Genomic DNA, 72089 nt, shown 5'->3' with positions numbered 1-72089 from the left:
GTGTAAAGACAGGGCTCCTCATGTTTTAAGAGGCTACGTGGTCAATATTGCTTCCACAGATACCCATGCTCCTTTAGGATTTCTGAGCCAGGGTCCCCGAGCTGCTAGGAAGTTAGCAGCTGAAGGGAGGCCTTCTGGTATCAGTGGGATCCGTGGGACAGCGGGACCTTTGTCCCAGCAGTTTGATTCCATTAGTCTAGGATGGCCCTGAGGATGATAGTTTAGTGATACAAATGTGGTAATCTATCTATGCTTTCTCAACAGCACGCATCATCGTACATTGAGCCCAGAAAAGAGAAACTCAGTGCAGACCCACAGCAGGGCAAGAAGTCCAATGGGATAGCCCCACCACCAGCGGAGCTTCACAGGCTCCAGAGGTGGGTTGCAGGAGGATGTGCGTGCACATGGTGAGGAAGAAGAGGATTCTTACACTCTACGCGCTGCTGCACTAGGGGATGAACAGAGCATCACCGGAGAATTCTCTGTAGGGCTCAGAGTCCTTTCTGCTGCATCTTTCTCTTTCCTTCCTCCTCTCCCTCCCTCCATTCTTTCGGGCCTTCCTTGCCTACCGAGTTTCCTTCTCTTCTCTCCTAGAAGCGAAATATCTAGTACACTTTTTTTTGATAGTTTGATTTTAAGAATCAAGTTCTTTTTTTCCAACATAATATTTTTATTGATTATTTGGGAATTTCACATAATGTACCTCATCATACTCATTTCTCAGTCCTCCCAGGTCTGTCCTTCCATCCCTGTGGCCCTCTCTCCCCAGGAGGAGGAGGAGGAAGAAGAGGAGGAAGAAGAGGAGGAGGAGGAAGAGGACGTGGAGGAAGAGGACGAGGAGGAAGAGGAGGAGGAGGAAGAGGAGGAGGAAGAGGAAGAGGAAGAGGAAGAGGAAGAGGAAGAGGAAGAGGAAGAGGAAGAGGAGAGGGGTCAAATTCCCAATGGTCAGTCTTTTCTGTACCCACACCCTGGCCAGAATCATTAATTAGTAATTAGCAAATATTAAATTAGTGCATTTTAAATATTAGTAAGTTTTAATAAATATTAAAGGAAATTTAGTAAATATTAAAAGGAAAATTATGCAGATTGAAAAAGAGAAAACAACATTTTCCACGATTTTGTTAATCAGCTTAGGGGCTCAGGTTTAGAACCTATGTGAGTGTATGTGCTTGTATGTTTTGTGCATAACTATAAGGGAACTGGAATTTTAAAGTTACTTTATATATATATGCTATAGACGTAAATAAGAAGTGTTCTCTGTTCATCCTAACTTTCTAGTCAAAATGAATATATTTTGTATCCTGTTGTCATGTCATTTAGAAAATATTAATTTTCTAAAATAAAACAAAATTTTCAGAATAAAATGGAAGACTTTATTATTATAAAGTGGTCATAAGAAATAGTGGTCTTTGGAATTCCTGAATTCTTAACAAATATTTGCAGGAAAACAATAAGAAACTGTTCTAGGTACAGTTGTATCAACTTGACACAGGCTGGGGTCATCTGGGAAGAGGAAGCCTCTTTTGAGAAAATGCCTCCATCTGATTGGCCTGAAGGCAAGTCTGTGAGGGCATTTTCTTGATTAATGATTGATATTGGGAGGCTCAGCCCACCATGGGCAGGCTGTCCTGGGTTCTATAAACAAGCAGTGAGAGCAAACCCGTAAGCCTAAGCCGTGTTTCTCAGTGGTCTCTCTTCATGTCTTGCCTCCAGGTTCCTGCCTGAGCTCCAGATCTGGCTTCTTTTGATGGATTTTAACTTCCCACTTGTAATAAACCCTTTCCTTCCCGAGTTGATCTTGATCAGTGTTCTGTCACAGTGACAGAGACCAAACTACACACAGAGCTCACAGAATCTGCAATTTATTCTCTCGCCTTCTTCCCAACTCCTCTCATCCCTTTTCTTCCTACCCTTCATCCCTTTCATATCCCCCCTTCTTTCTAAAAACTGGCTACTGAATACCCACCCTTAATGATTTTGAATCGTGATAACAAGCTCTGACAACTTGTCACATGCTTGGAAGGATTAAAATGAAGAACAGGCTGACATCTGACTGAAGTCATTTAAAGGATGACAATACAATGCCATAGAAGAAAGAACCAAGCACATGTTGGGTTTTAAAGTAAATAATTTCTTACTCAGTAGGACACTGGTGCCATCTGTGGTGGTTTGAATAGAATTGGACCCTATCGGCTCATATACTTGGTCATTAGGGAGTGGTGTTACTTGAGAGGAACTAAAAGGAGTGGCCTTGTCACACCAGAACATGTGTCGTTTGGGGGACAGTGGGCTTTAGGGTTTCAAATACTCAAGCCAGGCACAGTGGCTCCTTCTCTTTTTACTGGCTGCAGATGTAGAACTCTCAGCTACGACGTCTCCCTGTGTGCCACCATGCTCCCAACCATGTGGATAACATAATAAGCCTCTAAACTGTCAGTGTGATGGTTTGTCTAATGCTCAGCCTAGGGAGTGACACTATTAGAAGGTGTGGCCTTGTTGGAGTAGGTGTGGGCTTTAAGACTCTCATCCTAGCTGCCTGGAAGACAGTATCCTGCTAGCAGCCTTCAGATGAAGATGTAGAACTCTCAGCTCCTCCTGTACCATGCCTGCCTGGATGCTGTTATGTTCCTGCCTTGATGATAAAGAACTAAATCTCTGAACCTGTAAGCCAGCCCCGGCTAAATGTTATCCTTATAAAAGTTGCCTTGGTCATGGTGTCTGTTCACAGAAGTAAAACCCTGACTAAGATAATCCTTAATTAAATGCTTCCTTTAATAAAAGTTGCCATGGTGATGGTATCTCTTCACCCCAATAGAACACCAACTAAGATACCATCTGAACTAAATCTGTAAAGGAGATGCTGGAGAAGTGTTGAGTCACCTGTCCTGCTGCAGTGATGACCAGCAACAGCACCTTAACTCTGACTTTGTTTGCTTTTCAGAGTGGCAGCACAAGAGCTCAGACATAACTTAAATCTAGCCTGTGTCTCCAAAGCCCCAGGGTCAGACCCCATTGCCCCTGCGTGGGCTACAGGTCTTGACCTCAACATGTTGATTGAAATATACCTTTTGTCGATTGCATCAAATTCGGTGTCTTCTGAGTTAATGGGTGGCCGCGAATTCCTGAGACTTGGGAGAGGTCCTCCCTTCGTGGGGGCCTTACAGAACCTCTAGAGAGTATCAGAGACCCAGGATGTAAGAGACTCTCAAGATTCATTGCAGTTGGTTTTAGACAAAATGCCTATCATTGGGAAGAGGGAACCCAAAGAGTTCTCCTCCAGTAGATGGACAGGGCCTCAGGTAGAGGGACAGGGTTACTAACAAACAGTCAAAATTTCTAACCCAGAATTTTTCCTGTCTAAAAAAACTGCAGGGACAAAAATGGAGAAAAGATTGAAGAAAAGGAGGTTCAATGACTGACCCAACTTGGGATCCATCTCATGGTGGGGGGATGGGGGCAGTGGCACCAAGGCCTGACACTATTACTGATTGTATGATGTGTTTACAGATGAAAGCCCTGCATGGTTGTCCATGGTAAAGAGGCCAGCAGCTGACTGATAAAGCAGATACTTACACCCAACCATTGGACTGAAGTTGGGGACCCCTATGGTTGAATTAGAGGAAGGATTGAAGAAGCTGAAAGTGAGAGCAACTCCATAGGAAGACTAGCAATCTCAAGTAACCCAGACCCCAAGGAGCTCCCAGAGACTGAGCCACCAAGTAGTAGCATACACGGGCTGCTCTGAAGCCGCCTGACACAGAGTCATACACAGCAGAGTCTGCCTGGTTTGTCCTCAGTGAGAGAAGATGCACCTAATTCTCAAGAGACTTAAGGCCCCAGGAAAGATGATCTGGGGGGGGGGGAGGAGTACCTCTTGGAGGCAAGGTGGGGGAGAAATAGAATAAGGAACTGTGGAAGGGGGACTAAGGGGAGCAACTACTGGAATGTAAATAAATAAAATAATTTAAATTTTAAAAAAGAAAAAAAAAACTGAAAAAAAAACACTTTAAGGACATTGATATAGATGAACTATAGGTAGTGCTTGGCACAAAAATGTCATGAATATTATCCAAATATCAATGTTACAGTTTTGAGATTGGAAGGTGACTTATTGTACATTAAGATAAAGAACCATGGAGATAATCTCATTTACTCAGAGACTGACGCAGTCCCATGGGACTTCTGGCCATTTTGAGATGGCAGCTTAATCAAATGTTTTAGTGGGATGTGCTGGTACATTTCCGTAATCCCAGCACTTGGGAGGCGAAGGGAGAAGGAGCAGGAATTCCAAGGTCTTTCTCTGTTGCTACAAAGTAAATTCATGCCAGCCTATGCTACATGAGTGCTGTTTCAAAACACAGAAAAATATACTCCCAAACATCTCTGTGGTAATCCTACAACTGTGCACACCAGCTGTCAGGAGAAGCTGCACCCATGCTCATCTGTGACACAGACAAAACTTTGCTAAAACGGCCCAGCGACAAAGTGCCTCAAATGAGTGACTTTACAGTACAAACTCATGTTCCCGTTGCTGGAACTGTAGTTCCTGTTGCTGGATATCGAGTAGTTATTATTGCAGGTGAGAAAGGAAAGAAAACCTGTTTGAATCCTCCTCATACTTATCATTTTGTAGATGTTATTTGTTTTCTCTTATTTTGCATAATCTTTATGATATTCCACATTACCACTGTCCTCACAGTAAGGATCACAGAGCTCACCCAGTGAGTAGATATGATGCTTTGGATCGTTGTTGCCTTGCTGTTCAGCATTTGAGCATCCTTCGTTTCCTTTGTTTCTTTGCTATTCAACATTCAAACATCCTTCCTCTTCTGGTCATCCCCTAGCAACTGGGCATTGCTCCCATCGTGGAGCTAAAGGAGCCCAGTCCTTCCTGCCTCATTACAGCTAGAACAATACGTACCAGAACCATAGCAAGCTCCACAGTCACACGGGGTGTTTGTAAAAATTCAACTTCTGGGTCTCATTTCCAGAATTTGATAATTTTCATTCCCAATAGTTCTTGATTAGGGGCTGATAGTTGGGGACCGTACTGTAAGAGCCACAGAGCTAGAGTTTAGACACATGTCTGAGGGTAGTCAGAGATGCAGTGGTCCAAGATTTGAGACAAGGCAAGCAAAGACAGTAGAGAGTTATCTGTGCATAATGCACTTAGGCTGGATTCCAACTATGGCCTCACAAAGAGTTCAAGGAAAGGCCAGACAGGGAAGCAGGTGGCTAGTCCGTTTCTGTTTTTTACCTATTTCTCTTTTATTTTCCTGTCAATTCTGTAAGATCTCCAATTCCTTTGGCAAAAATTATCTTTCTGGATAACTTCACCAGGTCCATTTCTGCTGCATGCATATAGAACCCCTGACTGAAAGAATTTCCCAGTGGTGTATGTATCACAGCCCTACTCCCAAGGCTTAGGGACTCTAAGTGGAAGACAGGGCAGCAAGGTTCTGAGACCAGAGATGCTGAGTGACTTCAAGGAAACAACACTGTCCAGAGACAATAGGTCGGGTGCACATACGAACTCAAAGGGATGGTGGCTGTATGCAGAAGACTTTCACAAGCTGAAGCCAAACAAAATCCCAGCATAGAGGAGGGAAGTGGGCGTAAAGTCCCACGCCCTAGCCAAGAAGCTATTTGCAATCGATAACCAACGGGATACAGAGAATCAGTTTTCTTCAAGGGAGTGACACTGGGTATGTCAGTTACACTACAGGGCAGATCTCACACACAGGAGTAACTACCCAATAGAAAAACAGACTCCATGTTTTTGTTTTGTGTTGTTTGCCTTTTTAAAGAGAGAGTGAGAGAAAGAACATGACATCGAGTGGGTAGGGAATTGGGGGAGGATCTGGGAGGAGTTATGGAAGAGGAAATAATATGACAAGATATATTGTGTCATATTCTCAAAGAATAAATACAAGGGTAAAGTAAAAGAATGTATCCACAAGCCAGTTAGGACTTAAGCTATTATCAATCAGTGGCATCAACAACTCAGTTATGAGAAGATGATTTCAGCGGTTGACGAGCACTCCTAGAGGAGGAAAAGAAACCTCTCATCTCAGTGGTTGTTATGATGAACCTGTCTGCCTCAATCTTTGGTTTAAAGCCATCTACAGTAAAGACAAACTAGGTACAGTCAAGTTTACCATTAAACCTGTTTCTTAAGGATTGGGTGATGTCCCACCTGTAACCTTAACTACAAATGGTTCTGTAGTGACTGTTCCAGGAAGTGCCAACCATGCCTTTACATTTTAAAAAGCTGTTATGACCATTGCGGAACCATATCTTTGTCTCAAAAGGTTATTATAACCACAAGTTGTTAAGGGTACCGTGTTATGACCACCTTGTCATGTTCTGCTTCTATAACCCTTTCCTTTGCTTGCCAAATCTTACATTTGGAAATTTCCTATCCATGAGCTGTAAAAGCCCTTATCTTCCCATGCCCAGTGCTGATTTCTTGAACCCTGCCTTAGGGAGAGGCAGCCCACAGAAGTGTGTGGGGAGCCAACAGAAGGCGGCTTTCATCCTTTTAGCCATCTTAAGCCATATACCCTGACAAGAGACTTGTTTTCAACAGCCTACAACAGCTGAGCACACTCTGATAACATCTTGTTTTATATACCCAGGATTTTCCCTTGGGTGTGTGTGACTTAAAGGTGTGACTTAAAAGTGTGACTTAAGAAGTGAGACTTATAAAAGGCGAGAGGCAGACAGAAGAGGGAACTGGAAAACTTGGAATTTGGAGGCACTAGGGACAAGGAACTAGGGACTACGAACACGAGACTTGGGACTTGGACTAGGAACAAGGGACTTGGAAAGAGAGAAGAGGAGAGACTTGAGAATAAATGGGACTGAATCCCACTCTGTCTGGTCTCCATTCTTCCCATCCACCCTCACTCTCTCTCTCTTGCTGAACCCTGATCTGTGGACTGGAGCAGCAATACAAGCCAGAACAATTTAGCCCCCAAAGCTTGAGGCAATGCGGGCTCTAACAATTTTGGTCCCCAAGCTTTTGGCAGTGCGGGTTCCAACATTTGGCAGAGCAGTCCCCGACACCCACATGCATGAATAAAAAGTAATTTAATTAATTACTTCCTTTAAATAATTTGGCCGTGATGATTTGGGATGGTGGGCGTCTTTCTCCTCACAGCTTTGGGGTTAAGGGTTGACTAGGGAAAGAACGTGGAGGACAGTATCTTTGGAGGGTGCTAAAGGCAGTAAGTAGCAAGTGTGCAAACACAGTTGTGAATGAGCTAGAGAACCTTTGTGCCAGTGAAGGCGTTTGGATGTTAGCTTACAGTTCCATACCTCCTAGACATCTATATGTATCAGCCTGAAGGTTTTAAATTTACACACTCTACTCTTTTGTCTTTGAGTACTGAGCACTGAACTCACAGCAGAGGGCATCAGGTCCCCTGAAGCCAAAGCTATAGGAGTATAGCCAGTAGTCACCACTGAGCCACCCTGGAAGCCCAAATATTTTAAAATTATTTTTTGTCACACATAAAAAGAAGTGTTCAGGAATGGTAAATATGGAAAGACTTTCTAGAACCTTCTTTAAATTTTTCTAAATCTTTGTTTTATTCAAGCATATGTCTGTGTGAATGTATGATGCCATGTGTGTATAGGTGCCCTCATGGACCAGAAGAAGGCATCACATCACCTCAGACTGGAGTTATGAGTGTTTCTAAGCCCCCTGATATGGGTGCTGGGTTCCAAATGCTCTTACCTGCTCAACCCCTCTCCTGCTGCAGAACAGACTTTGACAGTGGGAGGAGGACAGATATTAAAGGTGAAAGACAAAACAGGCAGACCCACTAGAATGCTGCAGTCCCTATTGGAGCAAGAAGAGTATTCCCTTACAGGCACAGAGGTTCTCTATAACCTTGTGCTCTTTTATTTTTAAGAGATTCAAGGTTCTTTTTAAAATATAAATCAGGAGCTGCCATAATTAATTGTTCAGTATATAAGCCAGTTAACTTAGCCTTTCGATATATTTTTATAATGATTATTTGTGTGTGTGTGTGTGTGTGTGTGTGTGTGTGTGTGTGTGTATGTGTGTGTGTGTGTTTGAAGAGGCCAGCAGAAGGCATCAGATACCCTGAAGGTGAAGTGATAGGCATAGTAAGCCAGACAACATGGGTGCTGGAATTCAAACTTGGGTCCTCAGAAAGAGCAGCAAGTGTATCTTCCTGACTCTTAAACTCTTAATGAATCTATATCTATATCTATATCTATATCTATATCTATATCTATATCTATATCTATATCTATATCTATATCTATATCTATATATCTCCAGAATGAAATTGTAGAATGACATCCCCACATATGCATATGGGATAATGTCCCTTCACAGTTTCTCACAGGGATTTTATTCTTTAGACACGGAACACTGGTACAGCTGAACTGTGTTAAACACTAAAGATAAAATAATATTTGCCAACAATCATTTACTGCAGATTTTCTTAAACTTTTTCCACTAACAACCAGGAAAACATATAACCCTGAGTATAAAGAATGTAAAGCAAGCATACAAATCAAACGTTTACAGATGTAAAGTCATAAAGAGACTTGTTTTAAAGCAATTCATTAATGGACGTAAAATTTTAGTGGTCTTGAAGACTAAAGAAAATTTGTAAACTAATAAAACTACTTTTATATAAATAAGCAAATCCTGGCTGAATGCTTGTTACTTCAGGATGCGCAGCATCTTGAACGCTTTCAGGGTTGACCTAGCATTTGATTTTATAGTCCTCAATGTTGAGAATGCCAGTTCATAGAAATAAATGGCCTCAACATAAACATGTTTAAGGCCATTTCAGAGATTGCTGGAAATTCTGTTCTGGTCCCAAGCCAAAATTGATCTAATGAATTTTTAAGTGAAACTCCAGTCAGCAAGTCAGACATGAGAACATGATGCAATCCCAGGATTAGGTAACTTGATACCTAGGTGCTGAAAGAAGATGATCAGGAACCATCATTAGTGTCTCTCTAAGATCAGAAGCATAGTATATATAATGAAAACATTGCAGCTCATAATTCAAATAGCCTTGACTTGAGGTGTCCCAGCTAGCATTTGTTGGTGCTACACGCTCAGCATAGAGTACACGGTTGTGTGTTCAGGACCTAGACTCCAGTTTAGTGAAACAGTAGGTCACAAGGATATGGTTAGACACACCTTGGTTCATCAGGTACTTGCTTCTGAACGAACTTTTTGTATTCAAATTATGCATCTGAAACCTCTAACTTGCCAAAATTTTCACCAGCCAGTGTTCAGTGATGGGATCCCATAGTTTGAGAAGCTGGGGTTTGACACACACAAATTCTGTGCAGTTAAACTTATGATTACCCCAAGGGATCATCTAATCTGACTTGGGAAAGACTGACTAGGTGAAACTGTGAGAACTGTTTAGGACCAGATACCAACAGGACTAACTGCTCCCTTGCATCCCTGCTAGGGATCTAACTGATGCTCAGAGCTTGATAGACTAGTGGTCTATCCTGAGCTACATCTCCAATCCTAGACAATAAATTTATAATGAACCCTCAGATTGTCATCAGGTTTTTTTGTTTTTGTTTGGGGGAGGGTGGCAGTTGAGCACATGTCTTCTGATAATCAAAACTTCCTGCATCCTGGAGTCTTCCCTGTGCAAATAGTGCTCCTACTACACACAATGACTAAGACATTTCATAGAAGTCTTGTGTTTGCTTGTATTTACATAGAGCTACAAAGGATCTGGAAAAGTATTTTTCTTTATCAGTTGTCATATATTTGCTCCAAAAAAGTGTGTACCTGCATATGCTCCTGCTATGGGTCATTTAGACTCCTGGTTGGAATTTTTATTATACTGTTTTGACTTTTGTGAGCAAGCAGTGGTGGAGAAGAAACAGAAGGTTGTGTTTAAGAAAGTAAGCAGGTTCCGTAAAGTGGTCAGAAAACCATCACATGGCAGACAAAGAGTGGCGTCCAGAGGACAAGCTGGAGAAAGCCCAGACTGCCCCGGAAACCAAGCCTGGGCTTTCACTAGAGTCTCAGTCTGTGCCCAGGCTTTCTCTGAGCGTCCCTCCAGTCTCTGTCATCCCCTAGTCCTTCTCACTCTGTGACTGTCTCAGGGTCAAGGACGCTTTTAGACACTGCTGTCATACCAACACATTCAGAATTTGGTCATTCTGTGTGCTTTATGTGTTTCTGCCTATTTTCTACTTTTCAAAAATGATAACTTGTTTGTGGTTTGCTTTTCCTGGTAAGTCTCCAACAGCAAGGTATTGTTTAGAGCTCATGGCATGGCTCTATACTTATAAACATATAAATGAGAAATAGTTACAGTAATGGCTTCATAGTTTAAGTTTTCTTAAAACTCTTTCATGAGAAAACCAAAAGGTGATGTCTCCGAAAAGAGTGAAATAGCTCCAGAACAACTAAAGAGAGAGAGAGAGAGAGAGAGAGAGAGAGAGAGAGAGAGAGAGAGAGCAAGCCTTATGGAAAGATGCTTTTAAAATTGGAAAGAGAAGGCCGAACTGAGCCATGCAGGCAGAGGATGAAGAATCTATACCCTTGTCCTCCCCTTCTTAGCCAGCAGGCTGAAAACACAAAGATTGTATCCAGTAAGCCATGGGGCAGCCAGAACCAAGGACAGGGAGATGCCCAGTGGCCCCAACCTCTCAAAGAAAAAGTCATTATTGAATAGGGTCAGCCCTAGGACCATTGGCTGGCACCCAGCATAGAACACCACCAGTGCCCTGCCTAGCCATAACCCTGACTCTAGGCAACATCAGGATATCTGAGATGCATCTCAGCAATGGTTCTGTATTCATGGTACTTCAGAACTAGAAACCTTGAACCAGACCAACGAGTGGTTGTAATGAATATGTGCATTTAGAGCTCATTGGGAAACCAAACCAAACCAAACCAAACCAAACCAAACCAACCAACCATCCAACCAACCAACCAACCAACCCAACCTATGTGACACATTGCAGTGTCCAATGCCCTACAATGGACTAATATGTGATAGATAGGTGGGAACAGTAGAAGAATAGAGCAGCAAGTGCCTAGTGACAACAGTGACAGGTGTAAGAAGAGTGCAATGCATGCTGGGAACATGTTGTTGCTGAGTAGGGCTGTTAGGGTGGTTTGCAACCTGGAGCTTGTGCAGACTTGACCCTTAAACACACTGCCCTGATCTCCCTAGTTCTGACATCTGAGATAAAGAACGGTTCATTTTCTGGATTAGACCTCTGTGGTCCATGCTGCCCCTGGAGGCCACTTAAATATCTGTGGCCTGCTGCCCCAGGCCATATGGAAGCCTAAGGTCCACATGGATATCCAGGATCCTATAACAGCGTGGAGCCATGTTGAAGTGCTGCTACCTGAAGCCATATTGATGTCTGTGGGCCATACTACTGCTGGGGGCCATGTTGATGTCTTTGGCCTGTGCTGCAGCTGAGGGCTGTGGTGGTGTTCATGGCCTGTCTGTGGTCTGAACTTCCACTGGAGACTATGCTGAGGTCCATGTCATGTGCTGATACAGGAAACCATGTGGAAGTCCATGTCCCCTGTTTCTACTGACTGTAAAGGGCAAGGGAGCCCTTTTCAGCATGGGATTGATGACTAGAAACAGTTGAGAAAGAGGGGCATAGAGGCTTATGTGTCAACCCCTACCCCCATGCTACCCCACTACTCAAAAAAGTAACAGTCTAGACAGAAAGTCCTCAAAGAGAACACTTTAAAATTGTGATAAGGATGCTGAATTGATCCAAAATTAATGGTTTCTTTTGGGGCTGCAGATAGGAAGGATTCAGGTTGTTGTGGGTTTGTTGTTGTTGTTGTTGTTGTTGTTTTGTTTTGTTTTGAAAGGGCTGGCCATTGGGTGTTTGACCATGTTCCAGTGAACAGATAGGCAACACCAACTGGACTTGTTTTCCTTCTCCTTCTCCTCTTCCTCCCTCTCCTTCTTTTTTCTCTTTTTATAGGGGATTCCAAAGGTGGGTGGCAGGCTTATGAGGACTGGAACACAAGTTTGATCTGGGTTCATAATGTGAAATTCTCAAATAATAAAAATATTATGAAAAAAGACAACTTCCATAAAGAATGTAGATACGAAATATTCTCCCTAAATTGTAGGGGTGAACAGGGATGAATTTCTTAAATAAAATACTGAAGAATAAGATGACGAAGCTGAGAGTATTGTATTCCTCAGCCCCTTGTTTGGCCTCTAGCAGAGCTCTGAAAGCTCAGTTTTATAATATAAAACTGTGAATATAACACATGACAGATAACATTCATGTACACACATGGTGCACACCTCTTTTCGTGCTGCTCTGAAGCATGCCTCATCACGTGGTGAGACGTGGGCTTACAGAGAGCATGAGCACATTTGGAATCTATCTAGGTGCTGTCAGAGCAAACCCGTGGATAGTGTTGTAGTTGCACAGTGCAAAAACGGTTCTGTCTTTAAAAAAAAGGAAATCCCGTTATTTGCAATAATATCCATAACCTTAGGTGACTCCAAACAAAAAAATGGGTCTGACTTATTTCTGGAATCTGATCCAGTTGAACTTAGAGAAATACGCAGTAGAATGTTGTTGCAAAGGCTGAAGTGGGGCATGTTGTTTGCAAAAGAAGAATAAATGATAAATCTAAGAGAATGGGTAAGGCAATTATAAAATACTTCATAGGTTTTGGAATTATAATTTTGAAAACGGGGTCTGGGCCAGGGCACTGAGCAGATCTGGAGTGGCAGCTCTGCTCCCCAACCTTCAAGAACCCAGAGGAAGCAGGGATCCCAGGCACTCTAACTCGGGCAGTATCTTAGAATACACAGCCTTGGTGTATCTACTCATCAAGTATACAGAGCAGACCTGCCCAAACCTCCGATGTCCTGGAATTCCATCTGGATTCAGTGAAGACACAGCATCAGAGGATTATCAACTTACTCTTCCCCCCACCCCTCTTCTAATATCTCAACGCCCGTAATCAGCCTGAAGAAGTTACAGAAGAGTCAGCGCCCCTATTCCCTGGGCTTGGGGACTAATGTGGTTAATAATGGTCTGTCTTTCTAGGGACAAGTAGTGGGTTTGTTGGAACAGGGAGGATTAGCTAGGACTTATTGCACAGCCATAACCTATTGGTAGAAATCTGTATAATTATTATCAAGATGAAGTTATAATTTCTTAAATGGTACAAAATTTACTTTGATTTCAAATTTAAGGTTTTCATTGGTACGAGCTCCTTATTAATATAAAAGTGAGATGAATATTGATACTCTCATGGGCAATGTGCTTGTATAACACATTTAGGAATACAAGGCCTAGACCCAGTCCTTCCTTAACTTTTTTAACTGATTTGGGATGGTTAACCTATGAGTTAAGGGACTATAGCAAATTTATGGCTTTGCGTTAATTGTTAGGAGGTTAACTATATTTTATTTAGAAATAGCTGAGAGGAGTGAACAGACAACAGTCCAGGTGACCTTACATGGATAGTTGGTTTTCAAAACGTCAGAAGTCCATAGAATTGACGCTACAAAAATTTATATAAATGTCCATTCTGATTAGAGACCTGTCTGCTCCTGACAGCTTTCTGTCGTGGATTCTAAGAAGAAATTGAGCATCCTTGGAGTTATGCCAGTTGTGTGGTGACAGCCACTAGGCAAGAATTGCCTCTTTCCATCTACAGACTAACTACTGTCCTGAAGAGGACACACATGCAGAATAGTCGACTGATTATATCTGCCCAGACAGAGTAATCAGCCCTTAATAATCCTGCATCACTAAGGTCTGTCAGATGACTCTGGGCCAGAAGGCTGAAGATTTGATGCTCGAACATTCGGTAGTATAGGGGCTTCTCAGGTGTTCAGAGGTCTCTATAAATTGGCTAAGTTTTAGAAGCTATGTTTAGTGCTTCCCATAACTTCAGTTAACTCAGTCATTCTGGATTTCTGATGGGGTTGAAGACCCATAGTCTCATAGTCAATCCTGACTATTTACTTTGAGAGAAAAGATCTGAGTAGATAGTTTTCAGCTGACATTCATTATAAAGCCAAAAAAAAAAAAAAAAAAAAAAAAAAAGCCAGGATCAAAAGTAAGTGTTTTAGTTAGAAGAGATGACAGAGGTTCTGGTTAGTCAACAAAATGATGGACTAGGTATTAGAACTATCTTATACCTCACTGGTGCAATTAGGAATAAGTATGCTCTAACTGTATTTTGAGAGAAAAGTTTTACTTTAACAGGAAGAGTGATATGTAGGAGGAGCTAAGTGGGAAGGAGTACTGAGAGGAAGAGATGGAGTAAGGAGAGAAGATGAAGGAGAGGAGAAGCTAGGTGATGAGAGAGAGAAAGAGAGAGGGGGCATGGAGGCAGATGTTCACAGGTCTCCACCAGTCAAAGATAGTCTTTATATCTAGGTTGGGTATTGGATTACCCTTCTGATTGAGCATTACCAAACTTATAAATCCTTTGATTAACACTTTAAAAAATTGTATAAAAGCAAAAAGGAAAGGGGGGCATGGGACAGGGGTTTTCTAGGGAGGGGAAATGGGGAAAGGGGATGGCATCTTAAATGTAAATAAAATAAAATGAAAAAAAAATTTTGAAAAGGTAATAGCAATGCATGTTTTATAAATACGTAGTCCCAGATCTAAATCTAGGTGCTAATTCTTCTGTCCTGTGACTTTCAGGTAAACTGATAATCCTCTTTAAAGCCACTTCTTTCTTTTTTAAATCCATAAAACAGGAAAATAAAATCTAGATCTGTAAGTCTTACAGGAATGCAATGAGGTGTTTGTTGACTGCTCACATCTGGGCAGCCTTTGTTATGTATAATCAGTATTCCAGAAATGCCCATAGTGGAAATACTTTGTGGTCATTTGTCCAGGATTTTCTTGATAGCTGGAATTCCATTTTAATGGTGAGTTCCTCTCAGCATATCCTCCTAGTGTGTAAAGGCACACATGTGCACCATACTATCCCTTCTCAGACAAGACGGATGTAAAGTCAATGATGGAGGAGCTGGGTCCCCTGTCTGAGTTCTCTCTTGCAGTCTGTCCTCTAGAAGAACCCAGAAAGGAGACACAGAAGATGTCAACAAATGGGGTGACCTGTCACACTGTCCAGTGACTGTTAAAAAGCAAAACTGTAGGACAGATGTTTAAGGACAATGACTAAAGTCAAGGCTTTGGTAAAGAAATGTATTAGCTAGCATGGCAGGTGAATACAAATGTCACCCACAGTCAAGGCACTGGATATACTGAAATAGTCTAGAATTAATAATAAAAAAGTGTCATCTAGAGCCATATCTCAGTCTCTTCCTTTTCTTAACCAGCCATAAATCCTTGAGCAACTTACATGGTGTCTCTCTCTCTCTCTTCAACTCTGCAGTGGGGATGACAAAGGTCTTCACAGACTGGCTAGGCATAGAGTCTGGGTACAAGTCCTGTCATGGCCTAAAGATGGTAATACCCTTTGACCACTAAAGTCACTTCTCCAGCTTTGTGCCTTCCGGTCCTGCTCAGCTTGCCTAACAATGCAACTGCAAACCCAGATGTACTTGGAAGAACTCAGATGCCTGATCTCATGAATTATTACACCATTTCACTTTATTCTCCATTACTTTTACTACAACAGATAGTTTTTTTAAGACCTCTTGTGCCCAAAGAAATGGTGTCTACAGCAAAGAAACCCCCATTATGCACTGAAAAGTAGGGCAGAGGATGCCAGAGGACATAGCGTTGTATTTGGGGGAAAATCCTTAACTGGAACATTAGACTGGAACTTCTGCCAACACTGTCTGTCATGCCAGGAGGGGATCAGATCAATTGGGAGACACCATGGAGACCAGGAAAGAACTGCAAAGAGCTCCTCGCTACTCTCAATTCTGAGTTCTCATTAACAGTCATGAGGAATAGACATGTTCTGGAGCCTTCTGATTTGTGGGAGAGAAGGTTCTTAGAAAAAGAGACTTGAGACTTCCAGTCACGCCTGGGAATGTCGGTAGGCTGTTTGGTGTGATTCTAACCCTAATCACAGTTTGGCATAGGCCAACCACCATCTGCCTTCATGATTTGTCTCGGTCCTTGTAACTGTAGGGTTTTAGCAATCCCACTGTGGTGCTTTCAGGTAAGGCAAATACTAAGAACAAATTTGCCCTGTGAATTAAGGAACCCATGCTACAAAGATAAGAATTAGCAAGCAGTCTGCAGTGTATGTGTCTGCCTGAGGGAGGGTTTTATGGAAAACCTCAGCATCAACTCCATTAACTAGAGTACCACTAACCGTTGCCCCACTTTCCTTTTTCTAAGCCAACAAATGCTACCCTCATTTCCAGTTCTGTTCAGCTTGGCTAACAATGCAACTGCAAACCCAGCTGTGCCTGGAAGAACCCAGATGGCCATGTGAAAACTCAGCAATGTCGAAGGGTGCTGGATGCACTGATGTTATTTGCAGTTGTCTGATGTGAATCCCCATAAACCGTAAACTCTGCTCAGGTGATGACTGGTCCAATGTCTCTCTATTACTGCACTGCCAACACTGGAAAAAGCACTCAGCGTTTTGATGATGAGGCTTCAGGAAATATGCCCAAAGCAAATCATCTCCCTGATTCCTGCTGTCTGTCAAGCACTGAGTTAGGTTCTAAATATGACGAAGCTTCAGTAGTGGAAATTTCCACAGTACACAGAGACCCAGAGGAACACAGAGAAGGAGGTCTGGACTCTGCTAGTCAGACCTTAAGGATAAACATGGCGAAAGGAAGAAAGGTGGCTCAGCAGGTAGTGTCACTTGTCATCAAGTCTATCACCTGAGTTTCATCTCAGATCGTACGTGCTGTGAGGAGAGAGAGAACCAACTCCAGAAAGTTGTCCTCTGGGGCTGGTGAGATGGCTCAGTGGTTAAGAACACTGACTGTTCTTCTGGAGGTCATGAGTTCAAATCCCAGCAACCACATGGTGGCTCACAACCATCCGAAATGAGATCTGATGCCCTCTTATGGGGTATCTGAAGACAGCAACAATGTACTTACTTATAATAAATAAATAAAAATAAAAAGAAAAAAAAAAGAAAATCTTAAAAAAAAAGAAAGTTGTCCTCTGACCTCTACATGTATGTGCTTTTGCAACTTACCCCTAAATAAATCAACAAATAAACAGTTTTTTTTTTTAAAAAAGACACGGAATAATAGTGAGGGGGGGCAGTTAAACTGGATAAGGACCAGGAAGTAGCAAACAGCAGACAAAATGAAAGAATAAGAAGAATATTCTAGGCACAAAGAATAGGGCGCTTAGCTTGGCCATGGTGGTGCACACTTTAACCCCAGAACTTGGGAGGCAGAGGCAGGTGTATCTCTGAGTTCAAGGCCAGCCAGGTCTACTGAGCGAGTTCCAGGATAGCCAGGGGTACACAGAGAAACCCTTTCTACAAAAAAGACCAAACAAAAAAAAAAAAAGAAAAAATAATAATAATAAAAAAAGAACAGGATGCTTAAAGTGCTTTGAGGTTTGGGAATCCATATGTAAAAAGCATGACCAACACCCCTGCCCTGTGAGGTGTGAGGCAAAGGCATGAAGGGCGACCAAAGAGAACGTGAGCCCGTCCAGGAGGCATTGAGCACTACTAGGCTAGAGAATGGTGGACTCTATGCATAAGTGGATAAAGGATGAGGATGTAAGAACACGGTACCATGTTTCATAGGGACCGCCGATGAAACAGGTACCTGGATTCAAAGGCACTGACCAGTATGGTAGTGGTTATGGCCAATAGGTGGAGGCTAAGCTAATAAGATTTGCTAACTAAAGGAGATGTGGATTACACAGTGGCTTCTGTGTGCAGGGGTGGGTATATCAGATGGCGTTTTATATGGCAAAAGATGGAAGAACAGGAACAGCATCTGGGAAATGTGTTTGGCTTAAAGATGGCATAGAGGGTGTCAGCATTGATATATGCCTGGTGATGAATACCAAGTCATTGGAATGTGCCTTCAAAGCTCCAAAACAATGTCAGTGCTGAGACTGAGCTAGGAATTGTTTTCTTTAGGAGTGATGACTGCAACCTTGAATGATATCAGGAGACTACGGACTAAAGATGGAGTAGAGAGAGCATAGATTGTCATGGCGGGAGTGGAGTGCTGAGGGTGTAGCCATAGAAACCAGAGAGGAATTCTTCACAAAGAAGAGGAATGGTCAGTGTCTGATGATAAAGGGCGGGGGGGGGGGGGGTAGTGAGTCAGAATATTGTAGGCACTGAAGATCAGTGACATCTTTAAACATCAGTGACTCTGTATGACCAACTAGTACCTGTGAACAGACAAGGTGTTACAGGCTGCCGTGAGATGGGAATGGACACTAGGTGGATTTAATCACTCTGAAGGCATTAGCAATGAAACGGGAGGAAGACTGTGAGAACTGGGAAGGCCACAGTGACCAGGGCTTCCTTTAAGATCTAAACAAACTTTCGCCAAAAAAAAAAGTCTTTATTGGAGCAGGAAGGATTAAGGGCTCCAGAGAGAACACTAAACTGAGCAGAAGAACAGCAGGTAGCTTATAGCCTGGGCTGTATGATAATACATCTCATCCTGCTGTTGAAAGGGGGCATGAGTTCTCTGAAGCTCGAGAAGAGTAAAGCTTCTCCAGGGAATGTTTGCCAAAAGAAAGCTGATTCCTGCTTATCATGAGCTGGGAAAAAGCTTTGTTCACTTATAATGAACAGACTTAGACAAAAAGTTGGAGCTCCCTTGAACTGACTTTTTCTGGCCTGTGAACTGTGCTCAAACTTTCACATAGCGTGAATGCAAACAGACTGAGGGGCTGGCCCCCGACCCCATGTCATTGTTTGGTCAGATAACAAAAGAAAGAAGCACTGGCTGCCTTCCTTACCATCATTTCTGCCGAGGAAAGAAAGAGAGATGGCGTTAGCTCTCGATTCACATGTTGACTACAGAAGACTTAATGACCCAAGGCTCTACCTGCTATGGCTACAACCAGGTCAGAATTGGCAGGAAGAGAATTATTTGCTTGGGCCTGCTGGGCTTAGGACACCTCACCTTCACACTGGATCCAGCTTTGATTTCTAAGCAACCATTGATTTCCGTTTCATGAAACAGAGTACATTTTATGTTGCTTTTGGACATGCAGGCTCTTCAGAGACATGAATGTTTTTCAACAATTGAAGAGCTTGGCAAGGATAAAATGTGTTAGAACAGTAACCTGTATAAAGAGAGAAGCAGCTGAGGAAGGTTCACCCTTCTCCACTTCTGAGCCAAAGGGGAGTTTCTGGCTTGTGATAGTTAACTTCTGGGGTGTTTGAATAAGTTTAGTATTGTCTAGGTTGATAACTGAAGGCTAACCTAAAGGTGAAAGGGGAGGGAAGAATGCCTTGCTATGTGAGATGTGCTAAGTTTATGGCTGGAAGTGGTATCCTTGAAAGCCACCAAAAGGGAAGGTCAATAAGGATAAAGGCTATGAGTTTGAGGCCAGTCTGGTCTATAGAGCATATTATAGGCTAGTCAAGGGTAAATAGTGGACTCTTTCTCAAACTAAACAAAAACTCACAAACAAATAAAACCAACCCAACAGCAAACAAACAAAAGCAAAAAGCAAACTTGATTAGAAAGAATAAAAGATCTAAGCTGTAAGTCAAAACGGGACACTAAGTTTCAGATGTCTGAGGCTGAGGCCATATTCCCTTTATCTTCTCTTCCTAGGAGATTTCACGGTTCCTAGGATATGGAAGTCTCCTAAAAAGCAATCTGATGATCACATAGAGTAGATAATGCATGATCTCATGAGCACACATGTTTTCATGCTATGGCTGTGAGGGCAGCCGGAGACAGAAGTACTCAGCTCATGCAGCTGGTAAAGTCAGGTCTGCTAGAATGTGATAGGAGGGACAAGAGGCAGGGGCTCAGGGTCAGGATCTGTGTCCCAAGAGAAGATAGCAGAGTTAATGTCTATGTGCTGACATGGAGGAGAAGTTGTTAAAGCAAGTCCAGGACTAGAGGGTAAGACAGGAGCCCAACTATCAGGCCAGCTCTGAAATCATTCCTTCCCTGGTGGGTTAAGTGTCTTCTATTTGCCAAGCAGACCACTAATGTCAGCAATAAAAAAATATTCTTATAGGAAACAAAGCAAAAATGTGAGTGAAGGAAAACTTTATGAACAGTGTAGGAATGTAGTGGGCGATAGAGGGAGGTGTGAGCTGTGGTTTTAAGTCAGGTGTTGTGGTACCTCTGAGGAGCCATTGAATAAAGATACAGACATAGAAGGCTTCTTGACTTTCTATGAAGGAAAAATTATTTAAATTAAAAATTATGCCACGAAGGTCTTCACAGACAAAGAAGTACAATAGTGAATTCTGCGGCACTGGTGAGATGTGCTTGCACATGTGCCTGGCTGTCGGCAGCAGGCTGACTCTTAGCAACTCCCCGTGTGAGCAGTAACGGGTGTCCAAACAGAACTTGCACTTTATAGCCTTTCTGCTAGTGAGTGGATCTTATGCCATTCATGATACACATTAGCGAGCTGTGTTTGTTGAAACAAATGTCCCAACATAATTTAGCCCTTAGATATGAGCTCAGAAAGAACTAATTTTAAGAAACCTCCCTTTGATATTCTAATCCCATGCCAGCCTTTTTTTCTCCATTATCCATCTATTAAACCAGTTGCCAGGCAAGGTCTGACCCCTAAGTAAAATGCTGGAGAAAGTACAAAGGGAACTTACTGAACGGGAGACCAAGCAGAGACATGTGGAGACCAGCTCCTACTGGGGTAGTTACTGGCTTGCTCATCTTTAATTATTTTTCAATGCTGAGCAGTTTGTTCTAACAGGAACGCCTTGCCAGCTCTTCATACTCCGTAGAAACAAACAATGAGGGTGGGGTGGTAAATGCTGTTCTGTTTGTGAAAGTTTTTGTTCTTGAGAAAAGACCCTGATTGATTTCGACAGATGAGGAACTCTCTAGGAAATGAGACCTGTTTCGTATTCGTAGTGAGCCAAGGGGAGGCTTCCCTGACTCTAAATTCACATGTCCAGCACTGCTTAGCGAAGCTAGTTTATCAAGCAGGGTATTGTGGATTCTAAATAGACACAAAAAAGCTTTGTGATCCGTGCAGTTCCCGTGGACTCATTCAATTTATTGTTATAATTTTCTTTATATAGAAAAGAAGCAGATTAGGACCTGATCACAGATCAGCACATTTATAAATACCAAGCTCTGAGCTCTGGACAACATGTGACTGGACACAGAATTCGTAATTATTTTGCTTTGTTGTGTTTGCCCCAAGGACGGGAAGGGGTGATGAGGTTCTCTTCACTTCTGTAGGGGGCCTGAGATAGCTGTCAGATGGGCAGAGATGGGCCGATGGTCACCAGATCCAAATGTGCTGATTTAAACAGTTTCTCAGACACTGTGGACACCAGAGGTCAGCATTAACTGTGTAGAATCAGAGAGGGAACTGGAGGACGGGGATACTGTTCTCTAATGGCTTAATCTGCTTAGAGCTAATAGATGTCACTCATCCTCCCTGGGCATGATAATGTTAAGGGGTTGGTCAAGATGTAGCCACAGTAGGGGAGAAAAGAGAAATGCTGAATGACATCTATGGAACAGCTGGCTCTGAGTACCATTCTTTTAATGGTTAGCTTTGAAAATTATGGAAACTTGAGAGATGATGAGACCTGGTCTAATCACACACAGGCAAGAGGAGCTATGTTTCTTTTTAAGGTGAAACAATGGTTTCCCTGTGTTGATTGTAGAACTAAGCTATGATATATAGAACCATGCAGAAACAGAGTTTCACTAAATGGTATAGATTGCTTCAAACCACGGTCTTACTGCCTTAGTCTCCCAGGCTCAAGGATTATAGGTGTATGACACCATACCCAGCTCACATTTTTTGTTATTTTGTTTTGTTTTGAGGTAATGTCTCATGGTGTAACTCTGGCTGTCCCAGAACTCATTACATAGACCTGGCTGGTCTCCTTACAACAATAAGCCATTTATATAGGTGTCACACACCAAGAAACAATATTTTCTGCGAGGCTGTTTCTTTACATCCCCAGTCATTACAGCTCTTCAAGAAAATCACTATATCAGTCACCAAGAACACCCCTTAAACTGACATGCTTTGGATGTCTATGTGAATCTGTGTTAGTCAGATTTTCAAATGACTGATAGAGGACAACTTAAATGGAAGAATTGTTTATTTTGGTCCATGAATTCAGTCTGTGTGCTTGGGCAGAACCTCAGAGTGGTGGGAGTGTCTGGTGGCAACAGGATGTGGAAGAGGGTGCTATCCATCCCTGGCAGCCAGGGAGCAGAGGGAGAAGGAAGGGCTATGGAGCAGGTATGTCTTTCAGAGGCATTCTCCAAATGGCCCACCTCCTTCTATAAGAGAACCAACATTAGGAGCCATGTGCTTAGCACATGAGACTGTGGTTTCAGAAGCAAGCCATAGTTTCTTTCTGAGATGAGGTCTTACTCTGTAGCTTGGATTGTGTTACTGGCCACCAAAGGCTTATGGTCATTTCATAGTGCAAAAATCTCTATATCTTCACAGTTTTAACAGCGTTCAAAAGTGGGGTTTCTACTGCCTCTACAGTTTCATAGGATCATGCATCAGGGCTTGCGCACCTGGATTCCAACTCTGTCACACACTACCTGACCTCTCAGGTTTTCCTTTGATGTGTGGATACATTTGCTATTCCTTAAACACCAGCATCGTGTGGCCCACATCAAGGCACAGTGCCAGCTTGAGTGGTAAGAAGGACCCTATAGTCACTGTGGCCTCTCGGTGTCTGGGCACCTGACTGTGGTGAAATCAGTCTTAGGGAAACTGCTTCTTAAGTGAGCCTGTGAGAGAAAGGTAATGTGGCACTATCTTTTTTTTTAATTGGATATTTTATTTATTTACCATACAGATGTTGTTCCCTTTCCCCATTTTCCCTCCCTAGAACCCCCTATCCTATACCCCCTCTTCCTTTATGCTTTTATACCATTTTGTTTACATGCATATATTAAGGTCAGTTCCAGGTTGAGGGTCTAGCAATACAATAGAGGCAAATAGTCAAGGAACAAGCAATACAATAAACACAAATAGTCAAAGAAAAAGCAAGGCATTAAAACCAATTATGTGAACACTCCCGTGATCACAATTTCTAAAGGATTATCAGGATGACCAAAGTATCTAAGCTTACTTCTCTGTCCTAGCCTAAGGTAATTTCATGTCTGAAGCCTACTTCCTTGTTCTAGCTTAAAATTTAGATGCCTGTCTGAAAGTACTTCTTTGTTCTAGCCTAATATTTAGATTCCTGCCTGAAACTACTTCTTTGTTGTAGCCTAAGGTTTAGATTCCTACCTGAAATTACTTCTTTGTTGTAGCCTAATGTCAGATTCCTGCCTGAAGCCTACTTCCTTGTCCTTGGCCAATGTCATATTCCTGCCAAGCAGCCCATTTCCTTGTCCTTGGTCCATGTCAGATTCTTGCCAAGCAGCCCCAAAGGCTCTCCACCTCTCCTCCTTATTTATTTCATTAACAAGACTGAGTCTGTCTTCGGTTGTTCTGACAAGAATGCCTTCCTTACCCATCATGGAATATGAATTATCAAAAGCAATGCCTTTATGTCTTAGGTTGGTAAGGCTCTGTGCAGAATCTTACCTGTCCTTGGCTTGCCAGCTTGTTAAATTAATAGCTCTGTCTGGGGGTCCATTCTCAGATTCAAGTCATGTACTTTGGCTACCAGCCTGTTGATGTAGTTAAAGACAAGCTTTAACATGATGGGCAGGAATAAAAGTATTCCCAGGACAAGAAGGGCTAGCCTGATCAAGCTATATATGCCATTCCTGAGGTTTGACCAAAATGGAAATACAGACCTCAGGCCATGGATAATTTTATTGACATTATCTGCAGCATCAAAGCTCAACAGAACAGCGTTCTTTAAATTCATAATCACACTATGCAGAGTTAAAACACCCAGAGAGGTGTTAGGACTATGCCAAATATCCTACAAGTGTCTTAAAACTTTTTTCTGATTATAATGAGAATCATTGTGAATTTCAAAAGTAACACTACTCCAATGGTATTTGTCATGACACTTGGGATGGCTCCTAATTCTTGAACACTGAACCTCCTTCAGATAATTTGAATAGGTTATAGAGCATCATCCATTGTTCCAGATACCTATATAAATCCTTTTGTATACTCAATACATTAGTAACATTTTTTTGCTAGATGGTAAACAAAAATAGTTGTCTTAACTCCTTGTGTCAATGCTATTGCAGAAGCAGTGGTGCTAGCAATTAATGAAGTTAAAGCTGTTATACCAGCAATAAACAAGCCCATTACTCTCTTTCTTCTGCTTAAATAAAGCCTAACTCACTTCTTCCAGCACTTTCAAGCTTTTTTTTTTTCAAATCAAGATTTTCTAATAGTCAGGTCAGTAAGACAAAAGCTGGTTGATAGACCCCCCCATAACAGACATGCCAGGTTTCAACACACTAACAATTGGAAATTATACAGTCAATGCAACTTACAATAAATACTGTAGAAGAGACAAAATCAATTTTAATTCAACAATTAAAAGAGACTTAAAACATGCACTAACCCTTGTGTGAAATCCAGATCCTGTTCCAACTTTATCTCTTGTTATCATAGCATCATAGAGAACTACAGATAACTTCCAAATATGTCTCTGAAAATGTCCAGATCCAGCCTCCCAAATGTAGACTGTTATTTCCAATATTGGATTGATTTCTAGACCAGTCCATGATTGAGTCCTAATAGCTGGGCACCTTTAAGAATAATACAAGAGACATTATAATTTCTCTTTTTGATTCTCTATCCTACAACTTCTAAAATCTTGAGGCAAGGCAGCTTGTCTTATCTGGGATATAGGAAAGCAAAGGTGGGTCAGGAACATATGTCCATAACAGCTCCCCAGTCACCCTTGTCAGGGCATTCAGCAAGCTCACTGGTCGGCATCATTCTTTGTTTCAGCAACACTATATCTCACCAATGTTTTTAAAGTTCTGTGGGCCTCTTCCACAATACCTTGTCCTTGAGGATTATACAAAATCCCCTTAATAAATTGTTGACAAAAAGTCTCGACTGCTCGACTACAATTGACAGACCCATTATCTGTTTTTTTTTTAATTGGATATTTTATTTATTTACCTTTCAATGTTATCCCCTCTCACATTCCCCCCCAAAAAAAACCTCTTATTCTATCCCCCTTCCTCCTACTTCTATGAGGGTGTACCCCACCATACACCCATTCCTGCCTCCCTGCTCTTGAATTCTCCAACACTAGAGAATCCCAACTTTCAGGGACAAAGGCCCTCCTCTTCCACTGATGCCTGACAAGGCCATCCTCAAATAGCTATACAGGTGGAACCATGAGTCCCTCCTTTTGTGTTCCCAGGCTGGAGGTTTAGACCCTGGGAGCTCTGGTTGAGTATTTTGATACTCCTTCTAAGAAGAACCAAAGCACCCACACTTTGCTCTTCCTTCTTCATCGTGAGCTTCATGTGGTCTATGTATTGTGTCTTAGGTATTGTGAGATTTGGGGCTAATATCCACTTATAAGTGAGTGCATACCATGTGTGTTCTTTTGTGATTGGGTTACCTCACTCAGGATGATATTTTCCAGTTCCATCCATTTGCCTAATAATTGCATTAATTCATTGTTTTTAATAGCTGAGTAGTACTCCATTGTGTAAATGTACCACATTTTCTGTATTCATTTCTCTGTTGAAGGACATCTGGGTTCTTTCCAGCTTCTGGCTATTGTAAATAAGGCTGCTACGAACACAGTGGAGCATGTGTCCCTGTTGTATGTTGAAACATCTTTTGGGTATATGCCCAGGACTGTTATATCTGGGTCCTCAGGTAATACTATGTTCAATTTTCTGAGGAACAGCCAGACTGTTTTTCATGTGGTTGTACCAGCTTACAATCTCACCAACAATGGAAGAGTATTCCTCATTCTCCACATCCTTGCCAGCATCTGCAATCACCTAAGTTTTTGATCTTAGCCATTTTGACTGATGTGAGGTGGAATCTCAGGGTTGTTTTGATTTGCATTTCCCTGATGACTAAGGATGTTGAACATTTCTTTAGATGCTTCTCAGCCATTCGAGTTTCCTCAGTTGAGAATTCTTTGTTTAGCTCTGTACCCCGTTTTTAATAGGGTTATTTGATTGTCTAGACTCTAATTTTTTGAGTTCTTTGTATACCTTGGATATTTGCCCTCTATCAGATGTAGAATTGGGAAAGATCTTTTCCCAATCTATTGGTTGCTGCTTTGTCCTATTGACGGTATCCTTTGATTTACAGAAGCTGTGCAGCTTTATGAGGTCCCATTTGTCAATTCTTGATCTTAGAGCATAAGCCATTGGTGTTCTGTTCAGGAACTTGTCCCCTATGCCCATGTGTTCCAGGCTTTCCCCCATTTTCTCTTCTATTAGTTTCAGTGTAGCTGGTTTTATGTGGAGGTCCTTGATCCACTTGTACTTGAGCTTTGTACAAGGAGATAAATATGGATCAATTTGCATTCTTCTACATGCTGACCTCCAGTTGAACCAGCACCATTTGTTGAAAATGCTGTCTTTTTTCCACTGGATGGTTTTAGCTCCTTTGTCAAAGATCAAGAGACCATAGGTATGGGGCTTCATTTCTGGGTCTTCTATTCTATTCCGTTGATCCTCCTGCCTGTCTCTGTACCAATACCGTGCAGTTTTTTAAAATCACTATTGCTTTGTAGTACAGCTTGAAGTCAGGGATGGTGATTCCCCCAGAAATTCTTTTATTGTTGAGAATAGTTTTCACTATCCTGTTTTTTTGTTATTCCAAATGAATTTGAGAATTGCTCTATCTCTGTGAAAATTTGAGTGGGAATTTTGATGGGGATTGCATTAAATCTGTAGATTGCTCTCAGCAAGATAGCCATTTTTACTATATTAATCTTGCCAATCCATGAGCACGGGGGATCTTTCCATCTTCTGAGATCTGCTTCGATTTCTTTCTTCAGGGACTTGAAGTTCTTGTCATAGAGATCTTTTACTTGCTTGGTTAGATTCACACCAAGGTATTTTATATTATTTATGACTATTTTGAAGGGTGTTGTTTCCCTAATTTCTTTCTCAGCCTGTTTATCTTTTGAGTAGAGGAAGGCTACTGATTTGTTTGAGTCGATTTTATATCCAGCCACATTGCTAAAGTTGTTTATTAGGTTTAGGAGTTTCTCTGGTGGAAGTTTTGAGGTCACTTAAGTATACTATCATATCATCTGCAAATAGTGAAATTTTGACTTCTTCCTTTCCTATTTGTATCCCTTTGGTTTCCTTTTGTTGTCTAATTGCTCTGGCTAGGACTTCCAGTACTATATTGAATAGGTAGGGAGAGAGTGGGCAGCCTTGCCTAGTTTATGATTTTAATAAGATTGCTTCAAGTTTCTGTTCGTTTAGTTTGATATTGGCTACTGGTTTGCTGTATATTGCTTTTACTATGTTTAGGTATGGGCCTTGGATTCCTGATTTTTCCAAGACTTTTATCATGAAGGGGTGTTGAATTTTGTCAAATGCTTTCTCAGCATCTAGTGATATGATTGTGTGGGTTTTTTTTTTTTTGAGTTGGTTTATATAGTAGATTACATTGATGGATTTCCATATATTGAACCATCCCTGCATTCCTGGGATAAAGCCTACTTGATCATCATAGATAATTATTTTGATGTGTTCTTGGATTCAGTTAGTGAGAATTTTATTGGGTATTTTTGCATCATTCATAAGGGAGATTGGTCTGAAGTTCTTTTTCTTTGTTGGGTCTTTGTGTGGTTAAGGTATGAGTGTAATTGTGGCTTCATAGAATGAATTGGGTAGTGTTCTTTCTGTTTCTATCTTGTGGAACAGTTTATAGATAATTGGTATTAGGTCTTCTTTGAAGGTCTCATAGAACTCTGCACTAAAGCCATCTGGTCCTGGGCTTTTTTTGGTGGAGAGAGTTTTGATGACTGCTTCTATTTTTTGGGGGGTTATGGGACTGTTTAGATGGTTTATCTGGGCCTGATTTAACTTTGGTAACTTGTATTTGTCTAGAAAATTGTCCATTTTATCCAGATTTTCCAATTTTGTTGAGTATAGGCTTTTGTAGTAGGATCTGATGATTTTTTGAATTTCCTTGGTTTCTGTTGTTATGTCTCCCTTTTCAGTTCTGATTTTATTAATTTAGATACTGTCTCTCTGCCCTCTGATTAGTCTGGCTAAGGGTTTATCTATCTTGTTGATTTTCTCAATGAACCAGCTCCTGGTTTTATTTGTTCTTTGTATAGTTATTTTTGTTTCTACTTGGTTGATTTTAGTCCTGAGTTTGATTATTTTCTGCAGTCTACTTCTCTTTGGTGTGTTTGCTTCTTTTTGTTCTAGAGCTTTCAGGTGTGTTATCAAGCTGCTAGTGTATGCTCTTTCCAGTTTCTTTTTGTAGGCACTTAGAGCTGTGAGTTTTATTCTTAGCACTGCTTTCATTGTGTCCCATAAGTTTTGGTATGGTGTGTCTTCATTTTCATTAAATTCTAAAAAGTCTTTAATTTCTTTCTTTTTGTCTTCCCTGACCACATTATCATTGAGTAGAGTGTTGTCCAGTTTTCATGTGAATGTGGGCTTTCCATTGTTTTGTTGTTATTGAAGACCAGCCTTAGTCCATGGTGATCAGACAGAATACATGGGATTATTTTAATTTTCTTATATCTGTTGAGGCCTGTTTTGTGACTTACTATATGGTCTATTTTGGAGAAGGTACCATGAGATGCTGAGAAAAAGGTATATTCTTTTGTTTTATGATGAAATGTTCTATAGATACCTATTACATTCATTTGGTTCATAACTTCTTTTAGTTTCACTGTATCTCTGTTTAGTTTCTGTTTCCATAATCTGTTGATTGCTCAGAGTGGGGTTTTGAAGTCTCCCACTATTATTGTGTGAGGTGCAATGTGTACTTTGAGCTTTAGTAAGGTTTCTTTTATGAAAGTGGGTGCTCTTGCATTTGGTGCATAGACGTTCAGAATTGAGAGTTCATGTTTGTTGACTTTTCCTTTGATGAGTATAAAATGTTCTTCCTTATTTTTTTGATAACTTCTGATTGAAAGTTGATTTTATTTGATATTACAATGGCTACTCCAGCTTGTTTCTTGGGGCCATTTGCTTGGAAAATTGTTCTCTAGCCTTGTACTCTATAGTAGTATCTGTCTTTGTCACTGAGGTGGGTTTCCTGTATGCAGCAAAATGCTGGGTCCTGTTTACATATTCAGTACATTAGTCTATGTCTTTTCATTGGGGAATTGAGGCCATAGATGGTAAGAGATATTAAGGAGAGGAGATTGTTGCTTCCTGTTATTTTTGTTATTAGTGGTGGCATTGTTTATGTGGCTATCTTCTTTTGGATTTATTGGAAGATTATTATTATTATTATTATTATTATTGTTATTATTATTATTATTTTGCTCTTTCTAGGGTACAATTTCCCTCCTTGTATTGGAGCTTTTCCTCTATTATCCTTTGTAGTTCTGGGTTTGTGGAAAGATACTGTGTAAATTTGGTTTTGTCATGGAATACCTTGGTTTCTCCATCAATAGTGATTGAGAGTTTTGTTAGGTATAGCAGCCTGGGCTGGCATTTGTGTTCTCTTAGGACCTGTATGACATCTGTCCAGGATCTTCTGGCTTTTATAGTCTCTGGTGAGAAGTCTGGTATAATTCTGATAGGTCTGCCTTTATATGTTACTTGGCCTTTCTCCCTTACTGCATTTAATATTCTTTCTTTGTTTTGTGCATTTGGTGTTTTGATTATTATGTGAAGGGAGGTATTTCGTTTCTGATCTAGTCTATTTGGCTTCTTGTATGTTTATGGGCATCTTGTTCTTTAGGTTAGGGAAGTTTTCTTTTATAATTTTTTGAAGATATTTATTGGCCTTTTAAGTTGGGAATCTTCTCTCTCTTCTATACCTATTATCCTTAGGTTTGGTCTTCTCATTGTGTCCTGGATTTTTTGGATGTTTTGTATTATGAACTTTTTGCATTTTGCATTTTCTTTGACAGTTGTGTCAATATTTTTATGGTATCTTCTGCACCTGAGATTCTCTTTTCTATCTCTTGTATTCTGTTGATGATGCTTGTGTTTATGACTCCTGATTTCTTTCCTAGGTTTTCTATCTCCAGGGTGGTCTCTCTTTGTGAGTTCTTGATTGTTTCTACTTCCATTTTTATGTCCTGGATGGTTTTTGTTCAATTCCTTCACCTGTTTGGTTGTGTTCTCTTACAATTCTTTAAGGGATTTTTGTGTTTCCTCTTTAAAGGCTTCTACCTGTTTACATGTGTTCTCCTCAATTTCTTTGAGAGTATTTATTGTGTCCTTCTTAAAGTCCTTTATCATTATCATTAGAAGTGATTTTAAATCTGAATCTTGCTTTCCTAGTGATATGGGGAATTCAGGACTTTCTATTGTGAGAGAACTAGATTCTGATGATGCCAAGTACCCTGGGTTGCTGATGGTTTTGTTCTTGCCCTTGCCTTTCACCATCTGGATCTCCTTAGTGCTACCTCCACTGTCTCTGACTAGAGCCTGGCTTTCCTATTATCTTGGTTGTGTCAGAACTGTTTGGGGTGGGTGTTGTTGTTGGGGTTAGAGCCGAGGCTTAAGATCTGCTCAGTGCTCGGGCACAGACCAGAAGAAACCAGGGCTCTGGGCCAGGAGTGAATTGCTCGGTCCCAGTGGGTCCCAGTTACTCCCTGTTTGGGACAGGTGTTGCTGTCTCCTTACCTAATATGCTGCTGGGGTTAGAGCTCCTGGCAGCCTTGCCTCCTCTGGGTTTTGTGAGCACTATGACACTTTCTTAATGGTAAACTTCCCAATGGAGTTTCAAAGCCTATGGCTGACCAATTTCTGAAAGATTCTCTGGCATCTTTTTTATTTTCCTGAAGCAAATGACTTGGTTTTCTTTTTAATGTCTGTAATCTCTTTATAAACCATGTGTTCCTCAGCCCCAACTTCTTACTAGCTTTTCTGACAAAATGCCAGACTGAAAGGTTTTGATCTTTAGTTACTGTGAATGGTATGTTCACAAACATTCTAATTCATTCTTAAATATTCATGTTAGAAGTACTGACAGAGTAGATTTTTTTAGATCATAAAGAGTATGTGTGTCCATCTTGAGCAGATTTCCAAAGTATGTTATACCTTTTCACTCTTGTCTGACTCAGATTTCTTTTTTTATTGGATGTGAAGAGTTAAGATATAAACTTGATTTTGACTAACTTGCTGTTTTCTCTCTTTGTGTCATGAAGTGTCTCTGTCTTGAGTGGCACTGAGGCTTTCTGCAAGGTTTTGAGAAAAGTCTCAAGAGAAAAGAAAGGGGAAAGTAGAGAGCAGGTGTGAGGAACAGAATTGTCTGAAGTCATTATGCAAGGCTGAGTCTCCAGGTTCTAACCTTCGTTCCCTTCCCAAGTATCTAGTTTTTTATTTAACATCTGTATCGCAGTCAAGATTTCAAGCAAATTCAATTTTTTCTTTTCCCAAAGTTCTCAAACTTCCCAGAATTCTGTAGAAGATGGGTTTCAGAGATCCCCTGATGGAATAGACCTATAGGGTCCTAAATTTAACCTTATTGTTTTGTTTTTGTGGAAATAATAGTGTTAGGAACTGAAGTGTCCTACAGTATGGACCGTGGCAGATTAGTGAACACACCTCTGAGGGCCTTCTGTAACCTAATGAGTGTGCGGTACATCATACCTGCAGGTGAAGGAGTTTAATCAGCAGCTTTCTTGTGTAGATGTTGGACATCCAAGCAGATAACAAAATGAGAGACCTTAGTAATTTTTTTTCATTAAATCACATTGTTCTTGATTTCAAAAAACAGAAACCACAAATTAACAGCTTTCTGAAGGCTGTCTTTCTAACTATTTTGTAAAATGTTGGGTTTATCAGCTATGAAGACAAGTTCTGCAGACCTTCCTGGCTTATAGCAGCTGCCTGAGTGCACACGCCTGCTCTCTGACCATCCAATTCACTTATGAGCCATCCTGAGGAGTCTCATTTCCTCCAGGTAGGAAAGCCCAACCCTTGAGCCTTTGACAGCTTTTCTAGATTCATCTGTAATACAGGAGAACCCTGAGGCAGGGGCTTGCTGGGCATGACAGAACACTTGCTGGGTTCTCTCAGTGAAATGAACAGTAGAGTCATCTTCATGTGTATTTATGTCACTGGAGTCTCTATAGTTGAGGCTCTTGCATATCTCACATGTTTAATGCAGCATTCTATAGCGCAGGGATTATTGCCGCCTAACTGTAAAAGAGAGCCATGAAGCAAGGCTGGCAAAATGGATCAAAAGTGAGAGAGCCTAACTTCTGAGCCATCAAAGCCATTGGGAATCTGTGTGCTTGGGGCAAGTAGGAAGCAGTATATTCTCATGTGTAACTTTTATCTACTTCACCTTGGTCTTACCCTTGGCTTTCAGTGCGACTATGTGTCATCCCTATCTTCAAGAAAATTACTAGAAAGGAGTTTTCAATATTTCCCCCATGAATGCATATTTGTCATTGTGAGATGACAAACATGCAATGCTCATGACATATTGTATTATCATGTCATCCTGTACCCTGGGCTTATGTACAATTATGTCATGTGTATGTACATAAGTGTACATATTTTAGTTATGTTAATTAAAATAAACATATGCTTTAGGAATATGATGTCTTTGCTGGGCATGATGGCACATGTGTGTAACTTCAGCACTTTGGAGGTGGATGCAGGGTGGAATGAGGAGGCAGTAGAGAGCTTCTGCTGTGCAGTGAGTTTGAGGCTAGCCTGCATCATATGAAACCTTGTCTCAGAAATCAAACTCAGTGCTGGCAAGGTGGCTCAGCCTCATGTCACCTGAGCTCAAGCTCCAGAAGCCACATGAAGGAGGGAAAGAGCTGACTCCCAAACTGTTCTCTGACTTCTGCATGTGCACACACACTCACGTGTGTGCACGTGCACACACACATACACACTCAACTGTGCACGTGTGCGCATGCACACACACACAAGCATGCATATAAATGTATCTCTGATATGTTTTTTCCTGTCTTAAACAATGACTGTATCTTATCCCTCTGTAGATAAGCATTTCCTCTGCAGCTGCTGGCCTGAAATTGAGGTAGTTGCAGTTGGAAAGCAGCAATCTGAATTCATTGTGTAATGACCTCATGACAAACTTGTACAGATGCTTTTATGAGCAAATTCTTATCAGCATTTTGAATGAACATCTTGCTTTTTCCCACAAATTTCAGGATTCCCAGGGGAAAGTAGTTTATACACAATTGACTGAAAGTCTATTTATAGGGATTTTCTTGTTGATTATACACACACAGATACACACTCTCTCATACACACAAGACACACACTCACACACACAATGCACAGAAACTAACACATACCTACACATTCACATAAACACACACTCTCACACACACATATACACACAATGCACATACACTAACATACAGAGATACACATAGGCATACACATGCACAACACACACACACACACACACACACACACACACACACACACACACACACACACCTATATGGGAAACAATGATTAACATACTACTAACGGCCAGCCATGAATTCACTGTAGCCATGGGCTTGAGTTAAGAAAATAACCAAAGATAGAATATTTCACTGTAGCAAAGTTTTGTCCTGTTGTGTCTAGTTTTACTCAGAAAGTTTCACTTTCAATGATACAAACCCTATGTAGACCTACATTAAGGAAAAAGGGTCCCTACCCTGATCTCTGCTGACATCTCCTTCTGTCTTCAAATTTCCAGTCTTAGGGGCATGACTACTGACCTCCACACAGAAATAAGTTATTTTGATTTTGTTGTAAGCCTTTTCATAAGGCAAAGCTGTATCATTAAAGTATTACTGTGGAAAAACCATTATGTTAAGAGAAAAGGTAATCTGGGTCAAGTATAGATACACAATAATCTCTCTGTAAACAAAAGGGCAACTTAAAGGAGTGAGAGGAATAACAGATGTGGAACACCTTTCACGGGGTTACATAGCAGCATTTAGAACCACTTTTCCCATATAGCATGGACTAGCTGGGAACAATAGCTTATAAGATCTCATCCTAGTTACTTTTCTGTTGCCATGATGAAACACAATGACAAAGCTAACTTATAGAAGAAAGGGTTTATTGGAAACTTGCTTACAGTTTCAGGGAATGAACCCATGAACATCATAGTTGAGAGAACAGAAGCAGGCAGGTAGGTATAAATGCTTGTATCTGATCTACAGCACAAGGCAAAAAAAGGAAGAGGTATCTATCATTTGGACTTTTGAAACCTCAAAGCCCACCTCCAGTAACATACATACCTCTTCCAACCACACCCCACTTTGGAATCCTTCCCAAACCGTCCTACCAACTGGAAATTAAACCTTCAAACATAAGAGCTTATGGGGCCATTCTCAGTCAAACCCCCACAGATCTCAAATTGAAATTAACAGCATTGATATTTTCTGCCCATGTCTCTATTCAATCTCTGTGCCTACAGGGAAGATAAATGGTGGCTTGAGATAGGAAAGGGTGGTCTGAAGTTATGACTTTGTGCTGTATCTGGTGATTTATATAAACTTAGGATCTATAAGGTACTTCTGATGGCTGAGTCTCTGTGCCTGCCACTGTAAGAATGGCTTGGTGATGCCCTTCTTACCAATGTGTGTGCTCAGTTATTATTTTAGTTTACTTATTTATATTTAAGTGTGTATGTGCATGCATGCACATGTGTGTACATGTGTACATGTCCCTGAGTAAATTTATGTACACCACATGTGTGTGAATCCCTCAAAAGCCAAAAGGGTGTCAGGTCCCCTGGTGTTAGAGGTGGTGTGAGCCTCCTTATAGGTGCAAGGAGTTGAACCCAGATCTTTTACAAGAACAATAAGTACTCTTAACCACAAGGCCATCCCTTCAGCCCCCATTTATTATGTAAGTGAATAACTTAATAGTGCCTCAGTAGAATAGAATATAATTACTATCAGGCTAATAATGATTCTTTCAAAAATATTGGCCATGGGACAGCAACACTTATACCTAAGAATTTGAAACTACTGTTTTTTAAGGAAAGAGAGCTTGTCTTAGGTAGTTCTGACAAGAATGCCTTCCTTACCCATCACATACTATGCATTGTCAAAAGCAATGCATTTATGTCTTAGGTTGGTAAGGCTCTGTGCAGAATCTTACCTGTCCTTGGCTTGCCAGATTGTTAATTTAATAACTCTGTCTGGGGATCCATTTTCAGGTTCAAGCTATGTACTTGGCTGCCAACATGTTAATGTTGTTGAAGAAAAACTTTAACACAATGGGCAGGAATAAAGGTATTCTCAGGACAAAAAAGGCTAGCATGATCAAGCTATATATGCCATTTTTGAAGCTTGACCAAAATAGACATACTGACCTCAGGCCATGGGTAATTTAATTTGTAGTATCTACTGTGAAATTCTTAAGGAAAAGAGAGACCTTGAAACCGTAACCTGGTATATTTCTACTTTGCAGTAAATTAAAAACAACAGAGAAATGATGTTTAGCCCTGGGTGGGATCCTCAGTACCATCTGCTTCCAACAACAACAAAAAATGGTCAATTTTTTTTCTTAAAAAGTAACAAATACATAGTCATGAGACGAGTTCCCAGCGTATCCCCTTATGGGAAAGCCATAAATCCCTGCTTCTTCTTTTCTCTTGGGCATAGCAAATATGTCTGTGGTGGCCTTGGGTCACCTTGATTCCTTATAAGGAAGAAAGATGAAATGGAAGTCTTGAGAAATCTGGCTGTGCTTTCCATAGTTAAATACTTGTAGTTTATTTTTTCCATTAATTTATTTATTCACTTACATCCCGATAGCAGTCCTTCCTCCCAGTCCCCCCTCACAGTCTCTCCCTTGTCTTCCTTCCCCTTCTCCTCTGAGAAACAAGCCACCCCAGCACTTCCAGTCACTGCAGGAATCGGCACATCATCTCCCACAAGGCAGCCTGGTTAGGGAGCAGGATGCACAGGCAGGCAGCAGATTTAGGGAAGTCCCCTGCTTTAGTTGTTGGGGAACCCGCACAAAGACCAAGCTGTAGTTTATTTTCACAAGTATGCATGCATGTATGTATGTATGTATGTATGTATGTATGTATTCCTCAGAATCTGGTAATGTGATTCAGAGAAGCTAAAAATATTGAGCAAAGGCAAGTCATACAAATGTAAACCTTAGCTTCAACTCCTCCCAGTTAATTGTGACTGGATTGACTGGGGGAGTGGGGGACTGATGGTGGAGGACGTTATGCCCCACAGTGAATAAGCACATATATGACTGCAGCCTACAGAACTGCAAGCAGGGATAAACAGAAGTGCACTGGCAATAGACCCTTGTAGGAAAAAAATCAATCATGTCTTCAAAAAATAAATAAGAATGTTAAAAAATCTTCATATTCTGTGAAACAATTATAAAAAATAACTATTAAAGTTTGGTGCCCAACTAAGCAATTTGTAACAGGTGTGGTGTCACATGCATACAATCCTAGAACTCAGAAGCAAGATTGTGAGCTTGAAGACAGTCTGGGACACCTGAGAGCCTAGTTTAAATGGGAAAAGGAACCCAGATAGACAAAAAATAAGAGGTAAAAAGAAGGAAATTGTGGTTATTTCACAGAGCTAGGGAAAAATAAAGAATTCTCTCTGAGTAGACTGAAATAAAGCAAAAATGAATCACAAAGCAAAACAAACAAAAAATTAAGAGGCTGGAGGACCAGGGTTTAGTTCCTGGCACCCACATGTTGGTTCCCAACTGTCTGTAACTCCAGTTCCAGGGACTTGACACCCTCACACAGACATGCATGTAGGGAAAACACCAACACACATCAAAATAAAAGCAAAACTAAAATTAAGCCACTAATCACCATTGCCAGAAAATGTTATACAAGGTGTCTGAAACTACGGGGTCACTCGGAAATTATACCCTGAAGTTACATGTCTTAAAACTTCCAATGCTGGATCAAATGAAAAACATTGGTGAAAGATATAGCCAATTTAAGACTAAAGAGAATAAACCAAATTCAGTAGTAAAGAAAAATGAAGGCAATGAAACAAGGGAGAAACTAATGCATTTAAAAGAGAAAGCTAACACGTCAGAGCTCTTGTTTCTTGTGAAGATAATAAAATCCTGATTAATATCTTGAATTTAAAAAATGACAGCAAAATGTGCTGGTGAAGAAATATAGACACAGTATAATCATGAACACAAAAAAAACAGAAGTAGCATCAACTGTTCAGCCCGTCGTTAAAAAAAAAAAAGTAAGCATGGAAAACACAAATTATTAGAAACAGATCCCTGAAAAATAAAACCTTTGAAATGTAATTACACAAAAATGAGAATTGTCAAAGTACATTCACTTTATGCTCACCCAGTAATGCTCACTCGGGGATTTGGGAAGCAAATATATTGCTGGGAAACAGATACATCGGAAGGTGTAAACACTGCGTTGAAACACTGATAGTCTAATGATGTCATTGTAGTACAGGGAACTTGAAATGCTTAGAACTTTTAAAATAAAAACTGAAGGCTTGTAAAAAATGTGAAAGAAAACTGAAACAAACAGGTAAATGCATGGTGGGTGATCTTGGAGAGACACTTAATATGCTATAGGTTTCTCCCTTTGTCAGACTCGTCTCTGGGAGGCGGGTGGATCCAACAAATGTCCTACAGGGTTGTCTTGGTGGGGGATTTGTTAAGGTTTTAATGTGTAATGGGAGGCAAGGGTCGTTTAAGTAACCAAAAAAACTTCTAAAAAAGATTGGAGGACGCCCCTCAGAGACACTGGGGACAAGGCTGGAGGACACCCCTCAGGGTCACTGGGGACAAGGCTGGAGGACACCCCTCAGAGTCACTGGAGAGTGACTGTGATTAAGAAGGTATGTCAGCAGAAGAGACGGGTAGGTGGATATGGCATTGAGAAGAATCTGGAGAGAAACTTACACATCTGTGGCCAATGGATTCCCGATGTGATCAGTGAGCCAAGGATGTGTTTAACATTATTAGTATTTCTTGGTGATGACTGTGTTTCATGTGTCTAGTTACAGAAAACCTTGAAAGGCTTGTGATAACTACACTGTTCCTCTAACACCTTTTCCTTCTCTCCCTCCCTCCCTCTCTTCCTCTTTTCCCTTTCTCTCTCCCTCTTCCTTTCCCTCCCTCTCTCTCTCCCTCCCTCCCTGCCCATCTCTCCTCTGTGTGCTCTCTCTGTCAGAGTTTCATGTAACTCAGGCTGGCTTTGAACTCAGATGTGTTGCTGAAGATGGCTTGGAACTCCTGCACGCATGCCTTCCTCCCATTGCTGCAGTTGCAGGCCCTCACCAACATACTCTTGGCTTCACACGAGGCCAGCACCGGCTGCGTCCCCAGATATTGTGCCTGATATGAAGTACAGTTTCTTATTTGTTTGTGTGCTTTCTAAATCTGTTGCCTCAGTCTGATACTCAGCATCTAATCCATCATCTGTCAGATTTGCATGTATTTCTGTATGTTTCCTGGGATGTTGGTTCTGGCTTATATAAATTTGAAAAAGATGCCCAACCTCATTAGTCACAGAAATGCAAACTAATCCATTTCAGATTCGCCATGTTGGCGAAATCAAAGCTTCCAATAGCGTTGGGTGTTTACACAGACCCAGAAGCAGTGCTGCGGGAACAGCATCTCACAGAGCTGCTTCAGAGAAATTCAACAACACTCTGCTAAATTTCAACTCTGAGAACCGGCAATTCAGGTCCTAAGCACACTCCTCAGAAAAGTCCTTCCTCACAGACACACCGAGGTGCATACTGTTCTACAGGATTCCACAGCTGTACTGCCCGTGGACTAAAACTCTGGAGTGAAGCCAAACCTCTGGCCCAACAGCTGTGGCTTCACACTGCAGGCTGCTGTAGCCTCAGCTGCATGTGCTAACGTGGAGAAACCTGAAGTCAGGCAGGGAGTAAAAACAAACAGTTGCCAGATGAACAACATAAATTACAGAAAACATGTTAAAGGATATGTACAATAGTGATAAACGGTTTTAAAAAGACAAGAGGTGAATGAACATTCAGTATGACGTTCATTTCTGGGGTGGGTTGAATGTTTAAGGGGTTGATGCTACATTAAAATAATTGTGCATTAAAAATTGTATCGATACATTGAAGTTAACTTCCATACATAATTCATCATTCATAATGATATTTTTACATAAAATAATCACCATATTGTGTTGAACAGTAGCTTTAGAGGCCACTGAGAATGGCCACCAACGTTCTATTGAGGCCCATTAAAGGAAACCTATTTCCTTCTGTCAGAAGTGTAGAATTTACCTTGGCCCTGGTTAGATCAGAACGCTCTGATCTGCCGGAGAGATTACATCTACTGTTACCTCTGGGAATAGTTATCCAGATGAGCCGTCAATCACCTACTAGAGAACCCCACCCAGGAGGCCTGATTCAGCTACAGCTGTTAAAGACCAGATGCGCTTTGGCTTCCTGAGGCCCCTCCCAAGGGCAGTCACTCAGGAAGCCACTTCCTCTGCTAAGCCTGCTTGATTTTCTGGGTTACTCAGAAAAACAATTTGTTTTTTCATTCTCTTCCTTTTATCTTTTTCCCCTAAATGTAAACATGCTTCCCAGGACACTCTGGGCTTCCTTGCTCTCAGTAACTGCCCCATCCCTCTGACATGTGGTTACCTCTCTTCCTCTTTTCTCCCTCCTCCTGGCAGTTGGTGGATTTGCAGGTTGCCTACCCTGATGTTTTCCCTTAAAAAGAATTGTCTTTAAGTCTGTTTTAAAAATCGTTCTTTTAAGTTGATTTTTAAATTCTTTATTGATGAGACTGAGAACCCAAATGGAGAACCCCAATTCTCCAATAATATATGATACCTGATATGAGGATATTGCCTAAAGTTTCCCGTAATAGTATAACAAAAGTTATAGGAATTATTACTTTTTGTGCTGTGTGTTTGTGTGTGCGTGTGTGTGTGTGTGTGTGTGTGTGTGTGTGTGTGTTCGTGTGCATGTGCACATGTGCTCGGGCACTCATCTGAAGGTCGGAGGATAACTTGAGGGGATCAGGTCACTCCTCCCACCACATGATCCCCGGGATCAAATCCTAAGAATCAAACTTTGCAGCACACACCTTTATCCACAGAGCCATCTTACCAGCTCAACACTAGGCAATTTTATTTAGCATTTTACAGGTGCCTTCTGGAAATTAAACACCACAGAAGCATGAAAAACCCTTGACAACCTTCCAGAAGAAAAGCACACTCTCCAAAGAGTTTCAGCCCAGGCTCAGTGGCTCCTTGAACCCTCTGATGCTGCGTGCGTTTGGCCAGGATCATCTTCCTGCTCACCATCCATCCTCTCTCTTCTTCTCTTTGAATTCTTTGAGGTTTGTTGTTTGCTTGTTTAAGTATGAACCTGAAGCTTACTGGTTGGCTAGATTCAGTGGACAGTGAGCCCCACCCAGGAGGTTGCTAGAGATTCAACTTACGTTGACGAGCCCGATTTTAGAGTCTGGGATCTGAACTTATGTATTCACTGCAAGCAAGAATTGTTTTTAAAAGGCATTATGGGGAAAGGTTAAAGTAATTATTGTTGCCAGGAAAGCAAATCAGAGTTTCTAATTGCTATAGGAAGTTGAGGATGGGGCCAAGGGAGCTGAGAGCTTGTAGTCAGGGCCAGGACATTGAGAGACAAAGCAGTAAAACTTTCAGGGTAGCAAAAGGGACAGTCAGAGACTCTGGAAATTTTATCACCTAAGTTGTGTGTTTGTGCAAACGTGTGTGCATGCCGTCTGCTCTGGGAGGGGCATGTTGATGGTGTGCTGTCCCTGAGCACACCAGCTATTAAATGCAGACATCATACTTTCTAAATCATTTTTGTTCTTATTTTCCAGTGACTGCTTTAGTCACTTCGGACTTTTCTATAACTTCTCTCCAAATTACATATCAAAATCAGTTGTTTGCTGTAGTTTCTAGAAACAATTACTCAAACCAAGCCGTGGATGATCTTGTTGGACTTTCTTCTCTCCTGTCTTTCTCTCTTCTTTCTTTTTGGAGACAAGGTCTTGCCCTGTGGCTGGGTGGGGCTCGAACCTTCGACCCTTTTGCATCACCTTACCAATCACTTATACTGTTTATTTTTTATTGACTTCCTCAATGTCTCTAAATTTAAGCCTTAAATTCTGTTCCTAGTTTGATTTATTCCTTGCAGTAACTAAATTCAACTGCTATCCTGAAATTTGCAGTAAACCATGATTGAGCCACATCAGAAAAACATTGGATTAAAAGGTCTTCTCGGGCAAGAACAGTTGTAAAATCTCAGTTGTTCCTTTCCTTCCAAGGACAACTGATATCGAGGGACTGGATGTGTGCAGTCAGCGTGCCTCAGCAAAGGAGGGGTGTGTTTTACAGCTACATAGCAGTGGCGGCCTCCATGCCTGTCCAGTGCGGCACCCCTACAGAGACTGTGACTTTGTTGGTCTATCCAGACCTCCCTTGCTGTCTTAATACAGATCATTGTCCAGTTTCTTTGTTCATATTCCATTCTCTTTCTCTAGAAACAGTCCAACCCACAGGATTACATTTATGAGGCAGTTTCCCAAGACTCAGAAATGACGCTGGTGATGCAGCCTCGGTCCGTCAATTTTTCAATTTCATTCTGACATGGGCACGCTGGCCACTGCTCTTGCCAGTTCTTTGGAGCTTTGCCTGGGCCTCTTCTTAGCAGTTCTGTTTTCTGGGAACCCTTCTAGTAGACAATGGGGAAACAAAGAGGAACAGATCCAGTTCACTTCTGGTGCTGAGAAAAGCTCTCCCTTGGCTAGAACTCAAGCCTGGGGGTGGAGTAGGGACCAGAAAAAAAGAAACAAATTGTTCAACCAGCTACTGGATTGAAGGAAATTACTTCAGATATTGGCAGAAACGGAGCAATCTTTATCACATAGATTCAGGCTGTTTTTAAGGTGGATCTCCTGATTTGTTTTGTGGATCTCCAGGGTGTGTTTTAGCCTAGATTTCACTATCCCAGGAAAATCTACAAAGCTGATTAAAGAAGCCAGATGCTAGACCCACCTCTGTGAATGGTCGATTTCTGAGTTCCTACATTTCTGCTGAACACTATAACAGGCGATGCAGGTCTTTGAGGTCATTCATAAAAAGCTTGTGTCCACAGCAGTTGTGACAACTGCAGTAACTCTCTAGATGCATTTCTACTGCTGGCAGGCTGGCTCACAGGTGGTTGTGTTTGTTAGACAGAAAGAATGTGTCCGGAGTTTTGCTAAGAGTGTGTAGTGCTCTTCTAGAGGACCTGTGTTTGGTTCCAAGCACCTACATCAAGCAGAACACAATCACCGGCAACTGCAGTTCTAAGTTATCTCTGACTCCGGCATCTTTGAGCACTGCGTACATGTTCACATACTCAGACTCTGAACACATGAAGGGACTCTGTCCAGCTTGAGCCTGGCGAACATGGCTCTGCCAGGCCTTGCCCTTCTCCTCCATTCCCTCTGCCTTGCTAGAACCTATTAGATTACATCCCTAAAGCGAGCCAAGGTTCATTCCCTTATTTGGCTACTTCCTCCTTCTGAGGCTGACTACCAAGGTCCAGCTACCAAAGTACTGAGGTCCAGCAATTGAAAGCCCCCTTTGGGTCACCTAATTAACATGTCCAATTAAATATCTTATCCTAACAGGGAGTTTCCCCTTTTACCTTTATAAACAGACATTTTCCCATGGGCCAAGTCAGTCTCCTCTGTCCAGAGGTGGTCCTTGTCTGGAGACAAAGACCCCTTTCCCTCTCCCTCTCCCTTTTTCCATCCCCTTCTTCTTCGTCTTCCATCTCCTATCTTTGTTCTTGTTTCCTGGCTTCTGTCCTTCTGGGGCAAATAAACCTCCTTTGTGCTGTGAACTTGGTCTTACAGGTCCTGGGCTGATACTTTCCCACTCATACATAACGAAAACAAAATTTAAAAAGGAAAGTGTGTTTGATATTGGCCTATTAGCACTTATAATTATTATGAACTGATAAGATTGGAACATAAAAAGCAGATATGAAAATAAATTCATTTTATTTGTAGATCTAATAACAGTTCTGGGGAAGTCTAAAGAAAATCAAATCATAAATGTAATAAATAAAATCATAAAGTTAGCTAGACATGGTGGCACACTCCTAAAATCCTATAACCTAGGTCAGCATCCTGGAACTCCAGGCGGTAACAACATCACGAAATTAATCCAAATCAGAAAAGCCAGGAACAAATTTTGAAATCTGGATGTTAACATTTTTCTTACAGCTAATTTTTGATGCCATCAAGAGTAAAAACAATTTTGTAAACTTAAATGGTCTTAAACACAGAATACAATTATTTATCTGTTTGTCTTCCATCAGCAAAAGCAATGTAACAATCCCATATGCTGGCGGACAGACAACCTTAGGCAGACAGGCCTATCTATGTGAACAGATTTGCAATCCCTCTTAGGTTTTCTTGTTTGGGCTTTTTGTTGTTTTTGAAAGTTTATATTTGGTGAAATATAAGAAGATAAGAGATACTTGGAAAATATTTGCGTAATCATCTATGGTCTCCTAATGAAATGAAAAAAATTTTTTCAGAGAATGCTTGGATCAGATGAGACAGCATGGCTTAGAAACAGAAAAAAAAAAAAAAAAAAAAAAAGAGGCTGGAAAGTGTTGGCTGTAAGTAGGAAGAGAAGGAGAATGGTAACAGATTTTTATGAACCAGTGGCCATTTCTAGCTTATTTAAATGCACAGACAGGTTGAGTGATACCAGAACAACATGGAACATCCTGCAGGGTTTTCTCTAGTTTCCCCCTGAGCCTCTGCCTGCCCTGATGGACTATACTTCACATGGAGTTTCTTTTTTTCTTTTCAGTCTTTTCAAACAATGCATGAAGCTTTGGGAAGGTGTGGCCCGTGCTGCTGCAGGGCTCACTGTTCTCAGTCCACAGAGTGGCGTCGGACCTGGCAGTGGACACGGAAAAGTCCACCCCGTGATTCCGTGAATGCTGGCAAGCGATGAGGGAGACATGTCTGGGGTTTGCGTGACAAAGGATGCGTTTTTCTCCACCAAGGAGAAACCAGTCCAGGTTTTGTTACCTCGCCTTTGGAAAACTGCCCTGTCCAGCATCTGAGGTTGCAAGTGGGGTTGCTAAGGTGTGACAATATGGCGGAAGAATTGTGGCCGTTTCTTCAGAGGACAGAGAGAAACGAACTGTGGCGCCACTAAAGAAGAAAGGAAGTAGAAGTAATTCCATTTCTCTACAGGACTCAAACACATTTACGAAAGCATAGAATGCGTGTGCTTGTTCCACTGATTGAAAGACAACATACATTGAATTTTTTTTCAAATAGTAGAAAAAAAGTACACCGAATTTCTTCTGTACTTTCTAGGTTTATTTTTGTCAGGAGCACAGAAATGGAGCAATCCAGACAGCAGTGTAACCTCTTCTCTTTGCTTTGTGAGATTCCCGACATGGCTGGCAGGAGGAGGGCTCCTCTAACACGTAAGGCTGTAAATAGGTTTAAAATTCTCATCTTCTCCAAAGGGCCTCTCCCATCAAACACACCCCTGACACTGCACCAAGCAAAAAGCCGATGGGCGAATTCTCCTTGTATGTGCCTTGTCCCTCACCGCTTATCCTGGAACACTTAGGAAGAGGAAGCAGACACAACAACCAAGACCAAGGCCAGCTGCAGGGGCTGGCCCTAGGGAAGTCCCAATTCCTGCCTTGGGAGGAAAATAGACTCTGGAAGGGAGAGAGAAATACTCCCAGGTACAAACAAAATAAAACAAGAACAAATAACAACAACAATACTGTTTTTGCATAGTTCCTATGTAGGATGAAACATTTATTTCCCACAGATAATCAATTACTCTTTTCCCTCATTGCTGGGGATAGAGGCGGAAGCCTTGTGCACATGAGGCAAGTTCTAACCATTGAGCGTTATCCCCAGTTCCCTTTATTCTTAGTGAGTGAAAACATTCAGATTCTATTTTACTCCAACTTTAGGAGAAGAAAGATGCTTCATGGATGTTTGTTCCTGGGAAACGCCATCTCAGGATTGTAGGGATGCTGTAAAGAAGTTACAGAGCATTATTTATTTCCAGAAAAAACATCGCATTCTTGAGGCTCCTTTTAGATTAACTCTGGCCGAGGACCAGCTTCTGAGTTCTCCATTATGTCTTAGGTCATGGAAAGATACCAGAAATGACATTTTTCTTCCTGAGTGTTATCGGGTGTGGACTCCACCCTGAGACTCTGTTCAGATGGTCAAGAAGGCAAAGCGGGTAACAAACAGAAAGAAGCATTTACTTGTCTTATCAGCTGCTGCTGCTAGGTGTGTGCAGTGGAAATTACCCCAGCTGGGAAGTAATTTAGGAGATTTAGCTGTGTTAGTGAGGTCTCTGAAGGTGCTGAAGCAGTACTAAGAAGATTGAGGCAATGTTACACTGTGTGCGTGTGTGTGTGTGTGTGTGTGTGTGTGTGTGTGTGAGTGTCCCTGCATACCTTCTTTCTGTAAAAAGAATCTGCATTGTTCTTCACCTCTTCCATTTTCATACCTAGGCCCAAGAAAGGTGAGAGCCATTGTAGATTTAAAACTTTGAAAGAGTACCTGTGTTCTGAGGGGTAAAGACTGAAGGCCGAGCTTACAATCAACAGTGTTTAATATCATCTGTGCAGTGCTACATCAGATTGCAAAGTGATAATTAGATTCATATTGGTGTGAAGTATACATGCTAATTAACGTAACTGATTGTACAGTCAGGAATCTCCTGCACGGTTTATCGGAGCACGGTGGAATTTGTCCCATTTTGAGGCAGAAATGGGAATGGAAGTTGACCAGAAGGTTTAGGGAAGCTTCCTTCTCTCTAAAGATGATGGGGTAGGATAGTGTAGTGTGCAGGGCTGTAGGGAGCCTCTCGGTGCAGTTCAGATTTCGACTCCATCTTCTATATCAGCTTAAATGCTCTTCCTCCTAGCACCTTAGCTCTAATGTAAAAATGAATCGTGGAGATGCCTGGCACCTTAATTTCCTGACGTGCTTCTTCAAGTTGGTTTTGATTCCTTAAGGAATGGTAGTACATCAATAGAAATGTCTTACCTTACAACCCTCCTCCCTCCCTCCCCCACAGTGGGATAGTATTCAAAACTCTAAAATAAGAATCTCATGATCGTTGTATCTTTCAAAAGCAATTAAATGTGGAAAGTAATTTAAACAAAGCCGTGAAAGCTCTGTGTTTATAAATTCTCTGACCACCAAACACCAGAGATTTATTATCTTTCCTTAAAGAACAACATAAAATTTTTGGATGGAACAACTTTTAGGTCATGTAAATTTCATTATAATAAATAATTACTAATAATTTTTATATATGCAAAGTCAAAGTCAGAGATTCTGTGCATCACATTGATATTAAGAAGTGAACAGCACAATGTAAGGTTTAGAAAGGAAACCACTTTTACTCAGAAAATCAGCTTGGCCATATTGGACCCTGATGACTAACTTGATAAAGAAACCAAAGACATTTCAAAGGCTATTTATTTTGTTCAACTCCCTTGGTTAAGGAAGAGTGAACAAATAAAGATGTATGTATTGGGGGTATATGCTGGGATGTTTGAATATGCCTTAGCACTGGGAAAGCATATAGTTGATTGTCTATTCACCAATAGTAGTAACTCACTGTTTGCCTAAGAGGAGTCTGAATTATGTGCCACACAGTCTATAGATGTCCATTGGTCTTTTACTGGATTGTTAGTTAGTTTCTTTCATACCGTCTCATGTCCTCGTTGGTCACAGCTTTATGTTACAGTGGCATCCCCACACATGCTGATGTAGTCATGTCTTTCTCTCTCTCTCTCTCTCTCTCTCTCTCTCTCTCTCTCTCTCTCTCTCTCTCGGCTGGCTTTGTCAGGGAAAGCCCTTCCTCTCTAAGTTGAATGATTGCCTGGTGCCATTGCTGGTGGCAAGTTTGTTTCCAGGCTCCTTGGGCTGTCTAGTCAACTGTCTGGGTCAGTGTATAAGCCTGTTCTAGGACCATGGTGGCATGGTGAGGTGGCAGACCTGGAGCAAGATGCCAGTTATGATAACTATTGTTCCTGGTTTGTCTTCAGTGATGCTGTATTCAAGGGAGGAATGGAGGCATGGTGGAAATCATGCACTAAACAGGTAACACATATTAGAGCAAGCTGGTCCTATCACTGATACATCAGGCAAGGGTGTGAGTTACTGACAAGCAGCAGAAGAGGTCAAAGGTGTCTAAGGTTGTGCAAGGTCTGAGGCCAAACAAAAGCAGCCTAAAAACCTGTGGCTTCAAAACATAGGAAAAATTGGTGATTTTTAATCTTGTATCTTAAATCTTCTACGTGCTTTCAGTCAATGGGTGTTCGGTTCTCTTAACAAACCTGTATTGGCAGGGACAGCTGGGTCACTGCTGCATTCTCAGTCTCAAGTTAGTAGAGAAATAAGAAAGAATCATTTGTTTCTTTAAATCAGAGAGGTGTTGGCATTGTTTTTATAGTGGGGCAAATAGCATGTATTTTCAGCTTTTGACTCCACATGATCTCTTAGAATTCCCCAGTCCTTCCATTTTAAAACAAACCCCACAAACCCTCTAAGTTAACATATAAGTGAATGGATGTGTCTGTGTTGAGTATGGTTGTGGGAGATGGTGTGAACAAGCAAAGATGGTCAAAGCGATGCCTGCCAGTCAGTTTGGGATCACCAGTGTCCAGTCAGTCTGCGAGTACCAGAGAGAACAACAAATCTCAGATACTTCTATATGCTCTTAGGGAAACCTAGACATCATACCTCGTTACCATAGAGAAATGAGGGAGGAAACATAAACAAATGAATCTCAGTCATGCAGAATGACAGGAACTGGCTTTCTCCCTGGCTGTGTGAGGCTGACCTGTTTGGTGTGTTTTCTAGTGTGCTGGGGTGTCTTCAGATACACACTGTAAGGTAATTTGTTATGAAGCAGCATGAACAGTGAATATTGAGGCTAGGAGAGAAAGCTCTATATGCCTTCATACTCACTGCTCTTTTGTGATTAGAGAGGAATTAAGAAGTGGGAGGAATTACACAAATTGATTCTTTTACCCCTGGGAACCTTGATACACACAAGTGCTTGTGTGGGCACTTGCTCTCTCTCTCTCTCTCTCTCTCTCTCTCTCTCTCTCTCTCTCTCTCTCTCTTTCTCTCTCTCTCTCTCTTTCTCTCTCTCTCTCTCTCACACACACACACACACTGTAATTCATAACATCATATAGAATAATTATGTATAGTCAATTTGAAATGTGGCTTTGGTCTGTTCATTCACATCTTTCCATTTGGCAGGAGAAAGTGAGAATCTTCAAAATGTCTTCTGAGAGGATAATTTTCAACAACTCTGGTCCTATCTGGGGCCGTGGTGGATGAAACAGCTTGCTTTACAGCTGCTAGGTAGATAAACAATCCCAGCACAGCTGGAATGCTGAACCTTGCTGACTGTTCTCATGAGAAACATACATTGGATGTGAAAAATGGTAGACATAGCCTCAAAGCACTCCTTTGATCTCTTGGAACCACTCCATCACCCTGATGCACAGCTCAGGTCTGTTTCCAACACTGCTTCTTATTTGACCTCAAACTTTTATTGTGGTTTTGCACACTAGGTGTCAAGACATGAAAACCCAGAGAGAGTCTAAGATACTGCAACTCAAGCACAGATTTATGTACGTGTTGTTTTTGACCGTTGATTTGTTTCTTGGACATCAACCTCCACCAGCTGGGGCTGATGTTAGAGTCACACAAACAGTGCAGATTTCACCTTTGCCATCCTCAAATCCTCATTTCCGAAGACTTAATGAGGTTTGTTTCCTGTATGTCATAGGGGTTTTCTGTTTTTTCCTTTTCCTTAAAGTGGAACATTAGACTCTGACCTGCTTTTTTTTTTTTTTTTTTTTTTTTTTTTTTTCTTCCTCAGCAAATCTTGGCTCATCTAAAGACAATCTTTATAGATCAAAGGGCATTTAGTCTACAGTTGTGTAAAATTTGACAAGACTTAAAGGATAAAGGTCTCATTATCTGAGAAGAACCCTCTTTGGCATCCAAAATGGGTCCATATTAAACTACAGTGACACAGTAGATGGTTTTGTGTTTAACTTTGACTTTCATAACTGTAAAACACTGAGAAACACATTAAATCTCTTTCAAGCTTTGCATGTGCGCGATTTGATGGTACTATCTTGTCCTTGAGATAGGCTGGAGTTTGCTCTGAGGGACAGCATCATCCAGAGTTTTCATAGTACATGATAGCAAAGGTTTGCATATCAGCATAGGCTGGCAGGTCAGATGGAGATGGTCACTTGAGCCTTGGTTCCAAGGCCTTATCAAATGTTGTTCCTGTTAGTACAAATTTCTAACCTTTTCTTAAAATTTTGAGTTTCTTAAATATGCTACCTATTTCCAGTATATATCAGGTATGGATTTACTGTTTTGCCACTGAAAACCATACATGGCCATCTTTGAAAGCCCTGCCTACCCGTTTCTTCTCTAACTGCTGCTTGGTTCGTAAACCAATGTATGTATATGTAACAACTTTTAAGATTATCTTATTTATAGATATGGGTGTGTCATAGTTGGCATTTCCAATGCTGACAAAACACCATGACCCAAAGCAACTTGGAGAAGAGGAATGGGTTTATTTCATCTCACAATTTTAGGTAACAGTCCGTTACTGAAGAAAGTAAGGACAGGAACTCAACTCAGAAACCTGGAGGTAGGAACTGAAGCAGAGGACGTGGAAGAATTCTGCTTCCTGGCTTACTCAGCTAGCTTTCTCATACCATCCAGGGAGTTGAGCCGACCTACACCAATCATGAATCAAGAAAATCCACTATAGAATTGTGCACAGGCAAATCTTATGGAGGCATTTTTTTCAACTGAGAGTGCTCCTTTCAAAATGATCTTACCTTATGTCAAGTTGACATTAAACTAACCAGTACGGGGTGGTTTGTCTATGTATGTCTGCGCACCACGTGCATGTTCTATGCCTGTGAGGCCAGACTAAGTTAGATAATTAGATCATTTGTTACTGGAGTTACAGATGGGTGTGAGCTACTACATGGGTGCTGGAAATTGAAGCCAGGTCCTCCTGAAGAGCAGCCAGTGCTCGTAATCCCTGAGCCATCTCTTCAGTTCCTATATATAATAAATTTTATTATCCATCAAGTTAGTATAGATTATGCTAAGATATCAAATACCCTCTGTAAAATTAGCGGCCTAAATATCAAAAGAAATTTCACCTTAAGAATACATGTCCTTATGTTTTGGGTCTATCTTTTTTCATTTTAATCCCTCAGTAACTTAATCCCTCAGTGTCTTAGTTGGGGTTTTATTGCTGTGAAGAGACACCATGACTACAGCAACTCTTATAAAGAAAACATAATTGAGGCTGGCTTACAGTTAAGAGGTTTCGTTTGTTATTGGCGTGGTAGGAAGCATGGCAGCATGCAGGCAGGCATGGTGCTAGAGAAATTGCTGAGAGTTCTCTATCAGGATCTTCGGGCAGCAGGAAGTGTGTGAGATACATGTTCTCTAATAATGCCACACCCACTCCAACAAGGCCTCACTTCCTAGTAGTGCCATTCCCTATGTTCATGGGGGCCAATTGCATTCAAATTACAACAGCAAGTTAATCCAAACTAGCTACTATGTCAAATAGTGTATGCTGCCATTCCGAAAAGCAAAGAAACCGTGAAGGCTTACCCACTGACAATTAAATGAAAAATTCAGTAGATTCATATATCCATTCTACCTACAGTGAGTCTCTGCCCAAGACTCACAGACCAGAATCATATGCCCACCCCCCACTAAAGGGATGTGTTGAAGCGTTGGCTGCAACAGTAACACAAATCTTCAAATAAAACAGATTCTAACTCAAAATGTAATTCTTATAATGTTACTACTCTGGTACTGTATTGGAACTGTCTCTCACTCAACATGGATTCAGTTAGTCTAGATCCTGGATAGAGACAAAGATTTTGGAAAAGATCAGTTTGAATTGTAAATATATGACTTTATTTATAATTTTGTGAAATCTGTAAAGTTCTTCTTCCTCCTCTTCTCCCTCTTTTTTGCACCAATCATCATCGTCATTGTCATCATCATCATCATCATCACAATCACTCTTTTATTATTATTAGGGGCACACGTGTGGAAGTTAAAGGACAACTTTGTGGACCAGTTTCTTCCTCCACCTTGCATAGGCTGTTCCAGCGACTGTCAGCCGTTTGAGACAATTGCATTTGTCATTCCCACCTCACGGCCTGAAAGGATGTAGAGCTCTGTGTAGGCATCGTATGTGGTATGCAGACTTGGCAGCTGCATCGATAGTGGAAGAAGCACAATAAGTTTGTGTCCCTTTCCTAGCCAAGCCCAAGCCAAGCCACTTCCCTTGTGTAAGCCAGCAGGCTGTGAACTTTTCTCTACTGCTCCTCTCTCCCAAGACGTTGCCTTCATCTCCGTGATACCACATGTTCGCCCACCAAGTTCACATCCTAGACAGCAGAAATGAATGGAAAGAAGTGTGCATCGTGAGGTGCAAAAAGTACAAAGAAAATGGTATTAGGCTTATTTGGAAAAATCTTGGATATGACCAAGCTTTAGTTGAATATTCTTAGGAGAGATCTCACTTTAATTTTGTGGACACACTGTTTCTCTTCCACTCAGATAAAGATATGTTTACTTTTTTAAAAAGGGATTAACCAATATCTCTGCTAGGCAGAAAGCAGGCATGTTTTCTGTGCATCTGGGAATGGGCTGTCTTCCAGTTCCAACTCCAGGGTATGGGGCTGGTCTTCCACGTCTGGAAATTCCATTATGGTGAGGTCTCTTTGTGGCAGGGGTCTTCCGTGCTCCAACTGAATCTCTTCACTCGTGGAACAGATGCTTCTGATATAAGGTCTTCCTCAATTTGTGTTCTGGTCTTTTCTACAAATATTGGGAACCACATTTGGAAAATTATATCAAGAAGGTTTGCTTCCCTAAACCTTCTCATAGCGTCTCAAATGACCAAATCACTTTTTATTTGATAATGGTGAAAGCCTATAGAGAGTTGCTTTGGAATAGAAGCTGGGACCCAAACCTTCACCCCTGTGTGCCATGTGGAGTTCCATATACAGGGGACGTATGCCTTAAATACACTAAGGTCAATAACAATGGATTAGTAAAAAAAATTATCAGAGGAATGTGCCTGTATTTGCTTCAAGAAGAAATCTCAAACAACAGGCTAAATTTTCCTGAGGCAAAGATTCATGCATAGCATAGGTTTGGAGAGAATCATACAAGTGTAGAAATGTGCATTCACCAGATGAAAACTTCGCCTAGAAGGAACAGTTGGGAGACATGGTGGTTGGACTGTATCTTAGTGGCCTATGTGAAACAGATAGAAAAGGAGAGAAAAAGTTCTGGAAATTCCCACAGGACCTTAGAAAGAGTTCCCACTTGACTGTGACTGTCAGCCATGCCTGAGATGAGTCTGTGGAGACACAGAGTGGACTAGTACCAGGACAGCTTGTTTTCCTCTCTTCCCAGCTCATGAGTATATTTAGCTCACAATCAGGAAGAGGCTGAAACTCTTTAAAACTATCTCATAGATCTCCTTGTTTGTCAGGAAGAGGCTGGAAATCTGTAAAACTATTTCATAGACCTCTTTGTGTGCCGTTGGAGTCTAGAATAAAGTGATTACAGTGCACACAAGCAATTCTCTACCCATTTCCCCAATCTGTTATGTGCTGGTGTTCTCCTCTCCTTCATCAATGGCTTAGTAACAGAAGGAACACTGTGCCTGGAGCTGATAGTCATGTGTGGCTGGGACACTATCATAACTTTAATCAATCACAGTATCCCAATTTTGAAGTAAAAATTATAGGACACACCAGTAATCACAGCACTTGAGAGACAGAGGCAGGAGGATCAGGAATTCAAGTCATCCTCAGTGACATACCTTGGGCTAGATGAGACACTGTCTTGGACTAAAAAGGAGGGAAGGGTGAGAGGGCTTAGTCAGCACCGTGCTTATCCTGAAAGCACTACGACCTCAGTTCTACCCATAGTATGAGGTATAAAACACACAGCTCTGATAGCACGCACATCTAGTCCCAATGCTGGGAAGGTGGAGACAAGAGAATGTCCAGATCCCACTAATCAGACAGCCTGGCCTAGGCTTGGCCCTAGCCCAGTGAGAGAACCCTACTCAAAAACAGGATAGATGGCAGCTGAGGAACAACCGTGAAAGTTGTCTCCAGCCTTCATACACATGCGCATGTGCACACAGAGACATACACACAAGTAAAACAAAGTACCTAAAATTAAAATCTTTACCCCTCAAGCATGGTGTATCAATGGATGCAATTATGAGAGTATATTGTAAATCATGATTGGTTAAACAGATGTTGGCTTGTATCCTTCTGTTTTAGCATGGGAAAATATATTCTTGATTCTAGAATGTATGTTTCTTGGATGATTTAAAAATGCAGAAATAAACTAGGAAAAGGACGGCATGCTTTCAATTTCTCTAACTGCTGGCAGGATAAAACATATCTTCAAAAGGGTTTCCTGGACACCATGCTTGCTTGGGAGTCACCTGGAGGATTGCTGTTTCAGTACAGAATTAGGTTTCAGTGGGCCTGGTGGTTTGAGTTCTTGTAGGTGACGTCTGACCTGTTGGTCCCAGAGCCACCTTGAGTGGTAGTGAGTGGAGGAGAGAGTGGGGTCAAGAAAAGAAGCAGGACAGGGGAGACAGTGACTGACCTGGGTCTTCCTGTTTACTGACTTTCTCGTTGATATCACGATTGGTGCGGTGACTGCAGAGTGACAGTGAGGCTCAAGAACGCTACTGCTGATGACCAGGCAGGGCTTGTCTTCAGCCGAGCATCCTTCATAGGGAATACATCTAGTATAAGAGAAAACGAAGAAATTGTATCCTAACTCAGAGCAGATTAGTGATGCTGTGGCCTTCGACCTACCTAGTATGGAAGTTTAGTTTGTATTAAAACAACAACAAAAGAGGTATTCTGCCAGCTGGAATGTGATCTTGTGATGATAAGAGTCATTATTGTCTGTGACCTCAGCTGTATTTGGAGTATACTCCCGGGAGTCCCTAGTTTAACATGCCTTGATTGGACATTGTGAACTAACATCCTTGTAATTCACATTTAGAACCAAATGACTTCCTTTTGGCATTGGCACATCCATTTGGTGGCTTGCCAAAATACTATGCATTGTTCAGAATAATTTTCCATGTTACTCAGACTGATTTCCTTGATTTACAGCTATTTGTAAAAGTCAACTGTCAGCAGAGGTAGAGAAGTCAGGAGGAAAATAGCTTTATAACAGAGTTATGTGAAGGGCTGACAGCTGGGCTACTGACTCAGCTCTGACGACCAGGTTCTAATGTGTGACCACTAAGCATCTTAAACATTCCTGTTGTAGGGCCTCGGGAATGTGCTATTGTGGTTGGTATCACAGCTACTTCGTTGAGATGACTGTCTCTAGATGCTACCATACTCAGTTAATCAGAGACTTGACCTAAATGATGTACAGGGAGAGTATGGTGAAATGTCTAGTCACAGTGGGAGCCATTAGTACAGCTTTCTAACAAAGTCAGAAAGAAACTTACTTCATTGAGTCAATTTCAGCTATGTAATGGAGGCTCGGACCTAGCTCTGACTTCTGTTTATTGCAGAGGTTTAAATTCTATGGGGACCATTAGGAAACAACAATCGAAAGTTTAGTTCTATCATTAACGTTAGCTATTTTTTTCTTAACACTCCTAGCTACATGCTGATGGCAGTTCTGCGGCAGATGACCATCTACATCCAGGCTGGTGACCTCAGTCCCTTTCAGATGAATGGTCCACTCTGCAGATGTGGGACAGAGGCATTACCTTCCATAGGTTTTGCTGTTGTTTTATTTTTGCCTTGGGATGTTGCCTTCCGTGGAAAGGGCTTTTAACAGCTGTAGAAATCTCCAAGTCTCCCAGTCTGTAACCTGGTTCTGACTCTTTACTGAGTCCATTTTTACACCATTAGCGATGTCTGTTCTTAACTCTGTACAGTGTGGGCTACGCTGACATATTTATCTGCTGGAAGGTCTGCCGGCAACGAGTAGAGGGCTGAGGTATTTGCCTGACTTCGCGATCCGATCCGGCAAGGGTGCTGCCACTCTCCAGTGAAAGAGAAACCGGTAAAGCAATTAGAACTTGAGAAAGCACTCTTTTAATTTGCTATAATATAAAAGTTTCTAAATGAAAGCATGACACTTCTCCTTTGACATGTAAATGAAGTGCCACTTGCAAGAGGAAATGGTTGATTTTTTTAACCAGTTTTCTTTTTGCTGAGATCATCTGGTCTTAATATTTTTGTAACTTCAATATAAATTTAATTAGGCTCCAAAGTCATTTTTTTTTCTCTCAAAATAAAACACAGCCTGGGAATATAGCTTAATAGTAAGGTGCTTGCCTAGCAAAGGGTGGGCTCAACTCCCAGGACTTCAAAGTGGAAATAAAAATAAGACTCTCTCTGATATTATATAAGTATTTATTTTGAAAAATATATAAACTCTAAGAAAATATTAGGTCTCCTCAAATCTCATCGCCCAAAGATAGTGTTTGCAAGTATTTGGGAACACACTAAAGTATTTACATCATGCATAAGTTAGGCAGTTTTCAGCACAAAGCATCTTTCCCATGTGACTTACTGTCATGGCGTAGTCATTACATGTACATATTAGAAATGTTAGGCATGTTAGCTCTTTTTATAAACGTTAATCTATATGTGCATGTGTGTCTCTGTGCATGTGAAAGCATGAGTGTCTACTGAGGCCAGAAGAGCCTGTCAAACCCTCAGGTGGCTGTGACTGGCCTGACATGGCCTCACCTTTAACCATTGAGCCATCTCTCTAGCCCCAGTATGAATATGATTCTAATAAACAAAACTAATGTGTTTCTTTGTAGTATTCCTTCATTTAGTTTTAAATCAAATTAATCTTTCCATGCATGGTTGGTATACCCTGCCCTCTACCCACGAACTCTCCAAGCCAGGGGCTGGACCGCCCTTTCCCCCCAGGCTCTTCCCAATGTGATTCAGCCATTTGGTTACCCATCCCTCTTTTATCTCTAGCCCTCTTGGCTGCTGCACCTGGTGCCCCTCTCTCCCCTGCTCCTCACATGGCTCAGGTCATGTCCACTCTAAACTGTCCCAGATGTCCCTGGCCATGTCCTTTTTTTCCTATTTCATTTTTTCACTCATTAAGTAAATATTGACCTATGTCATCTATTTGTATTTCTAGCTAACATTCCACAACGTCGATAAGTCTGCTTCGTGCTTACGGTTTCAAGACAGCTTCCTGTTCCACAGCCGTACTTCCTTCCACCATGATGGACTCTAACCCTCTGGAATGATAACCATAAACAAGCTCTTTCTTCTCTAAGTTGCCTTGATTGCAATGCTTTGAAATAGTAATACTTTACTACAAGCAGCTAAAACAATTTTCTATAAAATGGAGTTAATGCCCCTGAAGATGTAATATTATGAATACAGCATACTGTTTCCAGAGAATGGGTTCAGTAAGGCTTGGGGAGTGTTATTTATTTATTTATTTATTTATTTTTGAGAGGCTGAGGCTACAGACACAGCTCAGTTGATAGAATGCTTGCCTTGCATACACACAGCCTTTGGTTCAATCCAGAGCACCACATAAACGTGGGCCTGAGAGGTTCAAGCCTAGGATCCCAGCACTCAGAAAGTGAAGGCAAAATGATCACAGATTTAAAATCATTTTTCATGACATAGGTTGACTTCATAGGCCACTTAGGTGAAATTAATTCTTGCTATTATAAGACATAAGTTTTTACTGTAAACTAAGTTTATAAAATTGTTTGTGAATTTCCAGGAAACTATAAGGATTTACAGACTTCCTTACTCTTCCTTACAGTGTAAGGAAGGCCATCCTCACACTATGGTTTGTTACTTTTTGAAATGTTTTTCTTTTATTGAAAGTAGATTTTTTTTGTTCACATAATATATTCTGGTTACAGGTTCTCTTCCCTCTATCCTTTCCAGTTCTTTCACACACACCCCTATCCAGACCCAGCCTGTCTATCTCTCATTAGAAAATAAGAAGTTTTCAAAGGAGGACAGGACAATAAAATATAGCACAATAAGAGAAAACAAAAAATGAGCACACCAGAATTATACATAAAATAAAGAGAAAGAGCCCAAGAGGAAACAAGAAACGGAGACCCACTCATTTGCCCACTCAGGAATCCTACAAAAAAACACTAACTGGAAGCCATAATATATATATATGCAAAGGACCTATGGTGTGGAAAGAGAGAAGAATGAATATATACACACATATATGTCTGTATGTACATAAGTATATGTCTGTACATATATGTATGTATACATGTATATATGTTTATATGTATATGTGTATATATTATATATGAGTACATGTGTATATATGTGTATGCACTTATTACACACATACTCATACACACACATATATATACGCATATATATGTATATACATGCATATAATATATATATTCCCTGACATGACACTGTGAATTGAGGAACCTGCAAAGGTGCCCTTGAGTCCCTTCTCTGTTGGAACCTAGGCCTGGACATTCGACCTACCCTTAAGAGTTGTTCTTTTCCCAGTGATAAATCACCTGGAGGAAACTAAATTTTTATTTGCAAGTGGTTATCAACTGGAGATGGCTTCTGGGTTAGCAGTGGAGGTGTGTGTTCATTTCTCCTTTCAGCTCTAAGGCCCCACCTTGTGCAGACCTGTGCCAGCCCTGGGCATTGCTGCCTCGGTCTCTTAAGTTCATATGTGCGTCAGGACATTGACTTAAAAGGTCAATTTTCTTAGTGTTCTCCACCCTCTGTGTCTCTTACACTCTGCTTTCTCTTCCCCAGGGGTCCCTGAGCCCTGAGGGGAGAGATTTGATGGAAACATCCAATTAGGTTTCTCACTAACTGCGAAATATCTGGCTGTGGGTCTCTATATTTATACACATATGGTCCAGGTGGAAGCTTCTCTGATGATGGCCGAGCAAGGTGCTGACCTTTCAGTATAGATAGATAGAAAGATAGACAGACAGGGAGACAGACAGACAAAAATATAGCAATAAAATGACTCCTAAGAGTTTCTGTTACCAAAGTAGTACAGGGCATGGGTTCCATCTCATGGAGTGGGCCTTAAAGCAAATCAGATACCAGATGGTTTGTGTCACTTATTGCCCTAGCGTTTCTTGCAGGCAGGACACCATTGTAAATCAAAGGGTTTGTGGCTGAGTTGGTGTTTAATCTTCTCCTCTGATTGCATATTTGAAATATCTTTAAAATGGATATTGTCTCTACGATAGTCAACCTTCACAGCAAAGTCAGCTAAGTGCACTGCAACTGTGGTCTCTTAGCTGCAAATCCATCTGCCAGACTCCGGGGTGAGGTGTTCCTCTCCTGGTCCTTTAACTTTCCTTGTCTTTCTGTCCTGCCTCTGCCTCATTGGCTCCCCTTCCCTCTTGTCTGTTCAGTCTGTCTCTGCCCCTTGAATTCACGCTGTAGTTTGCCACACAGCCTACTTGATTAAGAAGTGTCTAACACATTGACAATTACTGTGTGGAAGTTATGTTGTTTGTCATTGTATCCAATGGGCTCAAGAGTGGGGTGGGAGGGGTTATCTGACATCCTATGGTTTTGAACTGTTCTCTGCACTTTCTGAAGTAAGTTCTGCAAACAACAATGGCCGTAATAATTTACAGTTTGATGAGGTTGTCTTCTCCACTTTCTCTACAGAGCAGGCCTCTTTTCAGACAGACTTATGTTCCTGGCTCATGTCTGGGGAGTTAATTCTCACCTTTCCTTCATTAATGCCCAGGGCTGGGCCGTGCTGATCACTGAAAACAAGGTGCTTCAGTTTATGCCTTTTCTGCCTGTGAGATGACTTGACTAAAACTCTCTCATCTCATCTGCGCATTAATTACTGAAAAAAAAAAAAAAAAAAAACCCTAACTACAAGACATCAGAATTAGTAGCACAATAATACCAAATGCCAGGGTTTCCACAGCACTGCACATTCCAACACCGTCTTATCTTACAGATGTAGAATGCAGCCAGCCAGGAGGTTAGTTTCAATTTTTTTTTCAAGAGACAGAGAACTATCAGTTGATATCCTTCATGAACTGATAGATTTATTCTGTATCAGAAGGCAAACTGCAAGTGTTCTACTCTGCTTGAGGCAGGATTTTAGGCTTCAGTACAAGCTACCCAAAGCCACCCACAGATAACTGGGCCCACAGGTAACTTGGTGAGTCACTTTTAAAAAACAGATGGCCAAAAGTTCACTCTATGCTGAATAGTTTGAGTAATTATCTTTGTAAACTCCACTGGAATATAAGTTATGTTTTCAAAGATCTGGGATCTCTTTAAACCTGTGTTCCCCTGCTGGCCCACATTTGTGAACCTTCACTTTTATCTATGCTGTTCCCTGACTAATGACAATCACATAGCCTCTGATGGAAACAGCAGAGAAATAATAAATATCGGCTTCCCTAACAAAGAACTTAAGGTGTCGCACACTCGTAAGATCATCCGCAGGCTCTGTCAACAGTTAGTTTCACACTGGAACCCCTTGCTACACTTGATGTTAACAGTCTTTTGCTGTATTTATGTTGACATTTTTTTTTAACTTCAGAAGACTTTGGTGCAGTGGTTCACAACTGGACACATATTGGGATAACCTGGGGGAGTTTAGAGACTGGTGTTAAAAAGTAACTGGGAGGTTATTACGCTTAGATAAACTCCAGGGCTCTGGGTTTCTACCTAGTAAGCCAAAAAAAACGAGCTCAGGGTACAAGGCAAACAAACTTAAAGCTAATTATAAACCACCCACGCCCGGGAGTGCAGCCCAGTGATAGAGCCGTTACCCAGGCAGCAAACACAAGTTCCTGGAAAACCTTAGCAGCGCAAAGACAAACAAAATGCCCAGAAGCCTTACCTTCCACCTAGAGACTTTCCACCTCAATCTAGCAAATATTTTCTTTGTCTTGCTTCTGAAAACAAAGCTTTCCCCATTCCCTCTCAGGAGAGCCTAAACGGCCTGTGGGGTGACCCAGCCTGGCTCATGAACTGAAGTTTGCTAAATAAACTGTTTAAACTGTTGGTGTGCCTGTGCTTGCCTTTTAACAGCTGCAAGGTCTAGGTCCTAGTCTTCACCCATGGCAAAAAAAAAAATAGTAATATAATATTATTTTAGGATTTACTTTTATCTATGTGTAGTGTCTGTGTGAGTTTATTCAATGCACATTCAGGTGCTGTGGCGTTATGGTCAGCTGTGAGCTGCCTGAGGTACGTGCGAAAAACTGAACTCCAGTCCTCTGAAAAAGCAGCAAGTGTCTTAACTACTGAGCCATCTCTCCAGTGTCCTGTTGGATATAATCCTGAAACTTACACGTTCAGCTGCTCCCAGATAATTCTGAATGTGGAGGCTCAGAGACATGCTGCATGGATTAGGAGACAGCCTAAGAGCTGAACTGAAATAACGTTTTTCAATTACAGAGTAAATCTCTAGTCAGGACTGGGAGTAGTATCAGCCACATTAAACTGAAACTCTTATATGACAATCTAAGGAGCTGGAGAGACAGCCGGGTAACTAAGAAAGCATCTAGCTGGCTTTTCATAACCATCTGTAATTCCTGGTAAAGGGGATTGTACTCTGTCATCTGACCTCTGAGGACACCAGGGATCCATGTGGCATATATGCACACATGCAGGCAAAAGATTCATACACAAAAAATGAATAAAGCTTTTTGGTTTTTTTTTTTACGTGGGAGACACACATGCTAGTGTGTCTAAGTGTGAGGCCACATCTCTGCAATGTCATGCTAGTGAGTCTTAGTGTGACATCACATCTCTGCAATGGCTTTCTAGTCAGTGGTTCATTTCATTTCCATAAGAAGCAAAACCCTGATGGCTTGTGCTGGACTCTTATGTGAACACTCTTGTGCCTAATTTCAAACTACCAATTCTAACAACTGGCTTGCAAATTTTCTGAAAATCAATAATCAGCCTTTAAACATTTTGTTTTATAGACAAGGTCTCACTGTGTCTCAAATGGTTGATCTCACCTTTCCCATCCCCCCTCCCCCCCCCCCACCTCTTCCTGTTAAATGCTGGATTACAGACATGGCCCCATGCCAGTCTCTAGCCATTAGTCTTCAGGTCAGTTTTGGCCAGTTCTAAGATACAATCACATCCTAAAAACTTAGTCATAAATATGTCAGAAAACAAGTCAAAAATATGTCAGTCATTATACAGTTGACAGCAGATAACTTACTCGTTTGGAGTCTGCATTTACCTGGGTCACATTTAGGTTGGAGTAGCTAATCATCAATCATATTTTAAATATTCCAATTTTAAGTGTTTGTTTGCTTACACACTAATTAACTATAAAATAATTCTTGATTTTTGTCTGAATAGTATTCTAGACTTTGTCACTTGGAGTATAAATTACTTAAAACATATATAGTAATAAGAGCTTCTGTGTTTCTATTCACTTTGAACATCATGTGTATCATCCAATAAACAATAGCAGAACAGCCGGGAATGGCGCTGTGAGCCTGTAACCTAAGTATTTTAAAGCAAGGCAAAGAATCACAGTTGAGACCAGACTGAGCTATATAATACAGAACACTGTCTCAAGACAGGAAAACCAATAAAACAAACAAACAAGCAACAATAATAGAAGATACTTCTGCAATGTCTTTTCTAAACACTGGTCTAAGCACTTTACATGTGATAGCTCATTGATTTTTAATGACTCTTTGAAGTGTTCTCTAAGAAACTTGGGTCCATGTGTGTGTGTTGAGGCCTGTGTTTGGGATCATAGCTGGTAAGGAGGGATCAGAAGCTTCAACTGATCAGTTTGACTGTTCTCCACTACAAATGTTATAACAAAACTACTAGACAATCAAAATTATATGTTGAGCCAAGTTTTAAATATTATGGATCCTAAGTGCTGGTCTGATGATGTTTGTGTTGGCTGGATTTCCAGCAGCAAACATCCCAGAGAAGCCAACCTCAAAGAGGGAAGTGCACGTTTGGGTCACAGTTTTGGAGATTTGGGTCCATTGGATGTTTATCCGACTGATGAGGGAGAACGTCATGGCAGGGAGAGAGGGAAGACCAAAGTGGCTTCACCTTGTGATGCCTGGGACGCAAAGAAAGGGAGAAAGGCCCAGGAGCCCAACACACTCTTCCACAAGACACCCAATATTAGTTTAGTCTTCCACTAAAAGTTTTGCCACCTCCTAATAGTGCCATGGGCTGAGGACCCAGACTTTAGTGTGTGGCCCTTTGGAGGACAGTGAACATTCAAACGTTAAGTGTTCTCCCCAGATTCACATACTGAAATCTTAACTCCCAGATTTGGTAGGGTTAGGAAGTAATTAGCTCTCGTGAGCAAGTAGTAGCCTCCTTGGATGGACTTCTTCCTTATAAACGAGGCCCATGGGAGGTCATGCTCCCTTTTCCTCATGTGAGGAAGCAGACAAATGATGCATCTGTTAATGGGGAAATGCCCTGAACAGAGGGCAAAACTTCAGGACCTACATTGTGAACTACCCCTTCCTGAGAACAGCAAGGGGTGGCTTTCTATTGTGACTGTGATATGCAATATAGGATGTTTTGCTACAATACCTAAAATGGGTTCAGATAATAGGTTTTTCCCAGGCTTGTCTCTCTGACTATAGAGAAGGGTGTTTTGGTTTGTTTTGTTTTAATTTAGCAACATTTACAACCTGCTGAACGGATTATTTTCTCTTCCTCATTAGTAACATAATACTTTTACTTTTCCTGTTATGAAATTTAAAAGTACCTGGGGCTTTTGTACAATAGAGTAATTATATTTATTGACGGATACATTTTATGGCAAGTCATAAATCTTTAAAAATAGAAGTGCAGTTCTAAACATTCCTTTTTATGGGTTGGCCTGGCAGGAGATAAAGAATGAAAGAAAGGTTCACTATGCCCACCAGAAACATGCCATCTGAAGCCCTGGAGGGGCAGGAAGGCTTGCACAGTGTGCCTTCTTGGGAAATAATTTTAAAGATACAAAGAAGTTGGGAGAAGCATACCAGTTTGTAGAAAAGAAACATAAGAAACAAAGTAATTCATAGAAAACAAACACGCCTTTCATTCAGATAACGCTACTGCTCCAGTTCACCCATCTGCTTTGTCACTATGAATATGTATGTGTGAACCTACAAACACACGCATATACTGTTCTGAAACCTTGACACTAAATCACATGCATACTACGTAAGGCCCAGTACCCAAAATGTCATGGATTTTCCAAGAATAGAGGTAATCTTTCCTTTGATCACAGTTCACGATAATCTAATCCCTGGTGTGTACTCTAATTCACAGACTGACCCCATGCTCTCCTTCGCTGCATTTCCTGTCTCTCCTATGAGACACACCCAGGATCACTCACTGCACCTAGCTGCCATGTATTTTCAGTAGAAAGTGATGTGGAAGACTCCCACAGCCTCTCTTCTATGACATTGACATTTTGAGGAATTCAGTCAACATCTGCCTTCATTTTTTAAATACAAAATGCCTCATTTTGAATTTCCTGGTTGTTTCCTCATAATATTCTCACATGTAGATCTCCAAATACAATGTTCAGTATATGACACTTCTTCCCTATAAGGGCACATATTGCTTGTTTGTCCTCCTTTGGCTGTGTTAACTTTGACAGTCCCGTTAAGTGACTGTACTGCTTTGACATTTTATGCGCATTCTTATTTTTTTCCCTCTCTTAGGTGAGAACGCTTTAAGATTGTGATGTCTTCAGCACCTTGACAGGATTTGGAATCAACAGAGAGACTGAGTGCTGAAAAAGAACATTTCCAGATGTTGGACTGAGGAAGGAGCCACTCTGCATGTAGGTGGCATTGTTCCATGGGTTAAGGTCCCAGTCTGGCCACAAAGGAGAGAGCCCACTGAACACAGGCATTCATCTCTCTCTGTTTCCTGGTCCTGTCTCTCCCATCACCCCAACCCGCCACAATTAACTCTATCCTGGAACTGTGAACTGAAATTAATCCTCCCTTCCTTCAGTTGTTTCTGTCAGCTGGGTCTTCACAGCAAAGAGAAAAATAACCAGTGCAAACCAGACCTAGGATGCTTCTAATCACAGTTTTTTTTCTAGTTTTATTGTCCATTGATAATTCTTGCTGGAGCCCATATTTGCTGTGGTAGTTGAAATATAGTGCCTGTCTGCCAGAACTCTTTCCACATGTACCAGTGTACCTGTGTCCTGTGAGCCTTCTCTGTGCTATCTACCTGTCATCTACCTGTCACAGTATCAGAGTCTTGGGTTACTTTTTCCCAATGGTTTACCATTCATGATGATAATTTATGAACTTGTGATTTCTTAATGGTTTTAAACTTGTGATTTATCAAGTATTTCATGCCCAAGCTGTCCCAAGTTTAACTAATGGAATTTTCTTTTTATTCAGGCAACACACTGCTATCATTTCTTTGAGTATTTTTTATTTTTGTATATAAAAATAATTAAATATTATAGTACCTATTCTGTCCTGGTGTGGAACCACCCATCTCTCCAGAGGACTTTGGTTTCTCTCAGTGAGAAATGGCATTAGCGACCAAGCCCCAAGCGCTACGTGTGCTCATATTCCTGAGGGATCTGTTCTTCTGGGCTTGCTGGGGAGACAAAGCTCGGAGCCCGCAGCATGTGTATGCATACTCAAACACACATTAGGTACATATATGAATCACATCCATACACATGCAGTTGTGCGCATACAGTTGTATCTACTTATGAGCATGCACAGAGCTTAGAAACTGTATTAGTCAGACTTTGTCACTGTGGCAAAACACTCGATATAAACAATGTGGGAGAGGCTTTATTTTGACTGGGAGTTTCAGAAGTAAAAGTCCAAAATGCTTAGTTAGTTGCCTTGGGTCTGAGCCTGAGGTGCCACAGAACATCATAACAACTGGACTGTATGACATAGGCAACCCAAACTCATGGAAGACAAAAAGAAGAGGAAGGGAAGGAAGGGAGCTAGGGATGACCTTTAAAGACATGGCCAGTGACGTACTTCCTCCATCTAAAACACACATGCTAAAGATTTTACCGTCTCCCAAGATAGCATCACCAGCTAGGGGGCAAGACTTCAGCACATGAGACCATAAGGGACATCTCATGTTTACACCGAGATAGAAACCATGGATTTACAGACTTCATTGCAGTTCTTCATAGCCTATGTTCCTGCCTTCACTCATTCTGTATGCGTATACATCTTCTTCCACTGTGAACATCTGATTGCCATGAACAACCACACAATCATCATTTACTCAAATAATATAGTACAGCTTCATTATTACATGAGCATAGTGGTTCCTCATTCTTTCCTATCAAGAATTACTGGACTCAGTAATTCTAGGACTAGTTATTTATCTAACACAAAGAGGCCATATGTTCAAAGTCTTGTACAAGAATGTAGCAGCTTTATTCACCATATATAGAAACACTGGTTGTAACCCAATTGTCTCAGGAGGAAGATGGATAACTAAAATGAAGTGGTTACACAATGGAATAATGGAACTCGGTGATAAAAAGAAACAAATTACTACTACATGTAACAACCTGGATAAACCCGGAAAACACCATGCTAGGCTTTAAAAGGTAAAGAGAAATGAATGCATGAGGTCTGGTGCCATTTTAAGCAAAACTAGTCTAGGACCAAATCAATACATACTTGCTTCTGGTGGGTTGCTATTACCTCAGAGGGAGACAAGGAAGATTTCTCAGATGAGGGAACCATGTTTGCCTCAGTTGGGATGTACACGCACATAGGTGCGTGCACTTGTCAAACATGCTCAGGTCCATAATCGCTGCGCATCACACTGCCTGTGCATTATAAAGCTTTGGCCCAAGTGGAATGGCGGCTACTCCTGTTGGCTGAAATGAGGAACTCCCCACCCACCCCAATCCAAAGCGGCTCATCTTCTTGCTTTGTTTTTTTATTCCCCCTGCCTCCTAACTGTTCATCCCCCACCCCAGACATTTATCTCTGCCTAGAACAAAGCTCTTACCTTCTTTTAGTATTTGATTGCTTCTTTTATCATTATTTTAAACAACTTTATTTAAACATTATTTAAAACACTTTGCAACTGTGATTTTTATGAGATATCTTTTGTCTAGTCAATATAGAAGGATTAACATGGTAAAGACATGGGTGAAAATGGAAAAATGTCTAAATTAACATTTTAGGTTAATCCTCACTTAAACCATCACTATAGAACATAATTATGACAAGTGCAGAAGAAATTGGACAAACCAGCTTCAGTGAACTCAGGACTTGCTGAATGACTTCCAGTCTTAGATGAGCAAACGCCATTTGGATGATCCAGCGATTTTCTCAGACTTTCTCATAAATTCTGGTGCAGACCACACCCTTCATTATGCATTCCTTAAAAGAGGAGATTGGCTATTTAAAATACAAGTCAGAGAACACGACATTTGGAATGAATTAGCAGTTTACAATAAACTCACAGGATTACATATAGGAAGAAATAAAATACCTAGATGCCAGGTTCCTAGTAGTTCAGGATTACAACACGGAAACTTGAGAAAAACCTTTAAAGTTCATCTGTGTTCTTATATATGATCAAGCAGCAGTTTTTATGCACAGTTTAGATGCATTTAAGTCCAAGAAAATATTGTCATAGTTATAATGCTTAATGTTGGTTGTCAGCTTTGTAGGAGTTAGAATCATCCATCACAAAAACAAATCACACCTCTGAGCATGTCTGTGAGGGTCAGTCTATGTCAGGTTAATTGAGGTGGGAAGACCTGAAGACCTGGCACATGCTAAAGTGGAGACCATACTCCAGGGACTGTGGCTTTAGACTAAGGCAGAGGTGGAGGGCTGGGTACTAGTGGCCATTTTCCTTCCTTCCTGATGTGTACCCCCTGCTGCCTCAAGCACCTGCTTTCATGTCTTCCTTCCCATGACGGATGGATGGTGTCTCCTGTAACTACAGATCAAAATGAGTTCTCTCTGAACATGCTTTTCAGATGGTTTTGGTAATAAGGAGAACAGTGACTAATATAAAAATGGCTTTCTCATTTGCCTTACCCAAAGAGCAGCCAAATAGACCCCCTGAGAGATTTGGCTTGGTTGATCTATAATGGGGACCTTGTACTGGAACTGACTCCTGTACATCTGTTGTGCGGCAAGGGCTAAAACCCAATGCACATTAAAAGAAATATTCAAAACACTAGAGGATTGTATGCATATTCGTTGTGTGCATTAATTAGTGAGCACAGACCCACAGTCTTAAAATTCCCTTAGAGTCCATCTACTGGACACCTTTTCCTTATTCTGATCTGCTAACTAAAGAAGTCTCCAAAGCTCAGAGCTTAGATTGTATTTTTTTGCGGGGGGGGGGGGAGGGTATGGTTTAGGGTAAGTTCCTATGAACTCCTGAAGACAAAGTACTTTTACTACAATATTCTATAATTGAGAATGCCAGGGTTATATTTTACTTTCGAAGTATAGGCTTACTATTTTGGATATAAGTTTAAACAATATGACATTCATCATATTTTAATTAAGTTTATTGCTTAGATACTACCACTTAAAAATCTTGACCTAACACTTGTAGGACTCAAACATTATTTTTTTTAGAATGGGTTTTCACTCAAGCACTAACTGCTGACTTTATTCTTGGTGTTATTGTATATTTGTATTCTAAAGAAAAGGGGCATTTTGAAACATGCACAAACAATGTATGTATACAGCATTATTTCTGCCTTGAGAACTGGGAATGTTCTTACCACTACCATTTTCCCAGCCAGCAACTTTCTCTTTATGGTTGTCTCTTTACCGTCCCACTTCTGCACTTGCTTCAGGCAGCCTCTCTCCAGCGTCACGATGCTCTACAAAGACACGTTTATGTGCTTGGCTTACCTCAGTTTCCAGGACAGGTGTCTCAACAAGCCACATCCATTCTCCAAGTAGTTAACTCCCAGAAGGAATAATCCTGGCTTTCAATAGTCCACAGGACCAACTTTCAGGAAAAAAAAAAATGTTACAGATTACCTTGGTTTTCCTATTGTCAGCTGTGGTTTCATCAAACTCCTGGCCCAACTTGAAGGAAATCTCTGTGTTTTTAAAGGTGCTTTCAGTTCTAATGGTGATATAATCCCCCTTCTTGCTGATGACCACACGGGGCTTAGCCAAGTTTCCCAGTTTTCTGTTGGCTAACCCCACACCTGAAAAGCAAGGCAACATCAGACTGTGTTGGGTAAGGTGGCATATCTGAGAGGCAGACTTCGTGTCTACAGGTTTCATGTTCTTTATTCAGTAGTACCTTCAATGAGTAGATGGTGGGGCTTCCTACCAAGGGCTTCCTCCCAAGTTCCAACAATGAGAGAAAATGCATGTTGGCGACACAAGCATTTTAGTGTCCTGTTACAACAATGATGCCTACAGGGTTTACAGCATAACACTACACAGCTAAAAGTTTAGTTTGTCCACTCTGTCATGTCCAGTGGTACCCTCCCCATAAAATAAGTCGTTTCAGATTTGTATGAAGCATTAGAGATAGTTGAGCTTATATTTACAAACATTATAGCTGCTTTCAGCACGACTATCTCCCCTCCACACATGCCTTTCTATAATACTTTATCAATAAGGAGATATAGATATACAGACCCCTCCCCCCATATCCTTGGTAGAATCTTATTTTTGACATTTTGTAGTTTCATAATATGCCTGGTAAGAACAAAACAAAACAAACTGTCCAACCATACTCTTCTGTTTGTCAACCCTGCTCAACACTAGGATGGGCAGGTGTTGGTGGGACGGAGTTTGAACTGACAGCAGCCAGCCAGTTCTTTTGATCTCAACAACTTCCACAGGTTTTAAGCATCCTCATCTAGAAAATGTATCTTCTGTCAAGCTTCACACGCTTAAATGATTATTTAATTACAGACAAACTCAAAGCAGAGAGAGACACAAAATGTTTAGTTTGGATAAAGGTTAAATTTTAAACTGTGGTTTCCTAGTATTCAACTCATAATCTTATGACCACATTGATTTCTATTAAACAAGGTTTCAGAAAATGCCAGAATATGGATTGACTCAAACTCTAATAGTTTTCTCCAAATTTCCAATGACAAACCTGTGACACTGCTTTCAAGTTCCATGCATTTAAATAGCTTCATTTAAGTTCTAAAAATTTATTGCCAATGAAATGAAAGTAAATTTTATGAATGAGACATAAGACTACACTCAGCCCACGAAACATTCCCCAGCCTCCTGGAAGGAAAACATTGGAAGAAAACCCTCTGCATCCGTCTTTAAAGGGACACTTGCTATGAAGCATTTCTCACCCAGAGCTTTCATGTAGTCATCAAAGTGCTCGCTGGAGACAAGTTTCCAGGTGCCCAGGAATTTGTTGCTCATTGTGATGGCTGAGATAGTTCAGTAGAGTTCCCGGTAGGATGCAGCGGATGCCTGTGAGATGCTGAGATCGTGCACAGTTCTTTTCAACAAAACCCAAAACATGTGACTCACCCTGAGAACCAATGAAGAAAGATGGTGACCAGGCTGAGTGATGAATGGCTCTTAAGTCATAAGCTGCCTATCCATGGGTGAAAGAAACCACCACACAATGTCCCTGTGTTTCCAAAACCATAAAAATAACTGAAAGTATTGATAGGCATGCTTAAGTCCTTCTATATATTATATGATTATGTGTGTGTGTATGTGTGTGAGTGTGAGTGTGTGTGTAGGCATCTTACTGATTTTAATTTTGATTTGGCACAATTAAGAACTCTTGTTTCATATTATTTTATTGATTATTTGGAAATTTCATTTAATAAACCCTGATCACATTCATTTCCAGTCCTCCCAGATCTTCTCCCCACCCTTATGATCACCCCTTTCAAGAAGAGGGAGGAGAAAGAGGAGGAGGGGGAGGAGAAAAGTCCAATTTATGTTGTCTATATACTCACTGGAACATCCTTATGACAAGTTTTAAGAGATCTCTTCAATGGTTTTTTTTTTTTTTTTTTTCTATCTGGGTTGTTACTTTTTTAGGTTGTAGGATTGGGTACAGTAGGAGTTGTCACAGAATTCTTAAAAGGGGGCACACTCTGTAAGTATTGTAATAAGAGCCCCAAATATGCTGTGGGAGGGAAATGGAGGCCAGCAGTTTGAGGACACACTCAGAGGTGAGGGAGGCTTGGCATAGTTTACATATTCTGGGCAGGCAGAGTAGGCAGACAAGAAAGTCAGTCTGTCATTGCAGAGCACAGACGTTATATTCATGCATCGGGATGAGAAGCAGCACTGTAGCACGCCCTTTGACTGTCGGTTAAATTTCATCTCTTTTTAAAAGCAAACCTGAGGATAGCAATTCTTAGTTTCTATGACAATCTTAAATTAAAGCATTTTATAAAAAGTCCACAGAGTTTATAGAGAAATAATTTCCTACAAAATAATCCTAATGAACTCTGAGAGCTCAGTGTAGGATGGCCCCATGTGATATGCTTAGTTCAGCTTGTCTCATTTTACCCTCTCAGCCCCACGAGAGACACACAATATTATTATGCCCAGCTTGAGAATGAAGAAAACTGCATCTTGAAGTTAGACAACTTATTGCAAAACTAAAGCAAAGGTCCAGATTTAAACTAGCATTGTTCCCCAGTGCTAGACCCTGAATCTGGACTAGCATCTCCCAACACACACACACACACACACACACACACACACACACACACACAACTATACACATGTGCATATACATGCACACATATATATGTATGTGTGCACACACATGCACATATGCATGCATACGCACACATATATATACATGCACAAATGAATTTGTACACTCACACACAAGCATACACATACACACATACTATGTGTGCATGCACACACACACAAGCATACATACATGCACACACAAACATACTCATGCATACACACACATATATGCACACACTCATATGAACACACACAGACCCTGATTCAGAGATCCTGATATCACCATGACTTTTTAGTACTACTCTCTAGTCTCAGTATCACAAGCAACAGTCAAGTAAACCAGATGACATACCAGAGTCCCAGTCTTTGACAAGGGGTGCAAATGTCAATCTAGTTTATACATACATGTTGTTCCCAAGAATGGCTGGACAGCTGCCATGCCTTCCTAGCAAGTTTTCTAGCAAGTTAACTCTGGCTGAGTGACGACTAATATCACCAGATTTTACATTTTTGGCTCAGCAGTTACCAGTGCTCACAGCCATGGAAGTGAATACCCCACAATCAGGTCACTTCTAAACCGTAGAATCCTTGGCTTCAAAGGCTCACGGCCCCAGTACTGGATGATCACTATCGTAGTCATGTGGTTTGGTGGCTTGGCTTCAAACTGACTGAGAAGTGGGGAGCCACATACCATGGGTCTCATCTTCTACTACCACTGTCTCGTTAATTCGACATGGGGCCTGATAGTAAACAAGAAGCTCCTTAGCAAACCAATCTGTTCCCAAACCAACGTGATATAAGTGCAGAAAGCCCACTGTACTGGAATAGGGAGAAAACAGCCATTAAAGGGGCCATTTGGAAAGTTAAGGGAGGAAGATCTCAAATTCAAGACCTTCAGGACACACAGTGAGACTCTAATGTAGTCTTAAACAAGAACAAAAGCACTGGGCAGTGAATGTGGTGCTGTCTTTCCCCACAGCTTCAGACCACAAGTAAGTGAGAGTTTTTACATCACCCTACCAGAGCTAAGTCTTCAGGCAGATTACAATAGAAAATCCATGTGGATTTCAATGATCCCTGAGTTGAGCATAAGAATAATAATG

The 72089-nt window shown here is 41.2% G+C and overlaps 1 protein-coding gene across 1 annotated transcript; it reads right to left on the bottom strand.

Moving 5' to 3' along the window:
- Positions 1-64999: 64999 nt before the first annotated feature.
- Positions 65000-69753, bottom strand: LOC117719044 (myelin P2 protein). Its single transcript, XM_034517116.2, has 4 exons — positions 69606-69753; positions 68311-68483; positions 68046-68147; positions 65000-66675 (listed from the first exon to the last, which is right to left on the bottom strand). The coding sequence occupies exons 1-4, from the start codon at positions 69676-69678 to the stop codon at positions 66625-66627; spliced, it is 399 nt and encodes a 132-aa protein (XP_034373007.1). The 5' UTR covers positions 69679-69753; the 3' UTR covers positions 65000-66624.
- Positions 69754-72089: the final 2336 nt, after the last annotated feature.

The sequence above is a fragment of the Arvicanthis niloticus genome, chromosome 13 (genome assembly GCF_011762505.2).
Source record: "Arvicanthis niloticus isolate mArvNil1 chromosome 13, mArvNil1.pat.X, whole genome shotgun sequence".
NCBI classification, from domain to species: Eukaryota; Metazoa; Chordata; class Mammalia; order Rodentia; family Muridae; genus Arvicanthis; species Arvicanthis niloticus.
The sequence above is the reverse complement of the archived record's forward strand: the minus strand, read 5'-3'. Positions and strand labels throughout refer to the sequence as shown.

Bases quoted from the DNA above. Each gene is read 5' to 3' on its own strand.
- LOC117719044 (XM_034517116.2), bottom strand. From the start codon at position 69,678: ATGAGCAACAAATTCCTGGGCACCTGGAAACTTGTCTCCAGCGAGCAC. The intron at 68,484-69,605 runs GTGAGAAATGCT...CTTGCTTTTCAG, and splicing joins TGACTACATGAAAGCTCTGG to GTGTGGGGTTAGCCAACAGA. The intron at 66,676-68,045 runs GTAAGAACATTC...TCCTCTTTTAAG, and splicing joins TGGCTGGGAAAATGGTAGTG to GAATGCATAATGAAGGGTGT.